Raw genomic sequence first — 71038 nt, 5'->3', positions numbered from 1 at the left:
GCTAGAAGGACATGGTTACATGTCCTGGTTAATGGTCACTTGTTCACATAACAGTATTGGAATGGAGTGCATCTTCAGTGATCCTTGTCCTGAAAGGGATCTTGCTGAACAGCGAGTTGCTAAGAAGGCATGTTTTTTTATATCTTCTGTGCCCAATTTAGATATTGTTGATGTCAATTATGGTGCTGCTGCCAAGCTGAGCGCAGAATGTTCCTTGATTAGGGAAAGGTATCTGGTTTTGAAAAGCCATGTTCAGTGTTTGCAAGGGAGTTCTACCCAACCTGAGGCTGTTACCTGTTTGGTTAGTGATGGATGTGAGACACCGACTGATGAAGCAAACCAGATTCCGGTCCTTGCTATTCCGCCAAGTCTTCCAGCTAAGCGCACCATTGATAGAAAAGAGTTGCCTACGAGTGCTGTGGGGGTCCATGTTTCTGATCAGCTTGTTTCTGGCTTGATTGAATTTGCTAATGGTCACAAATGTGCTAGGGTTGAATAGGCAAGTGTAGCAAACTTAGCTGCCTTTAGGGTCTAGAGGCTTTATGGTATGTAAGTAGATGTTAGGGCTGTCTCAGTGATGTAGTTGCTTTGTAGCTTGATTTGTCCTACTATTGATGTCTGTTTTAGGATGCAAGACATAGCCAGTATTATGTACCTTTTGGTTTTTGCTGATGTACTGAATCGAACTACTTTGGTGTACTGCCTGATATGGCTTTTTCATAATAAAAGTTGGTGTTTGTAGTATGCCTTGTGTCTTTGCACGTTGCGTTGTTTACTTCTTTTCTTGTAATCGTTCAGGGAGATGCCTTTCTTTATCATTTTTTCCCTGTCTGGTTTCTGATATGAAAACTATTACAGGCCTTGTCTACGGAAGGTGTTGCGGAACCCTCCAGCTTTGATATCCTCTTCTAGAACTGTGACAATGGGTATTGTCTTTGCTAGAGAAGTTTGTGCTAGAATTTGTTTCATACAACTGGATTCTGAACTGTCTGTTCTTTTTGCTGCTTTACTTTCTTGTTTGCTAGATTACCGTTATGGCATACCTCAGCTATCTAAAAAAAGATGCACTAGACTAAATAAGGCTGCACAGAGGACATCACAGTCAGCATTTGCTAGGTATATATATCTATTAGAGTTTGGTTAGTTAAGATGAGTGGCTCTTGCATTTGGAAATAGCTTGTTAAAGAGTTTACCTTTAAATGTAGCACGTGCTCATCGGCAGATCAGTTTGCTCCTGCACAGCCTCCACGGCGCCGTACATCAAAGAGGGAGAAGTGTATACAGGAAATGGCTATGCCAGATTTCAATAGGTACACTGTTTTCGTTGTCCAGCCGCTATTGTGTTTATCTTTGTTGTATTGATGAACGATTTTTCCTTTTTCCCTCTTACTGGCTATACCTTCAGATTGTTGCATTCCTAAGGGTGCTTATTCGGTCCTTGTGGTAAAGATACCATAATAGAATATGTATTTCGTGCAGTATTCAAGAAGCAGGAATAGGTGTCCTTTCTAAGAAACACAAACCCACATCTACTGTACAAGGTAACTGATTCTGTCAGTTTTAAGAATGTCCTATTATGGTTTAGCATCTTATAGGGTTTTGGTTTTTGTTGTTGTTGTTTTTTTTTTTGTGTTTTTTTTTTTTTTGTGTTTTTTGTGTAGTATTAGATATTCTTGGTAATGCTACGGATCGGCGGTTGCCGGCGGAGCCTTTCAAACTGTCTATGCCCTTTTCGTGTGGCAAATGCGGTGCAAAAAAATTTATGTTTGAATCCTTGCATTATTGCTGTGGGAATGGAGATATCACGATTGCTGCTACTGAATATCCCCCTGAACTTGTTTATTTATTTACTTCGAAGGATGAAGGTGTTGTGCATTTTAGAAAGTATGCTAGGCTGTACAACAACTTGTTCGCATTTAGTTCACTTGGGGGTCATTATTATGCAAACACATACAAAGGGATTTATCTTTTCAAGTTGCAAGGGCAAATGTATCATTTTGTCCCAGATTTATTGCCTGACGATGACAATCCAAAGTATCTCCAGTTATATTTCTATGATGGTCAACATGAATCAGAAAGTAGGGTTGGCTGTTTCCCTGAAATTAGAGAAGACATAATTAGCATTCTGATGCAGGTATCCGAACAAAATCCCTATGATGTGTTCTTCCGAAATTTAAGGGACAAGGTCATTCATGCAGATACAAGAATTATTTTAAATCAAGCCTCGGTTCTTGATCAGCGTGTTTATAATGCTCCTGCTGTTGATGAAGTTGCTGCTATCTGGCCGGAAAGTGCTTCATCTAGCCAAAGTCTAGGTCCTCATATATTAGTCAGTGGACGCTCTGATGAATCTCACCGAATCTATCATAATTATGGCTGCTATGATCCGCTTCAGTATCCTTTGTTGTTTCCTCGCGGTGAATGTGGGTGGACTCAAGGGCTTAAAAAAAATTCTCACCCGTCTCGGAGCACGACAGATTTTGTTCCAGATCCTATAATGTCTTGTGCTGTTCATACTGCAACAGATTTATTGGAACAAGAAGAAACCCGTACAGATTCTAAAACTTATTCTTCGTGCTTAATATTAGGTGCTCTTTTACTGTTATCCCCTTTAAATATTGTCTTTCGTATCTTAATTGCAGGTGCAAAAAGAAAGAACACTAAAGCTGACAAATTCATTTATGCAAGAGAGTATTATGCCTACAGATTACAAATCAGGCCTAATAATATGTTGTTGCGAGCGGGTAGGTGTTTTCAGCAATACATAGTGGATATGTATGTGAAGATTGAAAATACAAGGCTTGATTATTTCCGAAATAATCAAGACACCATAAGAGTTGATCTATATAAAGGTATTCTTGATTCACTGGATTTAGGGGAGACTCTTGGCCAAAATGTTGGCCGTAGAGTTATACTTCCTCCTACTTATATTGGTGGTCCTCGGGATATGAAGAAGCGGTATTTAAATGCTATGGCTTTGGTACAAAGATTTGGGAAGCCAGATCTTTTCGTAACAATCACTTGTAATGCTAATTGGCCTGAAATAAAAGCCGAGCTAGCTGCTGGTGAGACGGCACAAGACAGACCTGATTTGGTTGCTAGGATTTTTAGAGCAAAATTGTTAGCATTGAAAAAAGAAATCATGGAGAATAAGATTTTCGGGGAAGTTGCTGCAATGGTGTATGTGGTCGAGTTCCAGAAGAGAGGGTTGCCCCATGCTCATTTTCTTATTATTCTGAAACCTGCATATAAACTCAAGTGCCCTTCTGACTATGATCGATTTGTTTGTTCTGAAATACCTGCTCAAAGTAATGGCACCCTAAGAAGAATTGTGTTGGCGCATATGATGCATGGTCCTTGTGGTGTGCTGAATCCAGATTGTCCATGTATGAAGAAAGCTGGTGTAAAACGCAGTTGTAAGAACAAATACCCTAAGAAATTTTGTAATGAAACAACAAATAATAAGGATGGATATCCTATCTACCGCAGGAGAGACACTAGGGAGCAGGTCACCATAAGAAATGCACAATTAGACAATCAGTGGGTCATTCCCTATAACCCTTATCTGTCGATGCTATTTGATTGCCACTTGAATGTTGAGGTGTGTTCGACCATTAAGGCAGTAAAGTAACTGTATAAGTATGTCTATAAGGGCCATGATAAGATTTCCTATAATGTTGTTGCTTCTGATAGCGAAACTGTAGATGAAATTCACCGATATCAATCGGGTAGATGGGTATCTCCTTGTGAAGCTGCATGGAGAATATTCAGCTTTGACCTATTCGAAATGTACTCTTCTGTTTTGCCTTTACAGGTCCATTTGCCATACATGCAGACTGTTCATCTGCATCCACATGAAAGGCTACTGTCTGTTGTTTTGGATGGCAAACATTCAAGAACTCAACTAACTGAATTTTTTGCAATGAACGCTGCTACTGAACATGGCTTAGGATATTTATATGATGAATTCTGCGAGCATTATACATGGCATCAGGGTGATAAGAAATGGAAAAAAAGAGTGCAAAATAGGATTTCAGTTGGCCGCTTGGCATTTGTGTTCCCTGCAGAAGGGGAACGGTTCTTTCTTAGATTACTATTGTTGAATGTAAGAAGTCCTACGTCTTTTGAAGATTTGCGTACTGTTGATGGCTGTCTGTATTCAACCTTTCAGGAAGCTGCTCTAAAACGAGGCCTTATAGAAGATGATGACACAGCTAATTCGACTATGGCTGAAGCATGTGAAACTCATATGCCTGCTGCTTTGCGTCGCCTGTTTGCAACAGTGTTAATGTTCTGCCAACCAAGAGATCCTGCTACTTTATGGAATACTTATTATCCTTTTCTTGCTGAGGATTACTCTCACAGGTTTCCAAATCAGCTTGTGAGAATACAGCAACTTACTGTTCGAGCAGTTGAACAACATCTGGAAGCCATGGGAAAATCCCTTGCCTGTTTTGGTCTAGAGGAATTAGTATCACAGGTTAGTGATGAGTTTAGGCGTACAAAGGATATTATAGATGCTCTAGATGCGCCAATCCCGCAAGAGTGCTTAGGTTGTCGTTCACAGTTAAACTCTGCACAGAATGCTGCTTTTGAATGTATTATGGAACATGTCCTGCAGCAAAAAGCCGGTGCTTTCTTTATTTATGTTCCAGGAGGTACGGGAAAAACGTTTCTCTACAATGCTCTCTATGCAGAAATTCGACAAATGAACAAGATTGTTTTGCCTACAGCTACATCGGGAATAGCTGCAGCTAACATTCCTTCAGGGAGAACTGCTCATTCGCGGTTTAAAATCCCGATTGATGATGAGGGTTCACTGGCATGCGATGTTCCAAAACAGGGGAGTTTGGCTGCATTGTTAAAGGAAACCGCTCTAATAATATGGGATGAGGCTTCTATGGCTAAAAAACAAAATGTTGAATCCTTAGATCTTTTATTGCAAGATATTTGTGGAAATAAGGTAGTGTTTGGAGGGAAAGTAGTTGTTTTGGGAGGAGATTTCCGACAAGTGTTGCCAGTGGTCCCACGTAAAACAATGAATGAAGCAGTAGAGGCAAGTATTGTCACTTCTTATCTGTGGCCTAGATTTATGAAATTTAGGTTGACAGAAAATATCAGGGCACGGGAAGACCCAGGATACGCTTCTTTTCTGCTTGGTTTGGGAAATGGCGAACTGCAGCAAATAGAAAACGCTTTTGTCGAGCTACCGGAACATATTGTACAATGCACAGATGACTTTACAGACTTAGTTGCCACTGTTACAGAAACAACATTTCCAGAAATTGGCCGTGGCTGCTTTGACAGTGAGGTTTTCACAAGAAAGGCGATTCTGACACCCATGAATGATGATGTGGATAGTATAAACGCATTCATGATCGAGAAATTTCCTGGTTTTGCTGTGACTTATAAGAGTTTTGATGTTGTTGTTAATGATACATGCAGTATATATCCTACGGAATTTATTAACAAGTTGTGCCTGGGTGGAATGAGTCCTCATGAGCTTGTGCTGAAGGAAAACTGCCCAGTGATACTGCTAAGGAATTTGCTTCCATCTTCAGGTCTTTGCAACGGTACAAGGTTAATTTGTAGGAAGTTTTTTCCGAATGTCATTCAGTGCACTATAGCAGTTGGCCATTACAAAGGAGAGGAAGTTTTTATCCATAGGATTAATTTAAGGCCTTCTAAGTCTGTCAAGTATCCGTTCATGTTTGAACGAAAACAATTTCCTATAAAACTTAGCTTTGCAATGACAATTAACAAATCTCGAGGACAGACTCTTAGCCAAGTATCCATTTATTTACCACGCCCATGTTTTTCCCATGGGCAGCTTTATGTTGCCCTTTCACGAGCAAAAAAATCAAACGATGTTTGCGTTTTCACTGTAACTGCTGCTAACCAATGTTCTGTTAATGCAGTTAAGAATGTAGTGTCTCATAAACTTCTACAGCTTGCAGGCATTGTTCAGAATGATGTAATGTAGACTGACCGTTACATTGAACTCCTGTTACCAAACACAGGTATACCAGAGTTGCTGATGGTGATTGTTTTTTAATACAGTGAGAATATATATATATATATATATATATATATATATATATATATATATATATATATATATATATATATATATTACATGTCAGAGCAGGATTTAATGTTACTAATATATGTTTTGGTGTGAATGTAGGCTGGCTTTACACTGGACATTGTAAGCATGTGAATGCGCTTTAATTGATGTACTAATTTAGTACAGCAGTGCATCTCTTTTTTCCTGATTATGTTTCTGTCCTAAGAAATATGTGATGCGGGGTTTGTAGATGGCCTTCCTGCATTGTAGCTTATAAAAATATCCTTCTGTCTTATAATCAGGCATTTCGTGCTTTCAATTATATTTATACTTGTACATACTAGGCCTTAGTTTTGATACACTGGATTAAGTGTTCATGATTCTTCTGATCAAGGAATTGATTCCTCCTTTATTTTCTTTTCTTATTTATTCCTTTTTATCACTTTACCTTCTCTTGAATTGGCTGAACTTGTGTATGCTTGCTTTTGTTTGGGCTATAAATATTTTCTATTATTTTGCATTATCTGTTGTACTGCATTTTTATTATTGAGAAATGCCTTTATCCAGTATAATCTTGTTATGCTTTTTGGCAGCCGGAACAATTCTCCAACTGATGTCATTCCCTTAGGAGAAAAGATTTCTTTGGAACCTATGCCTGCTTATAGAGAACACTTTTCAATGATCAAACTGACCTCTTTTCATAAGTTCACTGTCAGGACATGCAGTTTGATAAAAGATGTGAGGTTTTGCTGGAGTGGCACTTGATGCAATGTAAGCTTTCTACATTTTCTTTTTTTCATTGTGAGAAAACAAATTGCTAAAGATGTTAAGCTCTTCCTTCTGCTAGAGAAGATAGCTCTTTTGGAATTAAAGCTTCCCCGCTCTTTCTGAATTCTCGGATGATGGTGCACGTTCAATTGAACAAAAGTTGATCTTATGAAATTAATGCATTAGCTGCTCTGTCAATCGCATGCATGTCTGATTCCCAGACTTAATTTATACCTTTTGTGCAGAAAGATACAACTCAAATACCCAAACTGGGATTCCAGTTTAAAGAAAGATAGACAAAATGAATCTACTTCAAAGGAGGCTTCAGGAACAAACATAAATGATGTCTCAGAAAATGACACCGTGTCTAATGGTATTTGTGATAAAAATATGCTCTCTCGAGTAGTTGAGTGCGATTAAAAGAGTGTCTTCCAAAGGTTCGTAATGTTTTTGTTTGCTTCTAGACCAATTCGATTTTTGAAATAAGATTGACAAATAAATATTATTAGTTGACTGTCAAATCCACATATGTATTTTTGATGTTTGACATGCACATGCTCGCTAAATTATTCATGAACTCTGAACATTATTGGCTGCATACCCTTATTAATCTGGATAGCATGATATGGCCTTAGATAAAAGCAATACTGCTTTGATACAGATTTAAAAAGTATGACCTTTGCACCTAACTTTTTTTACCTTCCTCTTTGCTTAGGTATCTTGAGATGTCATCTATGGACGAAAACAATTGCTGGTGTGGTAGAACTTTGCTTGATCATGTTAATGAAAATACCGACATATATAAACACTATGCCCAGCTCTGTGAGGTACAATATAACTATGATTTACAAATTTTTCTGATGCTGAAATACCATCAGCCTTTGACTTCTACTTTGTTACGTCAGACTTAGTAATATCTTCTGGATAAGCTGTCATGAGAAGATATTATTTGGTCCTCATAACTAAACTTCACAAAATTCCATGATAGTACAATGATGTATCAGAATGACTTAGGCTCTTTTCTCATGGTTTAGCATTACCTGATTTATTAATCTGGATTAGGTGCGCTTGTTAGTCACGAATTGTGGTTAGCCTTTCGTCGGATGCTCACTACCTTTCAATGACAAGAGTCAGTGATATTAGGTTGTTTAGTGTGCTTGTTCTTGCAAATGGACAGTAAATGATGTCTAATTGGAGCATTTTGTCATTAACAGATAGGTTGTTCTCCCTTTACCTATGCAGAGGCTGTACCCCAAGCTTTGAGTATTTGTATTTACCATACAGGAAGCAAAAGACTCAACAAGCAATAGCATTTATCTTCTGCTGAAAGTGTATCCTATACAATATATTATGCTTTGCTATGCATGCTTGATATAGAAGTCACTCGCATTTTATTTTACTATGGCGTTTACTTGTTTAGTTGGTATATTTACTGTACATCGAGTCTATGTTAAAAATGTTTTTGCTGATCAATACTCACTAACGAGTATTTCGACAAATATGTACTATAAACCATGTGGCATTTCATGTGTTACTAATAGTGACTTTTGATATTTTGTTGAGGTTATTATTTGGGTTATGTATTGCATAGTTTATAGGTGGGCTTTGTTAATGTAGCCCATTGAATATAATTACCGTTATACTTTTGGTATGACAGATTTGTTAATAGTAGAGAAGAATGTAGAAGCATTTCACCTTGGAGATCACAACTAGCAATTACAAGTCAAAGTAACTATTCATGGTAAGAAAAATACTTTTATAATAAGAGATGTACTTGCTTTTTGCTTTAGCCACATAAAAGAAAGTCTTTTTTTTATTTAAATATGCTGCATAATATAATAGCCATAATAATTAGGATATTTTTGCTTATGCTTTAAGGAAAACATATTAAACTACCCTTAGGTGCTTGCAAGCTGTAATCAAGTAAAAAAAAAGAAGGCTAATTACTGTTTGCATACGGTTACTGTTGCAACAAAATACCTAGATCAATTCTCTTTCAGCTTTGACTATAAATACTAGAAAGGTTGGGGACTTTTGGAGCATCAACTTTATTCTCTTACTTTGCATCCTTAATTGTGGTATATTCTTCTTCTTTCATGCAAGTTTTAAAGTAGCTTTTACATTACTTGATGTAACTATCACTCACATTCTTAGCTACTTTTTGAAAAAAAAATTGGTCAGAATTCCATTTTGAGAAATCTATACCTCGTAATTATTTTGCTCCTTTTAGTATAGTCTAGGACTGCCACTGAGTTTGTTTGCATTTGTATATGCTGCTATATGTTTATTAAGTTATCTCTATTACAGTAACTATTGCCCATGCAATATCTCAATTTGCTTTATTCTTGAAACTATTCTGTTTGTTCAATTTTTTTTTTCCATTCTTCATGCTTAGAATTTGTTTATAGATATTCTGTTTAAAAAACTAACTATTGGAAGAATGGCAACAGATTGTATATCATATTCATGTAACCTACACTTATCATCATACATGCACTTTTATGCTGCCTCATTCTTACAACCTGTAAAGTATAACAACTATACCTGTTAGATTTACATGCAAATCGAAAATATTCCTTACTATAGTTCTTTTGCTGACTATTTTGCATTCCATGAATTACAGATCATGAATACACCACCAAGAATGAAGCTTGAACCTGTTTACCTAGATTAACTAACTGCTCAAAGCAAGGACTACAAAGTTAAAGTCACTGTCGCTGAAAAGGGAAGAGCTCAACCTTCTCCTAAGAAACCTGGTATGGTCTTCCAAACAATCATTTTAGAGGATGAAAAGGTATATGCTTGTTGTAAACTTAAATTATAGAAATATATATAAGATTTGTTTTCTGATTGCAGTGTTCGATATTACTTGTTGCAAATATAGTCTCCTAGACCTAATTTATGAGCTATAAAAGAATCATTATACAACAGAAAGAGTATACAAATTATGAATAAGAAAATAGCTCTAGAATATTTATGTGTAGGTCTGTTCAGAGTTAGAATTAGGTTACTTACTTAAACATGCCTCAATTCCCTACATAGAGTAGTCTTTTCTGTTAAGTGTTCTTCTCCTTAATGAGTATGATATGTATGTTTTTCAGAAAAACAAGATGCGCTGTGCTCTTTTTGGTGATCAGATTAAAGCATATGAAGATGTTCTGAAGCCATCTGGTCAGTACGAAATATCCAAGGCTCCTATAACAGCTGTTGATGAGCAGTACAAATTTAATGGACAAGAACTTCCATACCAAATGACTGTTGGACAGCAAACCATCATTCAACGGTTAAATCCAGAAAGTGGACCGATTGAACTAAAGTATCAGCCACTGTCAAGTATTCCACGATCACCTGATCCAAATGGAAGATTTGGTAGTGCTTATTAACTATCGTTTTAGAAATATCTACAGTTGTACTTGCATCTTTGAAAATGTCATTACATGCATGCACTTTATTATGCTCACTTGTAACTTTTTTCCTAAACCAGATATAGTTGCTGTTATCCTATTTGTTGAAGCAACACCGAGACTAATCCCCAATACACGTGGTAGGGATAGTCCAGTTCGGGAGATTTCTATTACAGATACAAGGTATATATAGTTCTTCAAAAGTTGCGCATTGTATCATTTAGCTAACAACTGAGCCAGACTACTTACACTTATTATTTATTTATGTACCAGCCAAGATCATGCTATGACTATTTCAGCATGGAATGATCTCACTGGGAAACCTTGTGATGCTCTAAATAATTGGGCTGAGAAATTTAATGTTGTTGGTTTTACTGCCCTCAAGACCCGACACACACGAGGTCAGATTGCTTGGTATAATTTACATCTTCTAACTTTCGCTGAACATTAAAGAATAACCTTTCTTCTATTTGGCTACAGGATTCACTCTGAATACAACCATGTCCACCAAAATCATTCTAAATCCCAAAGGAGCACGAACAGATCTGCTTCGAGAATGGTAAATGTTATATAAAATCATTCTATCAGCAAATAAAAACAGGTTAACTAAGGCTTCCTATTTTGTTTCAGGGTTAACTTATATCAGCATGTATTGCAAGATAGGCAAGAAAGGATTCTGAATGTCAGATACCCAAGCACTGAAAAGAAAGTTGTGACAATAGCTGAGCTGAGAAGTAAAAAAGGTCCTCAATTCACTGAACTTATTATACATGGGAAAAAAAAACTTATAATACATAGCATTTAGGACAGCTATATATTTGCCTATTTAGTAATACCTTGTTAACAACATTGATGCAGGCAGCTAATGCAACACCAGATGAAGTTGCTTGGATCAAAGTCACAATTCCAGAGGCTGACTTACAGAGAGTGAATGCATACATAGGGTGTCTTGGCTGTGGAAAGCGGTCACACCTTGCACTTGGGACTCGCTTCCCTTGCATTTCTTGCAGGAAGGCAGACACTACTGCTGCCCATAAGTATACTTTTAGCCCACAGTTTAGTTTTTTAAAAACCTCTATAATTATTATACATAAACTAACACTTTGTTCACCTGGCATGTGTACTGTTATAGAGTTACTTTCAATTTCGAAGCTGTTGATGACACTGGTACAATGTCATTTACAACTTTTAGCGATGATACAGAGAAACTTTTCCAAAAGACAGCAGCTGAAATTTGGGATATGAAAATCAATGTAAGGAATCCCATCACTGTTATGATCTTTAACGTTGTGCAGTTTTTAAAATTTTTCCAGCTTTGTATATGCTTTTGTGAGTATAATTGTTCATCATGATATGCATGTACCGATTATTATAAATTCCAAAAAAAAAAAAAAAAGGGAAGGAAGGACTGTTTGATTACAATACTTTCTGTTACTTAGTCTTTTATTCTCCAAAAAAAAAAAGGGTAAATAATTTTGCCTTCTTCACATGCTATATACTGATTATTTATGCATGGTCATGAACATTATGGGGAAATTGGGAGGCTTTTAAAGCTGTACAAGACAGGCTATCAGTGGAGCCTTTTTTCATTCAAGTAACTCCGACTCTAGAGTTAGCAAGGAATAATGTTCTATTATGGACACTGAAATCTGTCGATGTCGAAGGTGCACCAACGAGCAACAATGTGCCAGGTTCATCATCTTCTAATCTGAACAGACATCAGTTCCCTTCTACAGCTGGTAAGGGACTGCCAGCACCACAAATGATCGGAACTGATGTTGCACCAGCTGCCACATCTAAGGACCATGGTAAAGTACCCGCTGTTCCTAACTTAGAAGGTGATACTGATTACAGTGAAGAGAACACGGAAAAAACCTGATGAGGTTCTTGCTGAAATAGCCCAGTTTCATGAGTTCAAACTAGCTTCCCAAGCATTTGAGAGAGATTGCTTTGATGTCTCATTCCAGCCAGCAACTACGGGCATCACAATTTCTGAAGCACCAACACCAGTGACAGACCTTCCTACATGGGCCACTCTTGGTCGCACTCGTAGCAAAGCTAAGAACAAAGAGCCAATGGAAGCTAATGATGCGCAGGAGTCGGATGATGAAGACCAGGGTCCAAGGAAGAAACTCCAAACAGCCCTTTTCAAAGAGAATGCAGAAAAAGACAAGTAACAACCAGGAATCACCTTGAAGTCTCCCTACCAGCTTGCATGTGAAGCCAGTTTAAGAAGTATAAGTATTTGCCTCCTTTTGCTTTTAAAGTATTAGAATGAATCAAGTACTATAGTATGGTACATTGCTAGGGTTAAGGTCAGGTATCTTTTGGATGTTTAGAAAGAACATTTTGCACATCGTGTGTTCTCTATAAACATCAGCTGTATATACAGCACTAAGCTTTGTAGTAGCACCTAATCTGCAGTTATGTCTTAGAAAGCCTTCTATTATGTACATAGTACTAGCAAAATAAGTATGATGTATTAACTTGTATCCTTAAATCAGGATGCTTATCTATAATATAACTTGGTTATTGGAAACTATTTCTATTAAGCTTTACGTACCATTTCATCTGTAGCCTTTTAACTTAGCAGGCTCAAATGAGTGCTGCACCGGCTAACTTAGATGCATTCTTTGACACTTTTACGATTTTTCCACTTATCCTAATTTCATATTCATTCATGCATGTTCAGTTTCCAGTAATCGCAGACTACATTTTACTTCATATATGTTTAACAATCATGCCTTTTTTGAGAGTTGTTTGAAATCCTTTTCTTTCAACACTTTTGGTTTCCTTTTGTAGCATGCTGGCCCTCATTTTACAGCACAAATCAAAGCAGGAAAACAGCCATGGCTTGCTACGCTCACCTACATTCTCATGCTTTTCATCAAGGCATGAACACTGGTAATTCTCTAGCTATTCTTGTTGCACTAATTCATTTTACCTATCAATCTCACTGCCTAGAAACTAATTATGGACAGAGTGATTAATAACCTAGGTCACATGTCACATTAGAGTTTTAATATGCTTCTGCAAATGTTAGAAGTTCCTAATTTTGAGTCCTGAACGATTTCATTTTTTCACAGCCGTGCAGTTCACATTTCCATTTTAGGTGCTTTCGAGCTGCACTATACTCAGGCCTCTACAGAAATGTTAATAAAATATCTATGCATTGACAGGCGCCACCATGGCTTTCACAACCCAGGTATGTAAAATATCCATGATAGTTAAATTTTTTAAACTGTCTTGTTTGCTTTTCGTGTACTTTTCCCGCTGATAATTTTCCGAATATACAATAGAAAAGTTACTGGACTGTTAAAAGACTAACTGGGTAAACATATCTAGACTAAGATACAAAATAGCTGCAGGCAAGTTAGATATTCATGGTTAATTTCAAATTAAAATATCAAAGGATAGCAAAAACAAAGTGAAGGAAGTGCTTTCTAAAAAGAGAAGCTAACCTTTGTCTAATACCATTACATTACATAAGGAAATAATTCATTCTAAAACAAATCTACTACCCTTATTAATCTCTTAACACAATAAAAGCAAAGAAAAAACACACAGTCTTGATAACATAGCATTCTAAGAAGGCAGATTAGTCAGCCTATTACACCAACACTAAGTCGAAATCAAAGACTATGGAATTTCCTTGTCTAAATTTTATCAACGCCCCTTCATCTACTTGGACATTGTAGTGATCAGTAAATTTCTTTACACAATTCTTTATTAAGCACTGAATAATCGTACTCCCAGCCTTTGTAATCTTCAACTGAGCAGTAAACTCTCTATCAAAGTTCTGCAAAGTGATATCTGTAGTATCAGGGAAATCCTGAAAATGTTGCCTAGCAAAATGCAGCGGAACATTCTACCAAAAACCACACCACACAAAATAATATTAGCAAGAATACAAACAAGAAATGCGTGTTCTGCAAACTACCATAGATTAAAAGAAAAACATACTATAACTCCTTGCTGAATATACGCAGCTGAAAATATGAAAAAGAAATACTCTTCATGGCAGCTAGCAGCAAGTTCAGTGAGCCAAGCATAGGTCTCAATCATTTTAGCTGAAGATCCTTGAACAGTTGGTCGCCGTCCACGTTTTTTATAAGAACTGCTTGAGCCCTCAGAATGTTTTTCCTTTTGTATCTTCTTTCCTTTCTTAGCAGTTTGAATTCGGATTGTGAATGAACTATCCCCTAAATAAGTGAAAATTAGGATATCACCTACTTCTATCCCATTATCTTCCACAAAATCAGCCCATCCTGCATCAAGATATGTACTCCAACCTCTACCACATTCTTCATGAACTAAAGTAACATACCAAGATTCTTGACAGCCATCTATGAATAACTGAATATTTAAAAAGCCATCATCTAACACATCTCCAAAACCATCAGGGATATGCTGCACATATGACAATATTCACTTATTATGAACACAATACAAAGTACTAACCACACATAACAGCTAACCAAAATATATGCGACATGCACAACAGAAAAAGGCAGAAATGTAGGCAAAACCTAAAACTAAGCAAATCCTACAATAGATGGACATCAAACACTAACAAAGACAGTTTAAATAATTTCATACCAGCTTATCATGTTGCTCTTTGTCATACTCATACCGAACTGTAAACACAACTGGAAAATCTGCCATGGATTTTTTCAGCAAGACACTTATTCTCTACAGCACCTACACAATAATTTCTGTAACAGTCACAAAATTCCCATGTACTTGCCAACTGATAGAAAATGCTTCTATATATAGACAGAAAATCTGAACCTAAACTGCTGTACTGTTACATATATTACTGAGAAAATAAAAGGTCATTAATATCATAATTTACCCTGAGAAAGTAATTGAGAAATAAGATTCTATATCTATGTGTTTCTAAAGACTTCTTGTCTTCTGTAAAAATAATGAATATACTGATGGTTGAATATCAAGCAGCTGTTAGGTACAGAATATTAATATCACTTATTTGTATTTTCATACACTTATAATTTTAAAAGGCAGCAATACTGATTACATCCATATCCAATCTTTTATCACTCTTCCAAAAGTGGATTCCCTCACTATATAGTCTACTAAATAGGCTTTACAGTGACATGACAAAAGATGGTTAGATATTCTTTTAACTGACAACGCGAATAACAAGCAAATATAAACTAATAACTTTCGCCTCATATTTAATTAATTCGAATAGATAACAACAAAATGTATTATCAGAATCTAGAAAAACCATTAAAATTACAATATAACATTACATGATATCCTATATCAATTCACAAATTGAAAAATATATGGTATAAGAAAGATTACGATAAAACAACAATAGACACTAAGTTTGAAACACATGAACCTTACTTTTGCACAATAATTAAATTAGTCTTACAATACAAGCATGGCTATGCTAGGCCTTTTTAACAATATATCATCGAATTTAAGCTGGCTCAATGCATTTTGCGCTTCTAACGTACGTCCACTAAAAGCACCATATAGGTTAACCTTCTCCATAAAAAGCTAGAAATGTTTCGTAAATAAATAACCAAATGATCTAAGACCATTAATGTGGTGCTAGCTGAAACTCGAATAGGAGAGGAAATCCTTGACGATAAATTACTAATCCACCTACACCACTAATAATATGCTCAGCCTCATAGAAGAGATTTACGCCGTTCCTCAGGGAACAACCAATTATTACATTTCCTTGTCGAGCAATATGCAACTCGGCACACCATTGTTTAAGTTTGTGGCGGATTAGAACAACAGTACTTGGCTGCATACGTTGAAAATATCGACCAGGAATTTCCTGAAGACAAATACACAAGCAGTAAACCAATTAGTAATCAATTAAACATAGGTGACTGAAAAGCATTTTACCGTAAACAACATTCCATACTACAGATTTCTGATGTTCTTGATCAATGCTTATAACCCATTTCATTATTGCATTATTGGCTGCCTGCGTAAAAACAACATACCAAATACATATATAAGAAAAACTTTAAGATTGGAATAGTAGAATAGATATCTTTCTCTACTAAGCTTAGTAAGCATACCATTATCATTCAGTAATACTATCTCTTACAACAAATCTCAGCGCCTTTTATATTCAGACACACCAGCAAAGCTTAGTAAAAATAGCCACAGGATTCACAGCAACTGTAGCCATGTGAGTCTCTATAAGCATCAGATACACTAAGGCTCTGCCAAATTTCAGATTCTATATCACTGTGAACACCCTAGCCTTAATAATTACCATGCTGCAGGATATCTTTTCCTGTGATAGATTCTCTTTATATGTAACCTGGTGTACTAGCCTAGCAAAAGCAAATAAACACACGTGCAATTTACACGTTCTTGTAAGCTATAGATATGAAAAAAGAACAACAATAGATTTTGAATATCTATCTATAACCATTATAACCTCAGTGTTCTAAAATAAACTCAAAAGTCAAACAGATTATACTTTATAATAGAGCAATATTACCTGTATCTACACTAGCAGATAGATTACCATTCAAGGAGAAAAACCCTACCCTATGGTCCCAGAAGCATGGAGGTGATTCCAATTACTGAGAAGTATACCATACATCTCTTAAAGTGCACTTTCTTATCAATTCCATTTGTACCAGGATCAAAACATGTCTTTTTATGTCGATATTTTTACAAACACTGATGTTGTCCATTGCTTTAGATGTCTACAAAAAAGTCCCTCGCCATATTTTTTTTCCAACTACCTTTTATGTGAAATATAAACTATTACAGTGCTACTGTATTTGTACTCTGAGCTTTTTTGGCCATGTATACATTAACAATTTCCATCTAATATGTTCAAGAGCACAAAATATATAATAAGAACCATCCATTTTTCATAAAATAAAATTCGATTTCATAGTACTTACACCCTAACTTCCTTTACTAATTACAATAGATATTCCAATAAAAACCAATTACTAAGCCCTAACCTTAATTCCAATACTTCTACAGATCTACTTAAGCTGAATTTTTAATGGTCAAGCAGACCAGTGACTCGCACTAGCATTCCTACACCTAAACCCCAAAAAACCTCTTTAATTACAAACATAATACACTTATTATAGCCATGACGAATCTTCACTTGTTTCTTGATCAGCTTCATGATAATTGCCTGTGCTAGAGTCTGATCCACTGTCATCATCATCAGCAGCAGCAGCAGCAGCAGCATCATCATTATTGTCCTCACTCATCGAATCAAATGACCCATTTGCCTTAACAGTACGTTCTTCTTCAGTTTCAGTTTCAGAATCAGAATTCGTACCACTTTCCCTATCTTCATCGTCTCTTCATCTTCCTCAGACTCTTCCTTTTTTTCATTATTCCCTATTTCCTTCTCTGCCTCACTTCCTTTTTTATTAGTGTGATTTTCCCCTCTACCGCTGTCTGATTCAATTACAATAACTGGCCATTCTCCACAACCATCAACCTCAGCTTCTCTTTTCCTTTTATTACCCTTTTCTTTGGTCGTCTCATCCTTAAACGACTCTTTTTGTAATAATTCCAGATGTTTGTTCATCTGGTCTGTCACATTTTTAGCGTAGAGCCGAAAGCTTGCGATATTTTCTGCCAGTGTTTTCGTTTTATTTGACCGCCAGATTGATGGTGTGAATGATTTCCCAGAGGTAGCTGTGCTGTCGGTACTCACCATTGTTTCAAGCGGAAAATAAAAAACTCAACCTCACACAAAATTCAGCTTTGAATAAATAAAAAATAGAGAACAGAGAATGCAAGCCACAATAGAGGTAAGAGAATAATAACAGAACAATACAATGCTCAAGAACACAATGACCACTCAGAAATGCATATAGCAATTATGACAAACTCTTGGAAAAATAAACACCCAATGACTTTCCAAATACAGATGTTTAGAACTTTACCTATTGTACCACTTAAACTTTAAAGTAGTCCAAATATAGAACATAGTCACACCATTTCATAAATTTTCTTATATATACGATATGTATCAACTACCATTGTCTGGTGTTATCGTAAATCATTTGCCTAATTGGACTTCGACAAGAAATCAAGGGTGCACAATTCTGTAGCCCAATTTTTGGCTTTTATATTTTAAGTCGTTGCTTTGTCAAAAAAAGACCACATTTCATTGACACAATATTTACCTCGGAAAAAAATAAATAAATAAATAAAAAGACTAAATACATAGTTCATAATTAAACTGTATATTACAAGATGCTCTTAGTTTTACAACCTACACATAAACTCGTAAATAGCCCCAACAACAATTCAACGAGCCTTGCTTAGCTTACCGTCGGGGGGCACGCGCAACGCGCGTGCTCCAACGACTAGTAGAATAAAAACTAAATTAAAATATTTAAATCCCTCAACAAGTTAGCTTCAAAGGCAATCAAGAATCCAAGGATGCTCTTTGAAATCATAAGATAAAAATTTACTCACTTGGAAGTTAGCACAATTTTCTCTGAAGATAAAAGAATGTTAGCAATATTACTAAACTATGATTGTATTAAACTCAAGTAAAATTCATAAGCCCAAATTCTGGGTAAACATTACTTCCATGTCGATTGTCTAACAGTAGTACATAATCGCCTCATTGTGGTCAAAGCAAAAGACTAACACTTCTAACAGACTGACAACAGAGCCGCTAATATATCTCTCTTCCATGTTAGGGTTTGATTTCAAGTAACTCTTTGCCTATAGTAAGAGAAGAAGACTAAGAGCACCTTTTAGTTCCTACAATCAATTTATTTCCGTTATTATGAGTCCATTGCTACAGCTTCTTGGCGTGGAAGAAGTTGAAGGGATGGTATATGATCCTTGACAGTGACGTGTGGTGCTGCAATGAGTTTTGTATCTTTGGTTGCTCCTTTTACAATGTCAAGTACCTTCCTCACCTCGTTGGCTAGCTCAATTACATAGTCATCCTCATGATCTGTCCAGGAAATCAAAAGTTAATATTAGACATTGGAGTAAAAGAGCATATTACATATTTACATGGATAAGAAAGCTACGGTTCATGACAAAACAATTGGCAACATCCAAACATACGAAATGGACAGGACATCTCAGACAAAAAGAATAAGAATTGCATGTGAGGAAGGAATAAAATGGTGTCCAACTCCTTCAAAAACAAACAATATGAAGAGAACGAAAGTAAGTTTAGTCACACATGTTATTCACCCACCCATCTGTCTGTAAACTAATAAGCAGACGTCGGAGAAGGAGTCCGAAGTATGCTGTATGCAGTTTGACATGCAAACATGTGTCTACTATAAAATCGCATGTGTAAGAAAAGTATTCATATATGCACATATTATCACTCTAAATGCAAGATCTTACTACTGTTTTCCCAGGTGACTTTAAGTAGACTTAACTAACAGTATTGGTAGTCAAATTCTTCAAGGATTAGGGTTGGTATTTCATACAAGTACTCTTCATCTATCACCAAAGTGTGGAATGAATCAAAAATCTCCTAAAAGGTAATTCCATTGCAGCAAAAACTTCACTTCAGCAGAAGCTGCATTACTTGCAAAAAAAAACCATTTTCCTTGGACAAGAAATTACCCCACTCCATTATTTTGCTCTTACAAATGTTGGTTGACATATATCAATTCCAAAGTTTGTCCGGTCATCCCTTTCTTTTATAGACATCAGTTATTCAATCAAATGAAAAATATTTCCAAACCAACTAAAGTAATCAGTATCCTATTGTAAATAGCAGTTAGACAAAAAAGACTCAAGGAGCTTACCAATCTCACGCATGGCCTTTTCAAGCAAGAAAAGATACTCTCTGTTGTTACCACATGGCCCAATAGCAGTTGCAATTTGCCTATATTATAAAAACAAGCTGATCAGCACACGCTAAATTGGTGAACCACATTAACCTCTTCATCATCATTCCAAGTCCAAAGTACCCAAAAATAGATACTGTATTGTAAATGGGAAATAAAGAAAAACTAAAAGTTCCTTACCAAGCCATCTTATCCAGTGGAGCTGGCCCCAGATAGTATTTATTAAATATTGGATCAGGAGTGGACATGAAACTGCATTGCATAAGAAAAGAATGAGGATTCAAAAATACAAAATAATTACTCTGCAGTATGGATTCAAGAAGACATGCTCAATTCACTTGAATAAATAAGCAACTTACACAATCACCCCAGTAACTAGAGGCTCGAGATCCTCTCCTTCCTGAACTCCGAAAAATTCCACATCAGAATAAATCCACAAATGTATGTAGATTATAGAAGAAATCCACCAAAACATTCTCTTACCTTGTAAAAATCCACAGTTATCTTGTGATCATATTCACACTCCCTACGCTCCAAATACTGCATATAGCAACAGCACATTGATCAGGACAAAAATATATCATAATCAAAATTGATAAAAGAAATCATTAAGCTACAGAGATATTGTAGCCATAAGGAGGAAACAGTACCTGCATTGCAGCAGCTTCTATTTCAGGACCACCTCTTACACAATAAGCAGCCCCCCACTGGAACACAGAATAAAATTTAAAATCAATGATGCTGCACATCAAAATACAAATAAAATAGCACTACATTTCACACTACAGTTTAATACAGCTATGGACCCAAAACTTGACTACATCAAAAGGAACATAGTGGTTCAATGATTCAGACGAAAGCAAGTATTTTGACTCATTACAGCAGTTGAGACGGGCAGCAAAATTTTAGACAATGTCCTAGATACATACTAATAGCGCCCTAGAGAATATAGAAACATTAAAATTGATTAAGATGATAATTTCGGCTATCACTTACACATAAAGTTCCTTCACTGTATTCCAATGTACAAGTTCTGGCTGGGTGTTCAGGTGTACCCCGGTGATCAATGCATGCTGCAAGATATTAGCAACCATGTAAGCAAAATCAGAATCATAGTCTATACCTCAAAAATACTAGAGTGCAACAGATAACTTACCAAGATCAAATACCCGCTTGTAGTCCTTTACATAACCAATCACTTTCTCATCGTATTGAAAACCTGGGTTCCACACCAATGAACCATAGCCAAAAATCCAGAACACCATGGCTGATAATCTGACAAAAGGTAAATGTAACTTAATAACAAACAGAAGTCAATCAAAATGATTGTGGGATATTAAATTTCAATTCCTTTTGAGGTTAACAGGGAAGGGTGGCAAAGAGAAGGTGCAATGAAGGATAGAGGAATTGCAAACAATTTCAAATCCAACTTTTAAAAAAAGAAAAATTGAAAACATTTTATAAGCAAACAGTTGTATAAAGGTGTCAAAATGGCCAGCCTTGCGTGTCAACAAGAATAGTTCAATATGACCAACACAGTTTTCAAGAGTCAAGTGGACCACTAATGTGGCCCATTGGACATCTCATTTTCCACATGCTTGGTGACCATTTTTAATAGTATTTGCAAGAACTGTATCAATATTCTATAACATGTCAAATTCTATGGCTTGTTAAGTTGTTAACTTGATACATTCCTTATGCCTATAATTCTGTCATACACTCAAATGAAGATACATTCCTTATGTCTATAAATCTGTCATACACTCAAATGAAAATTTCTACATTAAAGACTAAAGAGTGGTTACCCCATTTTTGATTTATAACAGTCCTTAAAAAGGACAAAAAGAGAGGAATCTTTCCATGTATCATCCTCAAAATAATAGAATATGCTCAAAACAAAAATAAAATCCCCATGTTTTTCTTATACTAAAAAGAAATTTTTACTCTATCCTTTCAACTTCTTAATAATTTTTCATAGGTGCAAACACACACGTTGAATTAATTGTTCACAATTAGAGTTGTACAAAATTTGCCTCCATAATTGGGAAGACAAGTAGACTTTTCAGTATCACAAAGTTTTACAATGACTACAACTCTAATCTATTCATTGAAACAAAACAATCTATATCTAATCTAAAGATTGTAAACCCTTTATCTCAATATGTAGAATGTCATCATATTACCTTACAACAATCTAATTACACTATCTAAACAAATATCTAGCACTTATAAATAGCCATGAACCAATACTTTTAAGACCATATTCTGTCATTATATTTTGGTGAACAATTCTCCACACATCTCCTACCAATTGGCCCTAGGATACTCATACTATTTGAGTAAACCATATGAATTTTTCTCATACAATAATCGATCACAACTTCATAATAGTCCACACTTTACCATCACATTTGCTACATTTGAACCCACAAACATTTACACTCATCAATTTCACCAAACCAAAGAGTGAAACTCTTATAATATACAACCCCTGTTTCTTTTTAGTTGACATGAATTCCAAAAAGACACGAATTCCCCTTTTTGGAAGTTTTTTTTAGTTGACACGTTTCCTTTTGGTGTAAATTTTTTACCTTTACAAGGTACCCCACTTACTTTTTCATCCTCTCTCACTTTCTCTCCTTTCCTTAATATATATGCCTAAATCAAACGCGTCGAGGAAGTACTACTTCACTATCACATTCCTTAAATTTGAAACCACTAGCGTTTACACTAGTAAATTTCACCAAACAAAAATGTGAAAATTTACTTTTTGATAGAAACGTCTAATTATGAAGTTGGTGCACATGAACTTCGCACAAAAGGTGGAGTAAATCTGAGTCAAACACAACCTAAGCAATCTTATCCCTAAAACTATCAACCCCACAACAACTCACATAAATTTGGTTTTGCAAGAATTGCAACTAGCATATCCACACAAAATTCTTTAATTAATGTAAAATTAAAAACCAGCAACAGCTTGTCACGTGACTCCAAATAGAAAAACAATTTACCTAATTACAAATTTCACCTCCCAACACCGTTTGTCTAGCATTAAATTATACGGAGCAATATTAATAATAAGACAATAGTACAAAGAAAAGGGGAAAATTCCAGAAAATCCAAAACTAATAACATATAGTATACACATGAAATCCAAGGTTCAAAACTTACAAGCACACACAATACAATACCTTTAACCACCACCAAATCACCGGTATTATAAGTTTATAACGGTTGTTTGAGTGAGATTTCGTCGCTAATAGCGAAAACATTAATAACACTGATCGACGTGATTTGGTATCTATTGAACACGATGATGATCATAACACTAAACAATAGTTGGTGCAATTACAAAACTACAAATATTCGATCATAATCACACTAACAAAACCAATTTCTGAAGAAACCTAGCTAAATGCCTAAATCAAAGCAATCGAAAAAGGAAATAAGATGTAAATCAAAAACAAAAAGGATCGAAATTTCAAATTAATTCAAAAAAATTACCTGAAAATGAGCAGAGAAACACAATGCGATCAAATTCGAACAAAGTTGAAATCTGATCAGCGGTAAATTAGGGCAACAGATTAAGAGATGAAGAGAGAGAAAGAAAGAGAGTGGATTTGTGAGTGAGAGAAACGGAAAACCCTAATTTGTTCGTATTTCAGCGAATAAATAGGTTTCCCTTGAAGTTTCTCTCTCTAAAAATGGTGATTTTCACCCTCTTTCTCTCTCTACGCTGCAATGGTGTTTTTTTGTGAGGGAGGAAATATTGCAGAGGTGGTCAAGTATTTATATTACTAGAAAACATACAAAAAAAAATAAATAAAGGAGGTTTTAATTGTTTGTGCCACGTGCACACGTATTTGGTAAGGCAGGTCTAATATGTCAAATTACGTTACTTAATTAGTTAATTAATATTGAATAAATCGAATATACCAGTATTTATTTATGTATAATATAAGGTTTGATTATATAATTTTAATGTAGTTTGTCTATAGGAAATTAGGAATAAATAAAGAAATAGTCATGGCATGGGTGTAGTTATGGGGGTAAATGGGAAAATTATCGATTTTGATTTGGATGATATGAGATTTTTTTATTGTAGATGTCTAGGTTCATTTTCTTTGTATTTTCTTAATGTTGTTCTTGCATTGAATCTTGGGTTGTTATGATAAAATAGGAAAAAGATCTTGATTGATCTAGGGTTAATAGGTGTGAACTATGATGTACTTAGATGTTAAATCAATCCAGATACATTGTAATGCGCGTATTGTTAGAGGAAAAAATTGTAAAATAAAGTTTTTTTTCTTCAATTAGTTGAATGGAAAAATATATATAGCTTGGCATTTATATGAAAATCAATTCTCTACATGTCAAATTTATTTTATTCAACTGCATTATTGTAATTAATTAGTTTGTATTACGGAGTACAAATTTGTGAATTGGGAAATTTTTTAAAAAAATATTAATGTAATGTTAATCGTTTTTGTTAGTGTTTGATGTGTATTAGAATTTTATACACTCTCATGTATAATATACAATCAATAAAAAATATATATATACACTCAATAAAATATATATCGAACACATATTCATGTAAAAGTTAGAATTTTTTGGCCATGCCATTGTGATCGTGTGAATTAATCAACTAAGGGCCTGTTCTGATTCACTGAATTGAAATGAACTGAGCTTAAATGAATTGTTGGACTGAAATTAAGCTGAAGAGAGAACAGACCCTAAGTTTATGTACCAAAAAAAAAAAAAACAATCTTTCATACCAAATCAAATTAGTAATAATAATAATAATAGAAAAAAAATAGTCACCATACTACCAAATTACATTATAATATAGAACGATTATGTAATTTTAACTAGCATTTTGGCCCGTTCAATGCACGGGTTATAACTTATGTTATTTTATATAAATGTATGTTTTTCAATAGTTGAAACTACGAAGTTATTGTTACATGACTTTTGAGGTGAATGCTTTGAAAATTATTTTAAAAAAAAAAAAAGTGATGGTGGAATTGTGGAAGAATATGAAAGAATTTAGTTAAGTATATATACATGAATATTGTAGAATATGAAATGACATACTTCGTATTAGTTTAAGTTATATTTTAAGTTTAAGAGATAAAAAGACTATTTTTATTATACTTCAATTCATATGTTTATGTAATAGTTAATTCAACTTTATTCTATCATGGTAGAAATGAAACACTTCATTTTCTTACTTAAATGTGCAAGTTACGCAAAGAGACTTTAACGTTATATAATATTTTTAAGTTAATTTTTTTAATATTAAAAAGGTAAGGGGAGTAACATGTGGCATATGAGTGAAGTTGTGAGAACATGAGGCATATGAATAAGATGTGATGACATGTGGCATATGAATGATTGTGGTTTGAATTTTTAAATACTAAGTATAGATTAAAGCATGCAAATAATATTGAGCACTTATATTTAGTCTAGATGATTGATGGTCTGAAAAAAAAATAAAAAAAAAAAAAAAAAGGTCCAATAAACCATCTTAAACTATCTAGAAGACTACAAGAGAGTAACAAGACAATACACTTTGCTATAATCAAATATAAAGTAAGGGGTAGAATATTACTACGTAGAAACGTAGAATAGTGTGTCGGCTAATGTAATAATGTGGTTATAAATATTATAAACAAAGTACAATGTTATAACATTATCGTTTATTACATTGTTACATGTTCATTAACGTATCATCAAAATGTTGACAACCTTTTTTCAATAAATATTAATTAACACTTTTAATACTTTTTTTATATCAAAGTTTGATTTTCATATGAAAATATATAGGAGTATTAATCACCAACCTAGCTATAAGGTAGACAAATAAGCATTTACCAATTTTTTTTTTTTTTTTTTTTTTTTTTTTTTTTTTTTTGAAAGATTTTTACCAATTCAAATACCACCTTAACTTTTTCTTTTTCTTTTTAGTTTCTGAACTACTTACATTTTAATGAAATGGCCAAATTATAGGGGTCGTTTGGTTCGCACGAGAAATGGAGTGGAATGAACAAAGGGAAAGACAATGAATGGAATGAAAATCCCCCAATTTTGGAGTGTTGTTTCTTTTGAATAACAAAGGAATGGAATGAATGGAAGGCCACCAATCCAACCACCACCACTACTCGCCTTCACTTCACTAGTAGAATAAACGTAAAAGGAAGCCCCAAATGGCAAGCGGTTTTAAAAATCCGCTTGCCATTAATTGGCAAGCAGTTTTTGGAGCGAACCGCTTGCCAATATATATAATGACAAGCGGTTTGGGGTTGAACCGCTTGCCATTAGTTATATTGGCAGGCGGTTCAACCCCAAACCGTTTGTCATTACTTAAAAAACCCTAAAACTCCTCTCTCTTTCATCCTTTTATTTCACATTTTCACGCTCTCTCTCCTCTAGCTCTCTCGCGCCTCTTTCCTCTGTCATCCCTCCTCTCTCCTCTCTCCCCTCTCCCCTCCATTAATTCTCCTACCCACCCACCGTATTCTTCTCTTTCATCTCAAGCCCCCCTTCTTTCCTCTCTCCTCTTATCACAGACCACTAGTCGCGCGACATTAGACCACCACCGAGCAAAAAAAAGGAACCAAAAATCCCAAAATCAAGCATGTGTTTGGGTTTTCAGGTTTTTTAGGTCAAAATCGACCATGAAAACTCTAGATCTACAATTTTCATGGTCGATTTTGACCTTTTAAACCATAATTTCTAGCCAAATTGAGGTTTTGGTGGATTATTTCAAGGTATTTTCCTTTTTTTAAAAGGTGGGTTCGGGTTAGGGAGGCTGGAGGTGTGGGGTGGTGGGTGGGTTCGGGTACAGTGGGTAGGGGTACGGTTCTGGTGGATGGGCCTGTTTCCGGTGTGGAAAATTAGGGAAGAGGAAAGTGAAGGGTGGGGTGGGTTGGCTGGGTGCTCGTTGTGTGTGGTGGTGGTGGCTGGTGGTGGAGGGTTGGGTTAATTTTCTTTATTTTTTTTAAATAAATTATGTGGTGGTGTGTGGTGTGTGTGGTGGTGGTGGCGGGTTGGTTAATTTTCTTTAATTTTTTTTGAAAATAAATTATGTGGTGGTGCAGTGTGTGGTAGTGGTGGTTGCTCGTGTGGTGGTGGTGGTTGCTCGTGGTGTGTAGTTGTGGTGGCTGCTCGTAGGGGTAGTGGTGGGCCAGTGGTCGTGGCTGGTGGACTATGGAACATGTTTTTTTTAATAGAGCTGATTTTATTTTTTTGTATTAGGTGTATTAATTTTATTACTTGTATTAGTTTTTTTTGATATAAATGTTATATTACAACAAATAATTAATAAAAATATTAATGTTTTTACATATGTTTGGTTTGTGTATCAATTTATGTGAAAAAAACCAAAAAAAATTTTAATTTTTTTTATTTTTTATACCCGTAATGGGCAGCGGTTTGGCGCCAAAACCGCTGCCCTTTCTCTAGTAATGGCAAGCGGTTCTGAACTGCTTGCCATTTAAATGGCTAATGGAAAGCTCCCTAAGCCCATGCGGTTCAAAACCGCTTGCCAATAGGGGGTTTGAATCGCTTGCCATTATATTTATTCTACTAGTGCTTTCAACCATTTTTAGCCACCACCCAGCCATTCCACCCACTCACCGCCGCACCTCCTCCACAACTCCCCCCCCTTCGCCGCACCACCACCACCCCTCGCCGCACTACCTTGACCTCTCCTTCCCCGAAAAAACCTCCCCAAGCCCCGAAAAACCCTAACCCCGATCTCCCTTGACCCCGAAATCCGTCGTCCAGCCCTCCCACCACCCTCAAAACCCCTAGCGGCTAGGGTTTCAAGGGTGGTGGGAGGGCTGGGCGGCGGATTTCGGGGTCAAGGGAGATCGGGGTTAGGGTTTTTCGGGGCTTGGGAGGTTTTTTCGGGGGAGGGGAGGGCGGCGAGGCTCCAGGGAGGGTCGGCGGTGGTCGGAGGAGGGGCGGCGGTGGTAAGGGTGGCGGTGGTTTGGGCTAGTTTTCCGGTGGTGATGTGGTGGTGTGAAGGTGGTGATGTGAAGGTGGGTAGGGAATGGAATGGAAATACCCAGAGGGGGTGGGGAATGAAGTTAGAGGGATTTGGGGGAATGAAGGGAGTAAAGAGAATGGGAAAAATGGGCTAACAAACAATAACAAAGGGAATGGAGGCAGTTGATTCTCATTCCCTTTGATGATTAACCCCAACCAAACAGCCTCTAAATATTAATAAAACGTCTAAAAGTACTCGTACTTGATTATTTCTTGAAAGCAACATTATGTCCTTGCATTCTTTTTTATTCAATTCTTATAATATACTTGTATGTAACGCAATAGACTTTGTTGCAAGTTAACAACAAAAACAACAATTAGTGCATCGTTAAGCCAAATACAAATTATACTAATAATTTTATTGTATGAAACGAAAAACACTACGTGGATTAGAATACATTGAAAGGCTTAATCTTATCTTCATTGACAATTTTTTTTATCTTCATTGACACTTCCCCCCCCCCCCTAATAAAGGAGGGTCTTCAAATAGTGCCAAAATGGATCAATGTCTTTGAAGCTAACCTTCTCTTAGGCAGCTTGTCACGTGAAATATTCCAAGACAATCCAACGAAAGAGGAACTCAAAGGCACATGAATATATCTTAGAATCCAACGAATGAGGAACTCAAAGACACAAGAATCTTGGATATAACGAGAGGTTACGGATGACATGAGTGACATTAAAATAAATAAATAAATAAAATTACAGTACATACATCTGCATACAAGATGTATCTATTTTTTTAGCTCATTTAATATAAAAAAATACATTCAAATAAATAAAAAGCCACCTTTAGATGCACTTATTTTTATATACACCCGGGTAACCGTGTATATAAAAGATGTGTGACAAGGGAACAACCCAAGCAACACTAAGGGCATGTTCTCATACGTTGAAATTCAGTTCAGTTCAGTTCAGCTCATGTGTAATGATATTGCTAATGATATAAAGCCAAATTTCATTCTTTTAAGCTCTATGAATGGTAAGATTTACCGTAGTGTTCTTTGCTACCGGTTGGGTGTTCCATTGTTCTCCGTTTCAAGACCGTGCTCTGCTTACTCAAGGGTTTTTGATAGGGATATTTATGGGGATCATGCAATGTCTTGTGCTGGGATTGTGGGTATTAAGCATCAGCACAACATTGTTCGTGACACCCCGGTTGATATATGTTTTCGGTCTGGGATTTCTGCTCGAAAGGAGATTACGTTGGGTTGATTGGAGAGAACAACGGGGCTCTTCGACCAGCAGATGTGTTGTTTTATTCTCGGGATAGAGGCCTTGATGTATGTGTTGACTTGACGGGGTCTTCACCTTTAACGCAATCGGGGTTGTCTGACTTCGTTCCTGGTCGTGTTGTGTCGGCAACGGCTCAGCGGAAGCGGGACAAGTATGGGGCGCGTTGCGGGGCTATTGGCTATGGTTTTAATTTCTTCCTTTCTCATTTTCTTCGTTGGGGGAATTAGAGAAGGATGCTATTACGTTGCTGAAGCGGGTTTATGCGTTCGCTAAGGCTCAAGATATTGGTGCTCGTGCAGTTGCTCACATCTTCAGCAGGATCGGGTTCGCTATAGCTAGAGGGGTGGGGGCCCAGATTGTATCTCGGCTCCCCACCAGTTTCTTGTAAATTAATTGACTTTGTAGGTTTTTTGCAATTTTTATAATAATAATAATCAATAAATAATAATAATAATAATGATCAATAAATAATAATGATAATAATAATAACAATAAATACTAATAATAATAATAATAATAACAATAATAATCAATAAATAATAATAACAACAACAACAACAATAATAATAATAATAATAATAATAATAATAATAATAATAATAATAATAATAATAATAATAATAATAATAATAATCATTAAATAATAATAATAATAACAATAATAATCAATAAATAATAATGATAATAATAATAATAGTATATTTTTCTTAAATATTTTTAGTATGTATATTTGTATATACACATATGTATAATAATAAATAATCAATAAATAACCAAAGATCACTAATCCGTAGTTAAAAATCACTAATTAATAAGTTCAATTCAGTTCAGCTGAGTTCAGTCAATGAGAACAAACCCTAGGACTGGCTTTTTGTGCCATATCATAAGCTTGTTAAATTGGCCTCACTTCATCTTGAAAATCATCATGCAACTTGTGAATTTTTGTTGTTGAATATCACGCCAAGATCATTTTTGTAATTTATGCGTTAAAATTGTTACGGTGTTTCGTGTATCATTTCTTGCTTATCAAGGTAATCCATTTTGTAAAATTCTTCCCACCACATACCAACAAAATAAATAATGTAATGTTAATGGAAACTTGTGAATAAATTTTGATAAAAATGAGCCATTATTGTAATACAGTATATTGTGATAGTGTGAGTTTATTAAACATCCCCAAATGAAATGGGGAATGTAAATATACAATCCACAAAGTACTTTAGTTTACAAATGATTTAAAGTAGGGAGATATTTTTTATTCACCAAATGTAAGAAATTTTCATTAGAAAATCACTTAGAATTAGTTCTCTTTATCTTAAATACGGAGTAAAATTTTAATTAAAAATCAATCTTAAGTAGGAATTAAATCCTCAAACCTCAAGGTTAAAACTTAGAAGTAAAACGTGCAATCTATACCACTAAATCAAATTTAACTTGGTAATTTCCTATATTAGTGTGTTACAGTCTAGGTACACAAACGACACAATAAAATAAGAGACGAAAGAAGTGAAGGAGCAGATTGAGGACAATGCTAGGGAGTATTTCTACTACCTTGACTTGTTCATTATCATTAGAAAAAGTACTCCCTCCATCCCCGAAAGAACGACCTATTTGGCCTAATTGTAGTCTCAAAAAGAATGACCTATTTGTTTTTCCCAACATCTATTAAAGGAGGGAAATCTAATTTCATTTACCTTCCATTTAGAAGTGCCACCTTGACAATCTTGTGTATTTTAATTTTATTGGTTGTTGTAAAACAATACTTTAATCTTATTAGCTAATAAAGTATCACATGGATTAGTGCATAGGATAAAGAAAAAAAACCCAAGGGTTTTGTCTTACATCTAAGACTTTCTCTCTCTAGATATTAATTGCAAATGATTGCTAATTTATATTTTCCATACATTTGTACTACTCCCTCCGTCCCTAAATTAAATTCCTCTTTGGAAATTTACACGGGAATTAAGGAGGAAAGAATAAGACAAATAATAATAATTAGATAATGCAATTTAGGGACGGAAAGAGTAACTAATTAAGTTTCTTAATACCCGTAAAATCAACCCAAATGGATCTTTCTTTCGGGGAACGAGGGAGTACATAATTAGTGAATGAATGAACCAAGACATGGGTTGTGTCTATATTAGTTCGGGTAACATGGAGCATCTATCGTTATCTGCGTAATTAATCGCTTTTGTACCACAATATCTTTGACATAATTACCTGTTGCAACTCTTGCATGAGACCACTGGGTCAACTACCATATCTAGCTCAGGTTCATTGAATCTGGACGATTTACATAATTTCTACGTACGTATATTTTTATGTTTATTTTTGAAGTGATTTTTAAGCAAAGTCAGTAAGTCTTCATAAGTAGTCAAGCTAGTTGTGCAATTGGTATTTTGAATGGGTATGTGGAAAAGTATCTTAGCTTACACCGTCAATTTACGAAGAAAGTTCCCATTTATCATTAAAATTGTAAATAAATCAATAATTTTTTCTTACCTTTAGGAAAAAAAAAAAATCAAACTTGTGTTCATATACCGAATTATTTGTATTTGTAGTATAATACCTCTTTATTTCTTTCGATAATCAGGTAATGGTTAACCTCTAAGGGTCTGTTCTCATTAACTAAACTCAGTTGAACTGAAATGAAATGAATATTTTATAAGAGAAAGAAATTAGGAGCTGAACTGAACTGAGCCGAACTGAATTGAGCTGAATTTCAACGTAAGAGAACAGACCCTAATTTGGTCAAACAACTTGTAAACTTATCTATTCTTATGATGAAAATTACTCCGTAAATCAAGAATCTAAGCGACGTCTTGAAGCTTTACTATTGCATTCAAATTTGCATCTAGGCGTCCTTTGTTTTAGTATATATACTTGTAGAAGATTACTCGTAAATCAAGAATCTAAGCAACGTCTTGAAGCTTGACTACTGCAAATTTGCATATACGAAGTACGAAATGCTTTAATAAAGCATTAACAGTAGGATTGCTATCAAATCAACTCAATAAAATCTATAAAATTAAACCCACCAAAATGCAGCAATTCAGCAACAAAATCATAAAAATGAACAAGGGGACAAAGAGTGCGCGACCCTAAAAGAAGCCAATTGTGCCAACTGCATGCCAAGCAGGCTCCTACCTTTAGGCAATTGATACTTAGTTTCATTATGTTAGAGATTTGAGATATCGGAAAATATATGTGTGATATATTTTTCGTATAGATATTGTTATGAGAATAATATATTTAGTATTATCTTATGTTAAGATATTATTTAGAGAATATATATCATTAGGATATATGGTATATCTTTTAGGAATATTGTTTCCTATCTTATGAGCGTAGGTTTTGTATAAATACTCTGCCTATCGATGAATAATAATCAAGCTATTCATTCTCTTTTCACCCCTAATTTGTCATGGTATCAGAGCACGTTAAATCTTTCCCCCCTACCAGTGGGTTTAAAATTTTGCTTCCACTATGCAATATTAATACTCTATAAATGTGTATGTGAATTTTTTTGGGAGAATTTTTTTGGGGAGTATGTGAGTGGACTTCCTCCCCTATAACACATCTTTGGAGAGGAAGAAATTAAATAGCGTTATGCTTGACGCAATATTAAAAAAAAAAAAAATCGGCTCTTTTGTGTCGTGAGACAAGATATATTTGGTTCTCCTTGTGCCGTGAGGCAAGGTTTGTGAGTTGATTCGAGCATGATTTTGCTGATTTGGATATGAGTGTGGTTTACTCTGAAAGACCAATAAAAGATTTGAGTGTGGTTTACTCTGGAAAAACCAATATTTGATTGGAGCTCAGTTTTGCTCTGGAAAAACCAAATTGTTATTTGCAGGTTCGAAAAGAATGACGTTCCTGTTTGATTGATGACTGATGAGTTCGAAAAGATGAGCATTCTCATCGTTGAAAAAGAAGAAACAAAAAAATTGAAGGAGACATCACAAGAGTGTGCATCTCGACTTTAACAAATTGAAGAATTTCCAATCGCAACGTTTGTGTTACTGCCGTTACGATTGCGGGAAGGTGTTAGAGATTTGAGATATCGGAAAATATATGTGTGATATATTTTCCGTATAGATATTGTTATGAGAATAATATATTTAGTATTATCTTATGTTAAGATATTATTTAGAGAATATATATCATTAGGATATATGGTATATCTTTTATGAATATTGTTTCATATCTTATAAGCGTAGGTTTTGTATAAATACTCTGCCTATCGATGAATAATAATCAAGCTATTCATTCTCTTTTCACCCCTAATTTGTCACATTACCCACAGTCCCACATTTTCAATTCGACAACAAGTCTACAATAATATTTTTTTCAACTTAGTCCTAAATTTTATGTCTTATTTGGTATCATTTTGAATTTTCAGTTTTTGATTTTAAAATATATGATTAGAAAAGTATTCAAACTCACTAATCATGTTAATTTCGAAAACTATAGTATTTTTAGGATTGAGCAAATTATTTATTAGTGAGGTAATTGTATCTGATTTTTAGGGGTGGTCAAATTGTTTATGGGAGAGCAAACTATAAAGGGGCGGTGAACAATTTTTTTTGAAGTGAGGTAATTGTATATGTTTTATAAAGGCGGGCAAATTATTTAGGGGTGAGTAATTTGTTCACGGTAGGGTAATTATATGTGGTTTTTATGATTTTTCAAGGTTTAGCAAATTATTAGAGGTGGAAAAAAAATTTAGAGGTAATTGTATATGACTTTTAGAGGTTTTGAAGGAAGTCCACTTAATTCTTTTAAAAAAAGAAAAAAAAAAGGAAGTCCACTTACTAATTACTATATCCAAATATGAATATAAGTAGTTTAATCAATTTTAAGATTAAAATTTTTATTTAGTAGTTCTTGAAAAAGACGCAAACAACAACATAGTCAAATCAATTTAAAAAAATAAATTTGGAGTTCACTACGTGAAAAAATGAATTTGGCACCGGTTCAAACCCGGCCTAAGGCACCGGTTTGAACCGGTGCCAGTGTGGGGGGTGCCAAAAAGGGGTTTAAAAAGGCACCAGTTCAAACCGGTGCCAAAACTTGAAATTGGCACCGGTTAACCGGTGCCAAAAATGGATTTAAAAAAATGTGGAATTGTTTTTGGCACCGGTTAACCGGTGCCAAAAAGTGCCAAATATTTTAATTTTTTTTTTTGTTTTTTTTAAGAACATCAAACAATTAAAAATCGACTTAAATTATTTAGAACATCAAAATATAGATCGAATTTCAATCAACATAATCAAAAATTTACAATATATAATCAAAACAATTTTACAATATAGATCAATACAGCAGTAGTTCAATTACAACATATAAAAAAAAATATTACAATATAAATAACAAAAATAAACTCAATATTCTTGCATCTTGATTCTTCCATTTAAGATCTAACTCAAGATACATGCACCAATTAAAGAAAAAAAAAACGATTAATATAATTAAGCTTCCATAAAAATTAAACACAGAAAAAATTTTAAATCGCAAAAAATTTTGAAATCGCCAAAAAATTAAACCGAAAAATACCCAAAAATAAAAAAAAACCCAGATAAAAAATACCCAGAAATGAAAATAAATTGAAATCGAAAAAAAAATCAAAACTGAAATGGAAATAAATTGAAATCAAAATAAATTGAAATCGAAAAAAACCCAGATAAAAAATATAAATTAAAAAACCCAGAAATCGAAAAAAAATTGAAATCGAAAAAACCCAGATAAAAAATATAAATTAAAAAAACCCAGAAATCGAAAAACAAAAAATCAAAATCGAAAACAAAATATATTAAAACCGAATAATTAAAAAAAAAAATCGAAAAAAAATTCAAAGTCAAAAATAAGAAAAAATATAATCCATAAATCGAAAAATAAAAAAATCAAAAACGAAAACAAAATATATTAAAATCGAATAAACAAAAATCGAAAAAAAAAATCAAAATTGAAATCGGAAAAAAAATAACCAAAAAATCGAAAAACAAAAAATCAAAATCGAAAACAAAATGTATTAAATTCGAATAAACAAGAAACAAAAATCTGAAAAAAAAAAATCAAAATTGAATTCGGAAAGAAAATAACCCAGAAATCGAAAACAAAAAAATCGAATTAAAATCAAGAAATTATACCCTAACCTTGCTCATGCATGTGTTTGTGGTGGATTAAACCAAATTTTTTTTGATGAAACCCATAAAAAATTAAAGAGAAGAGATGGTGGCGGCGGCTTTGTGGTGCTGTTGTTGTTGTTGTTGTTGCGGTGGTGTTGTTGTTGTTGTTGCGGAGATGTTGTTGTTGTTGTTGCGGAGATGTTGTTGTTGCTGGTGTTGGTGTTGTTGTTGCGGAGATGTTGTTGTTGTTGGTGGGAATGAAGGAGAGCTACAGGAGAGAGAAGGGAGAGCAGAGGAGAAGGGAGAGGCGGAGTGAGAGGAGAGAGAAGAGGTTGACTGATTTTAGCCTTTTAGGGTTAGGCGTTATATAAGTGGCCGTTTTTTTTTTTTTAAATAATTAAAGGCCCGGTTCACAAAGGCACCGGTTCAAACCGATGGCCTTTATGATTTTGGCACCGGTTTGAAGTGAACCGGTGCCTTTTACTCCGGTTCAGCTTCCCACCAATTTTGTAGGCCATTTTTGGCACCGGTTTGGACTGAACCGGTGCCAATTAGGGGGTGCCTTTTTGATATTTTCTACTAGTGGTTGCACCTATTTCATGTAATTATTGATTGATATTTCTAGGATAAAACCTTTTAAAACAATTTTCATTATATAAAAATACTCTTTAACAAACTTATAAACTATTTATTGAAAGTTTAATTTTAATTTAATTTGTAAATACGAAATACTATTGTTGCATGATCCCTCGTTACATATAAATTTGCTTAATGATTTTTAAGTACGTAGTGTAGCTTGTACAGACTTTAGCATAATCTTTTTAAAATAAAGAAGACATTCTTAACCTCAGTTTTGCTAATGGTGACATGGTGTTACTTATTTCTTGCATGAGTTTCGTAAAAATTGGTTTGGTAAGAAAACTATTAGCACAAAAAAAAAAAAAATAAAATTGGTTTGGTAAGAAAACTAATTACCACAAAAAATAAAGTCAACTATACACTAATTTCTCAATTTCACTTGGAGAAATATTGAACTTCCATACATCAACAGTTGTTTTGAAGTCTTTAACAGCTTCATCATGGTCGTTGTAGTATAGTAGTAAGTATTCGGGCCTGTCATTCGGATGATCCAGGTTTGAACTCACCCGACCACGAAGTAGTAATATATATTTTTAAGGGAAAGGTAGCCGAGCATGATAAATTATAGAAGACGAGAATAGAATGGCTTGTTTTGCTTGATTATTATTCATCAATAGGTTGAGTATTTATACAAAATCTAAGCTCATAAGATAGAAATAAAAAATTCGACAAAAAATCAAACAAAAAACGAAATAAAACCCTCATAAATCGAACCAAAATTTGACAATTAAACCCACAAATTCGAACCTTAATTCGACAAGTTCGAGCTCAAAATCAAACCAAAAATCTATGAAATTCGAACAAATAAAGAACAAATTCGAACATAATTAACAAAAACTCAAAATAAAACCAAAATCAAAGGAATTGGAACAGAAACGCAAACAAAAATTGATAACAAAATCAAACAAACATGGAAATTCGAACGGATATCGAAATTCAACCACAAAATTTGAAAATGAACAAATTTTCAGAAAATAAACATACCTTTCATAATCTATCTTCCTCTTTAGGTTAATATGGTCAAATTCGACCAAAAACTCTAGATCTGGAATTTTTAAGGTCGAATTTGACCATAAACACCAAACTTCGCATGTTGCTTTTAACGGTGGGCTTTTCTTGTGACGGTGGCCGCTCTATTTCGGGTTGGTGAAGAGAAGAGATGTGAGAGAAGGAGAAAAAGATGAGGAGAAGAGGATGCATGAGATGAGTGTCGTTCACAAGGAGGTGGAAAGAGGAAAGAGAAGAGAGAAAAAGAAGAAGGGTGAGAGAAAAGAGAGAGGAGAAGAGGATGCGTGAGGAGAGAGAGAGAGAGAGGATAGAGGATGCGTGAGACAATTGTTCTAATACTAGGGTTTGGGTGATCTCTTTATATACCTTTTTTTAAAAAATTTTAAAAAACACTTTTGCGACCGTTTCTCAAACAGTCGTAATTTACGCATTTTGCGACCGGTATGCCGGTCGTAATTTTGCGACCGTTTCTCAAAACGGTCGTAATTAACACATATTGCGACTGCTACTAACGGTCGTATAGAATTAATTTAATTTTGAATAAATTTTCACATGAATTTTATTTTAAAAATATATTTAAGTACCTTTGCGACCGTTTTATAGCCCAAAAAACGGTCGTAAATTTGCGACCGCTTAGAAAACGGTCACAAATATCAATTTTTGCGACCGTTTTCATGACGATCGTAGAAAAACGGTCGCAATTCGACCGAATTTTAGTAGTGATAATTAATGACAATTTTAATGCCTCTGATCGAGCATTAATTATGTCAATTCCATTGTCTTGTCGAACAACAAACGACATTATGTATTGGTGGCCGAATAAGAATGGGATGTACTCTGTGCGATCCGGGTACTGGTTCGGGAAGCAGAGCCTTGCTTTGAGGCGATTTCAGCCAAATACAAATGTCTGGAGGCTTGTGTGGGGGCTCAAGGGGCAACCAAAACTCTCTCATTTTTTATGGAAAGCTTGTAAGGGCTTCCTTGCTGTGAAGGAAAGATTGCACTATCGCCATTTGATTGATGATATGTCTTATTTGATCTGTGGGAATGGAGATGAATCAGTGATCCATGCTACCTTTGATTGTAAGGCTGCAAGGGAAATTTGGGCTGCTAGTAGTTTTTCCCATCTTATAGCACAAGCGCCATCCTCTAGCTTTGCTGACAGATTGGTCTGGGTGGCTTCCCAAATTAATACTAATGAGCTGAAATCATTTGCAACGCTATCATGGGCTGCTTGGTGGTGTAGGAACATGTCTATCTTTGAAAATGCAAGCTTCTGCCCTGTTAGTATTGCTGCAAATTTGTCAAAATTTGTTGTTGACCATGGAGAGTATTCTAAGAGAGTGTTCATGGGGAAGGGGGGCTAAGGTTGCAATATGGTACTTATTGGATGCGGCCTGCCGAGGGAATGGTGAAAGTAAACTGTGATGCTCATGTGGGAGGGGTGAATGGGCTTGGGGTCGTGTTTAGGGATGCTGCAGGGAGGGTATTAGATGCTGCTGTGAGAGTGAGAAACTTGTTTCGAACTGTCCCTTTTTTCCAGTTTTTTTAGCAGCAGGAGAAGGCTGGATTAGCTGTAGATACGGCTGAAGCTACTGCTTGTCGCTACGGGATTCAGGTAGCCAACAGGCTTGGCTTCTCCTCGCTTGTGCTTGAGAGTGATGCGTCTAACGTGGTGCAAGGAGTGAAAAATTATGCTGCCAGCTTTACGCCCTTTTCCTTATTGATTGATGATATTTGTAACCTATCTCGATCTTTTAGTAGCTTCTCTATTTCTCATGTTAAACGTGCGGGAAATACTCTAGCACACCATATTGCTAGATGGGACTCGAAAGGTTGTAATGAACTTGTTTGCTTAGGTCCTTTCCCCCAAAGCCTTCTAACTTTGGCGGAAATTGACCTCGTTTAATAGTATTATCCGCAGGTGATAAGTGTCATTTATGTCGCTATTTTTAAGAGTTTTCTAGTTAGTTTTTCATAGTTTTTATATCTTTTTACTTGGTTTTAATAACGTTTTACTACATTGGTCACGATTGCATGTGAAATGTCGTTATTGCTCAATTTTGGCTTTTCTTGCATATTTTGGTTGCTTATGGCATTATATTAAACTTTATTGGTTTATTATTATGTTTAGGAACACTTGGATAAGTTCATTGCTCAAGATTGAAGAAATATAAAACATAAAAGAACAAGTAATGAAGAAATGTGCACTTGATTTGCAATGATCAAACTTCAAACGCCTATATCTTTTGATCTACAAAACATTTTGGGGCGATTCTAATTGGAGATGAAAGCCTATCTCGAGAGCTTTCCAATGACAGGTCATATGCCTAATTCTGTTGTAAAACGTGGGAGATATACTCATTTGAAGCTGAGCGGTTTGCCCAGTCCGATAGGAGCGGGCGCGCACCCTATGAGGAGCGCCCGCTCCAAACTTTCTGGAACGATTCTGCCATATTTTTCTACAGCTAGGAGCGCCCGTGCACGAAATTGGAGCGCCAGCTCCTCTGTGCGTTGCTCGACTTTTTGCGGAGCTTCCTAGGCAATTTAGTAAGGGGTATAAATAGATTTTTTGCTCATTTTAGAGGGAGGAATTCATTTCTTCAGTAGTTTTTAGATTAGTTTTAGGTTTTTAGAGAGAGAAACTCTCAAATTTAAGAGAGAGAAAGTGAGAAATACAATGGTTTTCATGGATTTTGGATAATCAAAGGAGGAATTTGATGATTTGAAGATCTCCAGGCCATCTTATATCAATGAGCATTCTTACTCTCTTTTCTCTTTATGCTTTCTTTAATTGCTTTGTTAATCATGTTTGAGTAGGTTTCCTTCTACTAGGTGTTGAGTGAAGCTTTGTAATGGTTAATTGAGTTATTTGAGATAAATTTGATGATAATTGTGTGATTAAATTGATTGAATTGATGATGGCATGTTGTTTGTTTTAGATTGGATTGATCTCCCATGATAGCAAACTTAATTGCATATTCACTACAAGAAAACAGCGAAATGGCGATGGAAAAAGTTCGTCGTAAAATATGTCAATTCCGTCGTAAAGTAGGGTTACGACGGAATTCCTTCGTAACTGGTCGTCGAAAAACCCTTTGTAGGAAAATGGCCATATTCCGACGGGATTTCCGTCATAAACCTACTCTACGACGGAATTTACGACGGAAATAATATCGTCGGACTTGAATTTGGCCTTTATTGAAGATCCGTCGCAAACTTCCGACGGAAATAGATCCGTCGCAACCTATAATTTACGACGGAATTTTCTGTCGTAATTTATAATTTACGACGAAATTTTCTGTCGTAAGTTATAATTTACGACGGAAAAAAGCCTCGCAAACTATAATTTATGACGGAAAAAAGCATCGCAAACTATATATTACGATAGAAAATAGCGCCGCAACCTATAATTTGCGACGGAAAATTCTGTCGAAAATTTATAAGTTGCGACGGAATTTTCCGTCGTAAATTAGAGTTTGCGACAGAAAATTACGTCGCAACCTATATATATCCGACAGAATTTTCCGTCGCAAATTATAAATTACGACATAAAATTCCGTCGTAAATTATAGGTTGCGACGCTTTTTCCGTCGTAAATTATAGTTCCAGCCCAAAACAAATTTCTGTAATTTTCTGCAATTTCAAACCTGAATTTTTTTTATGATAAATCGACAAAAAAAAATACTAAATATTGAGTCCTGAAATTGTTGTTTTAAAAAAATTAATTACCGACCTACGAAATTATATTTATGTACATATATATATAATAATTATGTCCTAGTACAAAAGATAGTCCACATTTTGGTATCTATACCAAACAAAAGCTAGGTTAGAGTGATTCTATGCTAGACTAAAGCTAAGCTACGCAATCGCCTGGAAACCCTGGCCTGCTCCACCACTACCCGGGTCGTTCCTTGGGTCTCGATGCTGAGGATGAATGGTGGAACATGAGTCGTTGTTGGTCAAACGACTCATCATCTCATCCATACTCTCCTTGTATCTCCTCTCCATTTCAGCCATTCGGGAGTCAATTCGCCTTTCCATCTCGGCTTCCATTTGAGTTTGGAGAGCTTGCACCCTGTGTTCCATCTGGTCTTGCATTTGAGAAATGACAGACGGCGTGTATTGCTGTGAAGAACGAGAACCTCGACCCATCTGTTTGCCATAGTAGAGCTCTGCACCTTGGCCAAGTCCCTTCACACGCCCCTTCTTATTGCGCCCACCCACCGTCTCCCAGTACAACTCATTGGGACTCTTCTGAATCCCCTGACTCCTTGTTTCTTCGAGTTTCTTCTGGTAGGTCTCCTACAAAATATTGAAGATAATAAAAAATATTGTTAAAAAAACAACCAACAATATAAGGTAAGGTTTCTTTCTTCTAACATTCCAATATCACATAATTTTAGGTGCATAAGGATAGAAATAAAGAAAAATAAGCACATATGTCAAATATCGACCCTAACTCATCCAAAATCATCCAAATTTGGGCTATATGGCTAAAACCATGCCTATTTTCTAAGTTTTCAAGCAAATGGACTCGTTATTTCTTCTAACATTCCAATATCAATTTCTTTTAAGTGCCTAAGGATAGAAATTAAGAGAAATAAGCACATATATCAAATATCGACCCTAACTCATCCAAAATCATCCAAATTTGGGCTATATGGCTAAAACCATGCCTATTTTCTATGTTTTCAATCAAATAGACTCGTTCTTTCTTCTAACATTCCAATATCACATACTTGTAGGTGCCTAAGGATATAAATTAAGAGAAATAAGCACATATGTCAAATATCGACCCTAACTCATCCAAAATCATCCAAATTTGGGCTATATGGCTAAAACCATGCCTATTTTCTAAGTTTTCAAGCAAATGGTCTCGTTCTTTCTTCTAACATTCCAATATCAATTGCTTTTAAGTGCCTAAGGATAGAAATTAAGAGAAATAAGCACATATGTCAATTTTCGACCCTAACTCATCCAAAATCATCCAAATTAGGCCTATATGGCTAAAACCATGCCTATTTTCTATTTTTTCAATCAAATGGAAGGTTTATTTCTTCTAACATTCTAATATCACATACTTGTAGGTGCCTAAGGATAGAAATTAAGAGAAATAAGCACATATGTCAAATATCAACCCTAACTCATCCAAAATCATCCAAATTTGGGCTATATGGCTAAAACCATGCCTATTTTCTAAGTTTTCAAGCAAATGGTCTCGTTTTTTCTTCTAACATTCCAATATCACATACTTGTAGGTGCATAAGGATATAAATTAAGAGAAATAAGCACATATGTCAATTTTCGACCCTAAATCATCCAAAATCATCCAAATAAGCATATAATGAGTTCTACTTTGCTAATTTGCCATATATCAACTCATATAATAAGTGTTTACCGCAATCCTTTTTGCTTTGTTGTTGGCAGACACTTGGCCTTTTCCAGGCACTTCCTTGAAGTGTGTCTTCAAGAAAAGATCATGGGCATTTGGTAATTGGCCTTAGTTTTTTGCAGCCTTTATATATACATGCAGAAAATCAATGAAAACATGTTAGCCCACCAAAATTCATTAATAGACAAATGACTTAATTGTTACTAGACATATTGTAGGAACCTTACCATCCTTTTAGCATGTTGTACAGATGACATTGAACCTTGAAAGTAGGTCGGTTCAACGACATTTTCCATGGATCCGCCTCTTCGGTTCTTCTTGTTTTGTTCCGAACGCTTCTTATAATCTGGATCGGTGGAAACAATTCACATCATGCGTTCGTGGACATCGTTATTAAGCCATCTTGGTCTGCGACCATTCAGCCTGTGTGTGATGTTGTAGAACGTGTCACGTAGGCGATTTGCAAACTTTTCTTCGAAAGTGTCCTTCACTTGGTTGTTTAACTCAGGTGCCCACTTGAATTTTTTCTGCAAATCAAGAAAATGTCTTTATTACAAAATTCAACTCCATCAATATACTTTATAAAACATGTATTATGTTAGGTTAAAGTTATCATACGCTGAACAAGTTCCATAAGTGCTCTCTCGAATCTTCATCAACCTCTCCATAATTCCTCCAAGGCTCAACATAGTAGCCGGTTAGCGAGTCGGAGAGCACATTCTTCACCGGGATATCATCAAACCTATAATAAAAGATAGACATTCATGTAAGTAGATAATCAACAAAAAGTGAACAAAACATGGTTAAAGTAATACAAATTCACTTTATCAAAGTAAATACAAATTTAAGGATATTTCATTATACAAATACATACGCACCAAAGTGTGGAAGGGTCCAACTCTAGCAAGTCATTAGGATGCGGGTCCTGTAGCTCCTGTTCCTGTTGCTCCTGTTGCCCTTGTACATGCCTAGGAATCTGTCTCCGATTGACGATTTCTTGAGAGGCCCCCAAATCATGTGCCTCCTCTTCCTCCATTGACTCATCCTCGTCAACACGTACAACCTGAGATTTCCCCTTAGTCTTTCTCCTCTTGGACGTTTCTCCTTTATTTCCTCCTCCCATGATGACCACCTGAAAAAGTTGTTAGTACCATGATCGCACATTGTAAATTCATAAATTAGATCCATAAGACATTAAAATAATAAAATGAGACCAAAAATGTAATGCAATATTACAAGTCCGAGTAGTCATTAAAAACTAAACATTCAAAGACAATAGTTAAAGGAGTAACTACATAATCTCCTCTTCATTACTCTTATCACTACTACCACTATCATTATCACTATCATTATTACTATCACTAGTGTCATCTAAAAATACATCAATGTCCTCTTCTTCGTCACTATCACTGGAGCCAATGCTTTCTTCTTCTTCTTCATCACTTGAGATAATAAAGCCATCGTCATCATCATCATCACTATCAAGTTCATAGTCTGGAATGTCATTTGGTGGACAAAGCGTTGCATGTACTTGTGGTGAAGGACCCTGCAAAAACTCTAAATCCACCGGAGCATCAATCATCGACCGTGCTTGATATCTAAATACAGCCCACCATTGAACCCGATCACGTTTAAGGCTAGGGTAAGATGCATAATACACTTGAGACACTTGGTAAGATAAGACAAATGGATCTTACTTGGGATACTTCTTAGTATGATTTACTTCGACAAGCTTGTATTGTTCATGAATGTTCATTCCTTTACCACAATCCATCCAACTACAACTAAACAAAATAGTCTTGTACTCTTTTTCGGGACCGGTGTAGACAAGTTCAATTATGTCGTTTAAAATGCCAAAGTACTCTCCACCGTCCTCACTTGAGACACACACCCCGTAATTCATTGTAGATTTGTGTTTGCCATAGGACTGTGTGTGGAAATTAAAGCCACCGACAAATATCTGGTTCCAAGTTCGAACACGCTTGAAAGGCCTCATAGACAATGCTCGCAACACATCGGAAATTGGTTTTTGTTCTCTCACCTATAACCGTTACGAATACAAATGTCACACTAATTGAAATGAAATATATTATATTATATTATCATAAATTAATCGATATGCAATGTTCGAAAAGTATTATCACCTTGTGATGAAACCAATCAGGGAATTCAGTTTCGCATTTTTCCATGACATCTTCTCGACGTAAATAAGTTCGAGTACTAAGAATGTAGTCCTCAAACTGCCTAATAGATTAATGACACATGGTTAATCATTGCAGCAATTATATTAAATTAAAGGGATTTTCAAAATTTTATCCTAAACATATATACCTTTCGTATTCACCAAGAATGCTGGTATTTCTTAAAACGAACAAATGAGCACGTTCGAGTTCCTTGTCATCTAAATACCGAGTTTTACCCAAATTTGACACACGACCCTTATCCACCGTGAACAGCTCTGGGATTTCATCGTTGTCAGCCGGGGATTCCACATCAGCATTCACATTTCGACCTAGATCTCGTGTTTTTGTGTCAACTGAGGGCTGAAAGTAATTGGAGCAGAAGTTTGATATCTCTTCAGTGAGATAAGCGTTGCATATGGAACCTTCAACACGATCCTTATTACCAATTTTTCGTTTCAGGTGATTGAGGAACCTGTAACTATGTTTATGTAGCCGTAGAAGTATAAGTAACGAAAAGCAATGAAAGAGATGAAAGTAAGAGTTGAGAAAGGACCTTTGATTTACCTTTCGAAAGGATACATCCACCGATATTGAACAAGTCCACATAACTTGCCCTCATATGGCAAATGAATTGGTAAATGCTCCATGGAGTTGAAGAAAGATGGGGGGAAAACCTTCTCAAGCTTGCACAGGATCTCAGCTATGTTTTTTTCCGATCACTCCATGTCGCTAACTGTAATTGTGTAGCAACATAAATCGCGAAAGAATTGGCTTATCTCTGTAATTGCATTCCATATATGGGTAGGGAGCAATTCTCTCAAAGTAGTGGGCAACAACCTCTCCATGAACACGTGACAATCATGACTTTTCATTCCATGTAACTTACCTGATTGCAAATCAACGCATCGGCTCAAATTGGAAGCGTAACCATCAGGAAACCGCAGCTGTTTGACCCACTCACACAAAACCTTTCTCTGAGCCTTGTCAAGAGCAAATGGAGCCTTTGGCATGAATTCTTTTCCTCTATCATCCTCTTGAAGATGTAGCTGGGGCCGTTTACAGTATTTAGCAATGTCATTCCGAGCTGATGGCGTGTCACAAGATAGCTTTTTCACGTCCATTATAGTGTGAATCAACTGATCAAAAAAGTTTTTTTCAACGTGCATGACATCTAAGTTGTGACGAACAAGCAGATGTTTCCAATATGGAAGGTCCCATAGAGTGCTTTGCTTGAACCACCCTTTTTTTGCATTCTTGAGACCAGTTGCGGAGCCAGGAATATACAACCGGGGGGACGACAACTAAATGTCGCATCATTTGACAAAAAATATATTAAAAAAAAATTAAACACAACGATAGGTTTATAGTTAAAATTTTACAAATAAAAAACGACAACTTATAATTAGTCCTACAATTCAAAAAAAAAAAAAAGATGAATAAAGTACATAAAGTTTATTATTAAATTATAATTGCATCCTTCGAGTCTTCATATTTTGAAAACGATCAATGATTTTTTCATCAGGAACTTGTAAGAACACTTGCTTCTCAATAAAAGTGACCAAACAATCATTCATAAATTGGTCACCCATGCTATTTCGCAACTTACTTTTTACATATGTCATTACGGAGAATACTCTTTCAACACTTGCCGTAGCAACGGGGAGAATCAACATCAACTTGATAAGCAAATATACAAGAGGATATGTCTTATCCTTCTTGGTATTAACAAGCATCATGGAAAGAGAGTTAAGATCACGCAAATTTTGAAATCTCTCATCATTGTGCATATTTTCCATGAATATATCAAGTTGACCTTCAAGTGTCATCAAATCAAAACTTGAAAATTCTTCGGGATAATAAGAGGCAAGTTTGAGTACCTTTTCTTTGTCAAATGATGAGAAGTTATCTTTAGGACTTAAGCAAGCCATACAAGTAAGTAACTCCATGCTTCTCTCACTGAATCGATTATCAAGCTCTTGAAGATGCAAATCAATTTCCCCCAAAAATATTTCAACACGAAAATGATGTAGATTTGTTGCTTTTTTGACAAAGCGTCGTGATCTTCTTTGAGGAACATAAAGAGCATCCATAGTGGGAACATCAATGCCATGTTTAGTGCAAAATAAAGTAACCTTGTTAAGAGAGTCTCCCACCCTTGTTCCCTCATTTTTTGCAACACACTTTTTGTGAAAGTAACTAGTTCCATGGTGTAGACACCCATTTGTGTCTCCCCAAAACCAAACCCAGTGATGAGTACCTTTCACGTCGAATCATAATCGAATGAAACGAAAGTGTGGAAAGGTCTAGTGTTGCGGATAGTTTTTATTTCTTTTCTCTTCTCTCTGTTTTTGAAAACTTATTTTAAGAAAACAGCCAATCCAGTTTGGTTGGTCCATGATATGGGTCCAATAGTAGTGTAGTTGTATGGGACTTGCAAAGACCTTTCCAATGATATATTATAGGCCCAATTCCGATGAATATTGAGGAAGTTATGGCCAATTTACCAAATTGAGCCCGGTTTGAGCTTTATGTACGGCCCAATGATCTAAGAGAGGGCCTAATATGATTTATCATTCCTAATGCAATTAGGAGTGGTTTTAGTCTTCTAGATTCTTCTAGAAGGTTCCTTTCATTCCTAATTCAATTAGCATTGATAAATTGACTTTTGTTGACTTCTCAGAGTTTTAATCAAAATCAAATAGCATTTTTGAGGAAATTATATTATTTTATCCTCCAGTACGGTAAACTTATCGGATTTTCGAAAACGCGTTGGAATCAGGCTTGGCGCCTAACCCCAGGCCTTGGCGCATGGAACCAGGCCTGGCGCCTGGCGCTAGCCATTGGCGCCTGGCACAAGCTAGCCTGGGTTGGCGCCAGCCCTGTTTTCTGAGCATCAGACTCTGTTTTGTTTAATTTATCTTTTTGGCTGATTTTCTCTATAAATATCGTATTAAAAACTCCGTTTTCTTCACCAACATTCACCAATTATCATCATCTACATTCATTCACCAATTGATTTCATTCATCTCTCTTAAACATTCAATTCTTTCTTACTTTGCTTTTTACATACAAAATTCCGCATTCACAAGATCTAGAAACACCTAGCCATATTCGAAGTTGCCTTCTCCCTAGACGTGAAAGGTTTAATTTATGAGGGTTTGGTCCCAAATCTCTCTTTCAATTATTTAATTTAATTATTTGTTTATTATTTTCCTTGAAGTTACTAACGCGTGTATTTTGTTATTAGAAAGAGGTACGAGACATCAAAGTAAGTACTTTATGGTTTTAATTGATGTGATGATGTAGAAATCATGTTTATATTGTTGTTATGATATTCCTAGTATCATGTCTAGGTGATTTTAATATTAAATATGATTGTTGTGATGCTTCCTATTCTCTTCCTAATATTTATGATTGTTAGTATCATGTTAGGGTTAAAGATTTGATTTTTATTGCTTAGTGACATGCTAGGGTTTGTTATTAATCTTGTTAGTATCATGCCTAGGATCTTGCTATGTTAATTATGCTTTAATATTAACATGAACATGATTATTATTATAATTTATGATTATGATGATTATGAATATTATTATTATTATTTTGATGATGATTATTTTATTTATAATTATTATTATGATGATTATTTATTATTGTTGCTTGATATTTATTATTTATTGCTTGATCACATTCTTTATGCATGTTTAAAGGGAATCTATACTTGTAATCACGCTTAATAAGATAATTAATAATCTTGTTAGGGTTAATATGATTATAATTCAAGTGATCGCCAATAATATATTTATTTGTGCATTATATTAAACCAAAATATATAAACAGGTTTAGGGTTAATCCTAATGATTTCATGTTAATTAAGAAGCGCACATGAATACGAGCAGAATAAAGTAGAGGCCTATTATTAGGGCAGGTTCAATCTCTTTTAGGTTGGATTTGTACCATCATCCCCGAACCCTTATTTGGTTCTAGACCTTGTGGAGTTGACGATCTCTTGGATCGTTAAGGGGTGTAACCTTCACCTCGTGAACGGTTTACAAGTTCCTAAAAAACTTGTTGGCGACTCTTTTGCTCTATCTTCTTCCCTTTTGGACGCCACCGTACTTTAGTGTATGATCACAGTGGGGTTCAAGCTAGTGAGATTAACACTTGGAATTATTCCCTACAGTTTTTGGCGACTCCGCTGGGGAGGATTTCTATTTTAATTCCTGAATTTGTTTCGGCAATGATTTAGAATGACTGGATGAGACTCGAAAAGTTCTAAGTATTTCATGTGGTAATTTTGATTAACACTATTGTCATATGCATAAAAAAGATCTCATTAGAAAGACCATCCTTAATGAGTTAAAAACATAGGATTTTACACTTAGGAAATTTGAGAAATATCTTTCACAACTAGGACTAAAATAACACCGCGCGAAACTGGAAAATTTTATCGAGCACAGAAAGCTGCTGAGGCATGTGGGAAGTAGCGTCAGGGGCCAGAGCTTGGCGCCAGACTTTTAGCCGTAGCGCCAGACGCCAGCATTGGCGCCAGGCGCTACAGTTAAAAACTGGCGCCAGTCTCTGATTGCTGGCGCCAATTTCCCTCAATACCGAGCCAGAAATATGCGTACTAATTTCGACCGATTTTTCGTATTGTTTGCTCGATCCTACTTTCAAATTGAATTTTTTCTCACTTTTCTGAAACCCATATGTGTTCTACATATGGACATAACCCTCTGGGAATTCATGCTCCATCTACCCGATTGAACGCTCCGTGCAACAAAGGGTACATCCGAGATGTTGAATTCACCAAACCATGGAAGCGAGTTTTTCCTAAAACTCGCGGTGTCCCATCCACTCGCGCCAACCCTTCACGGTTAGGCTTCCGCGCGATGCATCCAAACAATTAACCATGGACCCTATTGACTAAACCATATCCCAAACTTTAGAGAACTAGAGCCATGGTTAGGTTGCGAACGCATTGCATCATATTGTGCCCACTTGACTAATTGTGCATCATTTGTTGTGCATATATATGTTTCTCTTAATCGTTTGTTGACTTGTGTTGAGACTAAATAAATTAATGACTTAAAGAACTTTGCCTAACTAATTAATTAATTAATTTGAGTCTAATTTTTTTTAATTGGAATTGACCTAGTACGACTTTAGGCATACCCCAATTGACTAATAACACCGAAAACAATCCCAGACCGAAGCTCCAATACTGGCGCCAAGGTCTGAGCTGTAGCGCCACATTATGGAGTGTAGTGCCTGACGACAGCTATGTTGTTTGGCGCCAAGCTCCACAGTGTGATGCCAGTCCTGTCGCTTGGCCGACAGTTCGAATTATTGGTCGAGTCATCACCTAGGGTCTAATTAACCAGTTTGCTAATTAATTTGGTTAATTTTCGATGTAAATAACACCTTGTCAAGTCATTAATTGAGTCTTGGTCACATAGTCTAGCCACATGGTCATGACACGAGTCTTAACATGTCACATACACTCACTAGTCTTGGCACACACTTTGAGTACATCACCATGACCATGTCTTAGGTCCATGCATGAGTCGGTCTTTCCGTCATTTGAGTTGGGGCTATATTCTATTCCTAATCCTTCATATCCCTCCATCTAAATCTTCTTCACATTCTATTCCAATATTTCTTCACTTCATCCATCCATTGCATGTTAAATAAAGTTTGAGTCAAATAATTAACAATAAGTATCCCCAAATTCCTTTTCCACAGTACTTGGTCATGGAGAGAAGGGCGATTAATCAAGGACAACCTCTTTATTCAAGTCTCGCTTTTTGATAAACCGATTCGTCAAAAGAGGAAGGCTAAGAAGATAATGGCAACTCAAGAAGAAGTCAATGATCTTAAGAACCAACTGGCTACCGTGACTGAAACACTGAAGCTTCTCGCACTCAAGGTTGATGATCCCGTGAAGCAACAACAAATGAACCTCAAGCAAGAAAGTTTGAGGAAGCTATCTAATGACTATAAATTTCAGGGCATGAGTTCACAAGGGGTCTCGCTGGAAAAGGAACTTCTTCCGCATAAGTTCAACGCCACTGACATCCCTAAATTCAAGGCAACAGATAACCCTTACTTTCATGTAAGAGCATTTGAAACAATAATGAACATTAAGGGTATCGATAAGAAGGTTTTTTCCCTCTCTGTTCTCACTATCTCTTGAAACCGTTTGCCAACAATGGTTCTTCTCCCTTGACAAGGAGAAAACCTCTACCTCGGAATCGATAGTAAACGCTTTCGTTGACAGGTACAAGTGCAATATCCAAGTTGAAACCGATCATAGACAACTTGAGATGCTAAGACAAAAAGAGAATGAAGGCTTTACTTCTTTCTTTAATAAATGGAGGGAAACTGCCGCCAAGATGATTGAGGTCCCCACCAAAAAGGAGTCTGTGAGGATGTTTGTCAAGAATCTCCAAGAAAAGTATTCAAAGCACTTAAAATATCAACACAACTTGAATACTTTCAAGGCTGTTTATGACATCGGAATTGAAATCGAAGACGACCTCGCAAAGCAAAAAGCTACTAACAATAGTAACCACGGTGGCTGGAAAGGAAAGAAGAGCGACAATCCTTCTTCTTCCGAAAATGCCCACTCTAGTAATAATGTTATTACCTTTGACCATAATGATGTCTTAGCCATGGACAATCAAGGATCTAAAAGGAAACCCAGGCGAGAGTTTACACCCATTGGAATGACCTACGATGCTGCTTTCGATCGTCTCTATGATCGAGGATTAATCAAACCTATTGTCCCTACCGAGGATCCAACACCAGAAAATCGATCTTTGAGATGGAATCCAAATTCCTATTGCAAGTACCATCGAGGAAACGGTCATACCACTGATGAATGCTACAGGTTTCAAAATCTCATTCAAGACCTTATAGAAGCAAACAAGGTCCCATTGCCTCTAGCTAGCGAGAAGACTGGGTGATGATGAAGCGAATGCCACAAGACAAGAGGCGAGCTGCAACGATTAGATTTCATGGCCTCTTTTTCTATTTCTTTTTCATTTTTTTTCCTTTCTCCAATAAGTCTAGCATAGGCACCTTTTCCTTTCCTTAGACTAATTTTGTAGATTCTTTATTTTCTTTTAATAAAATGAGCATTTATTTCCTTGCATATGATCATCACATTGCATTGCATTAAAAAAAAAATCCATGTCGAATTGAGCACAAGGTATACCAATGATTTAAGGCACCCCTTGTAGCCACATTATATTACCTTTCACCCTTCAATTATACATCCTTTCTTCATAAACCACTTTGAGCCTCGTCTAACGATAGACCCTTCATTTTTTTTCAACCTACATTTACCTAACCTTGGGATGGGATGGTGTGCAACTTATGCAATTCTAAAAAGAGCTTGAGTGATTTCAAAAAATAAAATAGCAAAAAAATAAATAAAAGTGTACATAAGGGCAAGTGTTCCAATGTCTTTGATATGAAAATATCTTCGATAAGAACACGTCTCAGATTGCGTCTCTTATCGAGTGCTCGGTACCGTGCCTGAGAAACATGAATGCCAAGTGAGTGATAGACCGCATGATTGAGATTTCCCACACTTGCAAAAATAAAATAGATGCTAAAGCAAAAGATAAAAGTGAGCTAAAAAAGAGTAGAAACTCAAGCATAAAAATATAAAGATTCAAAAAGCGAGGTTGCACACTTTGGGGGCTTATCTAGGGTCTTGAGCCTTTGTCCCCTTCTTCTTCAAACCTTTAGCCTAACCACGTTACAACCCTTAAAAAGACCTTTTTGAGGTATACACACTTGTGCGAGGTTCGGCTAGAGCTACGTTCGGCCTGATTCCTAACGGATACGTAGGCAACCTCACATCGAGGTGCGGCCGTAATAAACATGCATTCATATTCACATTCACAAACTTACACCATGATCATATCAAGGGATCTCCAATGTTCATCCCTATTCACTTAGAGCTAGACTTGGGGGCTTGATCCTTACATCATTAGCTTACCTAGTCTAAGAGTCACCACCATTTGACTCTTTTAACAAATAATAATATTTTCTCCACACACTTAGCTCTTGCGGCCTAGCTTTAGTGTCACTTTCACACACTGCACAGATACATGACCAAATATACTTCCCTTTAGGAACCCTTTGTCATGGAATCTTAACACAACTCTGAAGCATGCCTTGTCATATCAACATCACTCATCAATCATAATCATCATTGCATCACGAAGTATGAAGTGCTTAGCCTCCGTGCCTAAGTTACCCAAATACTTTCATCATTGAGTCAACCATTGAGATAGCCTAGGATGAATTAATCCTTGCACCTTGAGAGATAGCATCAAACGACATTTGACAAAGCTCATTCAACATGCATCTCCAAACTTCGATTCTTTTTCGCGTCTTTCTTTTTCGGGAGAAAGTCGGTACCCTCCACAAAAATGATGGAAAATTTTTTGTCGCATAATCAACACTATGCACACACGGGTCACGAGTCACACGTGTCATTTCAGTTTGAGTCGAGTCAACCTCGAGTCAGTCAATCACAGAGAGTCAATTTTATACCTTGAGTCGTGTCAAGTCAATGAGTCAAGCAATGCTAAACCTGAGGTCAACCCTAAGATAATTAAAGAGATTGGCAAAGTTCTATAGTCAAAATAAATACAGGTGCAGCAGAACAGGGAAGACCCTACTCCAGCGCCTGGCGCCAGAGATATCTCAGCAGCGACAGAGCTCGAAGCCTCTCAGAAAGGTGATTTTGACCTCATACAACAATTTCGGGTTCCTTGGTACTCTAGTTAGCCCCTATAAGCAATTTGACATGATTGAGTAGTCGATTTGATTACAGTCTAAGTGATTGACCTGACGAAAGATCGTCTCACTTAGCTTAAGCGCCTAAGTATTGGCTCATTACAAGCACCAAAGCATCGGTTCAAAAGCAAGCACTTAAACGACAATATTTCCAAATATGGATTGTCGCACATTCTTATTAAATGACAAAGTTTTCAAAAAATTGGATTGTCACCCCCAACTGACAATATTTCCAAAAATGGATTGTCGTGCATCTTCTTCAACGACAATTTTTCCAAGATTGGAGTGTCATCTCTGGCAAAGTTTCCAAGCGTGGATTGTCGTGCTCCTTCTTTATTGGCAAGTTTTTCCAAGTTCGGATTGTCATACATTCATAGATCGCTGGCAAGTTTTCCGAGATTGGATTGTCATACACCCAGTTCCCTATGGCAAAATTTCCCAAAGGATTATTGTAGGTCTCTATTCATCATAAATTTCGGCAAAGGTTCCTCAACGTGGATTGTCATTCATTTCAGCAAATGGCAAATTTTCCCGAAGTGGATTGTCAGTCGACTCTTTCTTGCAAATGTTCCAAGACGCGGATTGTCAATTGTGGAAATATTTTCCTAAAAGGATTGTCGCATAGCGTTGGTAAATTTCCAATGTGGATTGCTTTCAAGAGTTATATTCCAAGATGTGGATTGTCGATCGTAGCAAAGTTCTTATGAAAGATTGTTACGAAGCATTGGCAACTTTTCCAAAGATTGGATTTTTGACAAATTTTCCGAGATACGGATTGTCTCTTCATCGTGGCAACATTTCCAAGGATGGAGTGTTACGAAGAATTGATAACTTTCCCTAAATTGGATTGTCATACATCATACAAGAGTTGTGTTGGCAACTATTCCCAAAGAAAAGAGGATTGTCATCACAACAAAAGAGCACCGACATACAGGTTCAAAGCAACGGAAGCGCCGACGTACAGGCATAGCGGAAGCAAAGTTCAGGCGAACTTTTAAAGATCGACAGGCGTGGATCTTCGATAATTTCCTTCGGAAAATTATCGCATCAAATGAGGATGACTTCAAGAGAAGATATCTTCGACAACGTTCCCTAGCTTGCGGAGAGTTGTCACAAACAGCTGGAGGTTGTTTCAAGAGAAATAATCTTCGATGGTATTCCCTAGGATGTGGAATATTATCAATGCGGGGAGGATCGTTTCAGGCGAAGCAATCTTCTAATTTGGAAGCAGTTACAGGCGTAGCGGTTTTCAAGCGGGATGGCACTCTCTAGCTTTCAGAAGGTCATCAAAACAGCAAAAACAACAAGGATGCAGCAACAATCGGTTACTTTCAGAGACGTGTGCTCGACGGTGCAAGATACGCGTTTCTTGACTCTTTTATCTGTTTAACTAACGCTAGTTTTGTAGGTATCGACGTTACAAGATTGATTTAGGATCGCAGAATGTTCTGAATCATTCTCCGTCCCTATCGCTACTTTGACTTTTGTTTTCGAAACTTGCGTTTCTCCAAACTCAGTCAAAGTAGGGGCTTCTGCAGACACCCATTTGTGTCTCCCCAAAACCAAACCCAGTGATGAGTACCTTTCACGTCGAATCATAATCGAATGAAACGAAAGTGTGGAAAGGTCTAGTGTTGCGGATAGTTTTTATTTCTTTTCTCTTCTCTCTGTTTTTGAAAACTTATTTTAAGAAAACAGCCAATCCAGTTTGGTTGGTCCATGATATGGGTCCAATAGTAGTGTAGTTGTATGGGACTTGCAAAGACCTTTTCAATGATATATTATAGGCCCAATTCCGATGAATATTGAGGAAGTTATGGCCAATTTACCAAATTGAGCCCGGTTTGAGCTTTATGTATGGCCCAATGATCTAAGGGAGGGCCTAATATGATTTATCATTCCTAATGCAATTAGGAATGGTTTTAGTCTTCTAGATTCTTCTAGAAGGTTCCTTTCATTCCTAATTCAATTAGCATTGATAAATTGACTTTTGTTGACTTCTCAGAGTTTTAATCAAAATCAAATAGCATTTTTGAGGAAATTATATTATTTTATCCTCCAGTACGGTAAACTTATCGGATTTTCGAAAACGCGTTGGAATCAGGCTTGGCGCCTAACCCCAGGCCTTGGCGCATGGAACCAGGCCTGGCGCCTGGCGCTAGCCATTGGCGCCTGGCACAAGCTAGCCTGGGTTGGCGCCAGCCCTGTTTTCTGAGCGTCAGACTCTGTTTTGTTTAATTTATCTTTTTGGCTGATTTTCTCTATAAATATCGTATTAAAAACTCCGTTTTCTTCACCAACATTCACCAATTATCATCATCTACATTCATTCACCAATTGATTTCATTCATCTCTCTTAAACATTCAATTCTTTCTTACTTTGCTTTTTACATACAAAATTCCGCATTCACAAGATCTAGAAACACCTAGCCATATTCGAAGTTGCCTTCTCCCTAGACGTGAAAGGTTTAATTTATGAGGGTTTGGTCCCAAATCTCTCTTTCAATTATTTAATTTAATTGTTTGTTTATTATTTTCCTTGAAGTTACTAACGCGTGTATTTTGTTATTAGAAAGAGGTACGAGGCATCAAAGTAAGTACTTTATGGTTTTAATTGATGTGATGATGTAGAAATCATGTTTATATTGTTGTTATGATATTCCTAGTATCATGTCTAGGGTGATTTTAATATTAAATATGATTGTTGTGGTGCTTCCTATTCTCTTCCTAATATTTATGATTGTTAGTATCATGTTAGGGTTAAAGATTTGATTTTTATTGCTTAGTGACATGCTAGAGTTTGTTATTAATCTTGTTAGTATCATGCCTAGGATCTTGCTATGTTTATTATGCTTTAATATTAACATGAACATGATTATTATTATAATTTATGATTATGATGATTATGAATATTATTATTATTATTTTGATGATGATTATTTTATTTATAATTATTATTATGATGATTATTTATTATTGTTGCTTGATAACATCCTTTATGAATGTTTAAAGGGAATCTATACTTGTAATCACGCTTAATAAGATAATTAATAATCTTGTTAGGGTTAATATGATTATAATTCAAGTGATCGCCAATAATAGATTTATTTGTGCATTATATTCAACCAAAATAGATAAACAGGTTTAGGGTTAATCCTAATGATTGCATGTTAATTAAGAAGCGCACATGAATACGAGCAGAATAAAGTAGAGGCCTATTATTAGGGCAGGTTCAATCTCTTTTAGGTTGGATTTGTACCATCATCCCCGAACCCTTATTTGGTTCTAGACCTTGTGGAGTTGACGATCTCTTGGATCGTTAAGGGGTGTAAACCTTCACCTCGTGAACGGTTTACAAGTTCCTAAAAAACTTGTTGGCGACTCTTTTGCTCTATCTTATTCCCTTTTGGACGCCACCGTACTTTAGTGTATGATCACAATGGGGTTCAAGCTAGTGGGATTAACGCTTGAAATTATTCCCTACACATGGCATTTACAATATCTTGCTCCTTTATTTGCAAAGCAATACACAAATCATTAGTGTAACTAAAAATAGTCAACATCAAGTAAGCAACAAAAATAAAATCAAATGACTCTAATTGTCCTAAAACAATTTGAGCTTTAAACTTATCTTCCGATGCACCATGTTTCCCAATGTGAACAAGTAACTTAACAATTATAGAAAACAAGCGGATGACATTTACAAGACACTTGTAATGGGATCCCCAACAAGTATCTTCGGGCCTCTTCAAACCCAGCTCTTGATTCAAACCCGATCCACTCAAAATTTCCCCCACTTCCAATGCTTGAGCAACTTCTTGAGCTTGACTATTACGAATCATTTCTCTTCTTTTGCAAGAAACTCCAACAACATTCAACAAGTTTGCAAGTATTTCAAAAAGCCAACCACAACTATCATTTCTTTTAGTAACGACAACTAGTGATAGTTGAAGTTGATGAGCAAAACAATGTATATAGTAGGCTCTTGGAGTATCATTCATAATCAAAGTCTTAAGGCCATTTATTTCACCCTTCATATTAATAGCCCCATCATACCCTTTCCCTCTAATCATAGATAGGCTCAATGAATATTCCACAAGTAGTGACATAATTGCATCTTTAAGAGATAAAGCGGTAGTATCACCAACATGAACAATGCCTAAAAATCTCTCCATTACCTTTCCACTATTTCTATCAACAAAGCGCAAAACAAGAGCTAGTTGCTCTTTTTGGGACACGTCACTTGACTCATCGGCCAATATAGAAAAGTAATCATCACCAAGCTCTTCAATTATGCACTTAGTCGTTTCTTTTGCACAACAATTAATAATGTCTTTTTGGATCGGGGGAGAAGTCATTTGACAATTTCCGGGTGCATTTTCAAGAGTATGATCATCTACTTCCTTAACCTCTTCTCCTAACCATTTCAATAGCTCAATGAAATTACCCCTATTATGAGACTCATCACTTTCATCATGGCCACGAAATGTCAAACCTTGTCCCAAAAGAAACCTTAAACAAGTTAAAGATGCATTCAAACGAATATAATATTCATTTTTAATTACCTCACTTGCCTTTTCAAAAATATTCACAATTGATTTATTTTTCCCATCTTTTAAATTCACATACTTCTCATACGCAAGATTATGAGCACTCTTAATTCCACCAACATGCTTCTCAAATCGTTCCGGTTTATTCCATTTCCTAAACCCTCCATCAACAAATGCATCACCTCCTATATTATTTTCAACTTCACCTTTGAACAAATAACATACAAAACAAAATGCGGCATCTTTTTCAATGCTATACTCAAGCCAATCCCATTTGTTGAACCAATTCACACTAAAACGACGCAAACCTCCTACTTGTCTTTGAGGGAAGTTGTGAGTTTTTGGTTGACAAGGTTTTTTTAGAATATAAGCTCTCCTTACCGCATTTCTTCGATTTGGGGGATAATTCATTATATTCATTTTTTTTCCCGGATCATGGGGAAGTAGTTCAACATCATATATCAATTCTTCCTCCTCCAGTGGTACATTACTAGTACTTGTACCACCACCATTTTCTACAACATTTTCTTGAGTTTCAGGGGAGGTAAATGAAGTGGGTTCATTTCCTTGAGATTTCATTCTTGTAAACATAAATTGTCGAAGATCGGGTTGTTTTGACATGGCCTAATTTAATCAATAAGAATGTAAACAATGAATCAATAATAATTCAATTACCATCGTATATTCATAATTTCATATCATACAATCCAAATAACCAAACAATTAAACACAAATAACAAGTTATAAAGTGAACTATTTGACAACCCTAACTAAACATTGGAATTCAAACAATTAACCATTAGAAAATTAGGATTTAAACAATTAACACTTTAAAAAAATTGGCACTTAAACAATTAAAAAAATAATAAGATTTAGGGTTTAGAGGGTTAATTTATAATTAGAAGTTACTTACTTTGAATTTGGGGAAAAATCAAAGACAAATTAATTGTTGGTGTACCGTCGCAATCAGCGTCGCCGGCGTCAGACACTCAGACGTGGTCTCCTCACTTCGTCAGTCAGTGACGTCACTCGTGTCTCGTGCCTCGAGCCTCGTGGTCCACTGGTCCGTGGAGTACAATTTTGGTCTAGAGGAATTGTAAAAGTCTTAATATTTTTTTTAAACTTTTTATGTTTGTCTTTTAGTATTTTTTATTCTTTATATTTTTTGTCTTATATGTGATGTGACTTAACTTCCTTACTTTTGCTGTCTTTTTGTTTGTGGATCAGTACAACTTGTACCTTGTGCGTGATTTGCAAGGCTTTTTTTTTTTAATAATAAAAAACTGATTTTTTTTCCAAAGTGGGGGGATAGTTGTCCCCCTCTCCCTCCGCCACTGCTTGAGACGTTTCAGTGCCTCAGGGCCATCTGTTGCTTTTGGGAGGTTTTTCAGACATTCCCAAAGTTCCTCTCCTGACATGATGTGAGGTGGTGAACCTTTTTCGACTTTGTTTTTACAAAATGCATTTTTACTATTTCAAAAAGGATGATTTTTCGGAAGGAATTGACGATGGCAATCAAACTAAGAAACCTTACCACCATTTTCGAGCCAAAATGCTTTGCTTTTCTCCATGCAATATGGACAAGCCTTCTTACCGGCTGTGGTCCAACCAGATAACATACCATAAGCCGGGAAGTCACTAACGGTCCATAGGATGGCTGCTCGAAGATTGAAATTTTGTTTTCTCGAAATATCGTAAGTATTTGCCCCAACTTCCCACAACTGTTTCAACTCGTGTATGAGCGGTTGCATGTAAACATCCAAGTTTCCCTTAGGGTTTTTAGGACCAGGAACGAGTAACGAAAGAAACATGAACTGTCTTTTCATACACATTGACGGAGGCAAGTTATAAGGGGTCAAAATGACAGGCCAACATGAATACTGTCCCCCAAACTGACCATGTGGAGCAAATCCATCCGTACATAGGCCAAGTCGAACATTACGAGGTTCAGAGGCAAACTCAGGAAAGCAACTATCTAGGTGTTTCCACGCTTCACTATCTCTAGGGTGTGCCATTGTGCCTTGAACTCGAGGATTTTTAGCAAGCCATTTCATTTCCTCAGAAATGTTTTTAGTTGCAAAAAGCCTTTGAAACCTAGGTGTGATAGGGAAATAAAATATAACATTCAAAGGCACTAAGCTACCTTTAGAAGTCTTCTTGTATCGGTCGCTGCCACACACCCTACATGTAGATAATTGAGCATCATCTTTCCAAAACAACATACATCCTTTCGGGTATGCATGAATCTTTTCATGGGGCAGCTCTAACCCCTTAACAATTTTCTTGACCTCATAGAATGTCTCGGCCATGTGGTTGTTGTTAGGAATCGCTTCATTAACCAAAGAAGCAAATCCATCAACACATCTGTGCGGAAAATTATACTCACACTTTAGGCTAGTGATTCTAGAAGCCATCTCTAACACAGACAATGAACTCCCTTCGTATAACGGTTGTTCAGAAGCCCTTAACAAATCAAAAAATGGCTTGGCTTGTGCATTAGGCTCCTCCTCTAATGAAACAGGTGGCTCTTCGGAATGGCCTTGATCTTGAGACTGACCAAAGGCATCCAAAACCATTTCACGATATTCATTTGACTGCCTTCTACGAATTCCTGGAAACCCTTCCCCATGACACATCCACTCATAGTAATTAGGTAAAAAACCGCTGCGATACAAATGAAGTTTGACCGTATCTGGATCCCAAAGACGTTTGTTTTTGCATCTAAAACATGGACACCTAACTTCATTCGGGTTGCTACTATCGGGATGATCTTCCACATATTTAAGGAATTCATCTACCCCCTTCAAGAACTCAGGATTAATAGAATTGTACATCCAGCTACGTTCTTTTCGTTTCATGATTACAAGTTCTACACAACTAACACATATGCCATTAATCACATTAGTCATAAAGCACAATATATATTCATTATAGATCAAACTGTTATGGAAATGCAAATGAGAAGAGAAATGATTTCCAACGGTCCTTATTACTCCAACCTAACCCATCCTTGTACGTTCAATCTCACTATTGAATGTATGCCAGAATTTCATTTCTATGGAAAATCCGGCAGCATCTCCCTACAGTTCCCCAAGTACACAATATAGGCGATTAGAAACACCTATATATGTACCTAGAGAACATTGTAGAGAAATTACAAGCAAGGATCTTCCTTAGAATTAAAACAAAGGAATACATTCACCACCTAAGTGAGAATAAACATACAAGGACAGTCCCAACCGGGGACTATTCAAGACATACTCCTAATGTGTATGCCTTGAACGGGTATCTAGCTATATTATTATGCAAATAATTTTTTTAAAAATATATATACTTAACTAACATACATAATATTAAACAAATATATCAAGATTAAACTAAACAAGAGAAACAAATCAAACCAAACCAAAGTAAACTAATATATCATATTAAACTAAACCAAACCAAACTACCGTTTTATATATTAAATTAAACTAACATATTTCTAAAAAACTAAACTAAATTAAGATACTTTATATTAAAATAAATTAAACTAAAACACATTATATTAACATAAAATTAACTAAAATACATTATGTTAAACTAAACTAAACCAAACTAACATTGTTTTTTTTTTAAAGAGAAGGGAGCAATTAATTAATTATAAGATTTATTTAAAAATATATATACTTAACTAACATACATAATATTAAACAAATATATCAAGATTAAACTAAACAAGAGAAAAATATCATGACACCATACTATTAATATAAACCAAATCAAACCAAACCAAAGTAAACTAATATATCATATTAAACTAAACCAAACCAAACTACCGTTTTCTCTAGTAGAAAAAAAGCATTAGGCACCCCCCATATGGCACCGGTTCAGCCTAAACCGGTGCCCAAAATCAGTCTAGAATTGGGCGGGTTTTTACCAAAAGAGAAAAGGCACCGGTTCAGCCTGAACCGGTGCCAAAAATAAAAAAGGCACCGGTTTGAACCGGTGCCATTCAAACCGTTGCCAAATTAAAAAAAAAACCGCGTCTTTTCCTCTTTTCTTCCTTTCTTTCTCTTTCCTTCCCTTCATTCGTTCATCCCTTCTTTCGTTCTCACTCAAAGTATTTGAAGTCGTGCCTCCACCTTTTCCCTCCACCACAGCCGCCACCTTCACCGGCGCTTTCAGGTGTCGAAAACCACCGCCATGAATTCTCCCTGCCCTGCCCTTCTTTGTCTTTCACGGCCGGCCTCCACCGCCTTTCTCTGTGCGAAACAAATAACAACAACAACAGCGTGCACCGCCTCCACCTCCACCAGCGCGCACCGCCTCCACCTCCACCTCCACCAGCGCGCACCGCCTCCACCTCCTGTCAACCTCCACCAGCGAGGGTCTTTTCATTCTCTCATCCCCTTAGCTTCTTCCACCTCCAACTAATTTAGGGTAAGTTCATCTTTTCAAGTTAATGAGTTCATCTTATTTTAGATTAAAATTGTGCTTAGATTGTATATGAAATGCGAAGAAAATTAATGGGTTCATCTTATTTTAGATTAAAATTGTGCTACATTGTTGGGATTAAAATTGTATGTTTGTGCTACATTGCTAGCTGTGAAATTTGTTTATGATGCCTTGTTTTGGGGAGTTTGGTTTTTGATAATTGAATTAGTTTAAGGATTTATTACTGAATTTTGTTGCTTGGATTCGATTTCAGCTGAATTCTGGCAAAGTTCTTGCTGTTGGACCTGGCCATCGTGACAAGACGGGGAATCATATTCCTGTTGCTGTCAAAGAAGGGGATACCGTGAATACGGAGGAACTACAGTGAAGCTTGGTGAAAAAGAGTGAGTTTATTTTTCTCCATGCACTTTTCTTTTTGTTCCAGATGGTGTTTTCTTAGTCAAATTATTGTGATTGAATGCTTTGACTCTTGATCCTCGATTGAATATATTAGTAATTTTGCATTACCTTGTTCCTTAGTTGACTTTTTGTATGTTTTAATGTGTATATTAGTGACCTTGCTTCTAATTAGTTGTGAATAAATTAGAAAATTGTGAATAAATTAGAGAATTGTGATTACACTATAGATTTGTGAATAATTTAGAGAATTATGATTAATTTAGAGAATTGCGCATAAATTAGAGAAATAGTGATATTGCCACTTAATTAGTTGTGAATAAATTAGAGAATTGTGAATACATTAGAGATTTGTGAATATATTAGAGAATTAGTGGCGTTGCTAATTTTTGTTTTTTTAATATATAGATTCATATGTGAATTGAAGCAAGAGTTTAATTAGCTTGAGGACTACATATTGAGCTCAAGTGGGTAGTTGCTATATTGGTATGACTACTAAACTTTACTTAGCTATATTTCTTTCTATTCATCCATTTAATAAAATTTTATTCATGAAATTGCAACTTGCGTATTGTTTAATTGCAAATAAATACAACAATATATAGAATACTTGAATTGCATCATCATATGCCTAGATACCCGTTCAAGGCTTTCTCATTAGGAGAAAGTCTTGAATATTCCCCGGTTGGGACTGTTCTTAAATGTGTACTCTCACTTAGGTGGTGAATGTATGTTTTCTTTTCGATTTTAAGGAACATCTTGGCTTACCATTTCCTCACTATGTTCTCTGGGTACATATGTGGGTAATTAATTATCTACATCGTGTACTTGGAGAATAGGGGAAATGCTGCCGGATTTTCCTTAAAATTGGAAAGTTTACATACATTCACTAGTGAGAGTACACATTCAAGGATGGGTTAGGTTGGAGTGATAAGGACCCTTTGGAAACATGCATTTTTTCACTATATGAATGGTATATTCACGTTTTGTACTTGAATTTGATTTACATAAAATATGTAGCACTTACACATTATAATTATATGGTGCTATATATATGTTTAGAGACAATTTACTAAATGGAGAAGGATCGTGGTTGGATGTATGGTAGACGCGATACATTGGAATTTTGGAATGGGGTTCAAGAGTTTTGCGAGAGGGCTTTAGCTTATCAATGCAAACTGGGAGGCAAAGGCCTTTATTGTCCTTGTGTTGATTGTAATTGTGTGAATGTGGTCGATAGTGTTGAAATCATTAGAGATCATGTATTATGTCGTGGGTTTAGGCAATTATACCATGTGTGGATTTGGCACGGAGAAAGTGGAGAGTGCAGTGGGGATCTTGATTGGAATGATGTGCGTGTTAGAAGCACTGAGATTTATGTGGACGAGGAATACGAGAATGATGAGTATATTGTTGACAATGGTGAGGATAGAGCTGATGAAGATCAGGCAGATGAGGTTGAGGATGAACAAGTGGATGAGATGTTGCAAGGTGTTGAAGGTGAAGTGTTTGAATTATTATCGGAGGCTTCCAAAAAGCCTTTATATCCCGGGTGCAAAAAATACTCCAAACTATCGGCCGTGCTAACACTTTTCAACATTAAGTCGAAGCATAGGTGGACGGACATTAGTTTTACTTCTTTGTTGACCGCATTAAGTGATATGTTGCCTGATGGGAATGAAATTCCTAAGTCTTATTATTACGCAAAGAAGCTCATGTGTCCCTTTGGTTTGGAGTATAAGAAGATACATGCATGTCCTAATAACTGTATTTTGTATCGAAATGAATATGAAAAACTGCAGGAGTGTCCACGATGCAAGCGGTCGCGGTACAAGCGCATGAGTTGCAATCCTGGCACGGAGGGACCTCCTGCTAAGGTGTTGTGGTATCTTCCCATTATTCCAAGGTTTAAGCGTCTGTTCTCAATACCAAAAGACGCTAAAAACTTGAGGTGGCATGCAGAGGGAAGAAAGAAAAACAGAATGCTGAAGCATCCAGCTGACTCTCCACAGTGGAAGAACATTGATTTGAAGTTTGAGGAATTTGGTAATGAAGTCAGAAATTTAAGGCTTGGGTTGTGCACGGACGGGATGAATCCATTTGGCACTCTTAGTACCCAACACAGCACATGGCCGGTACTTTTAGTGATTTATAATTTGCCTCCTTGGCTGTGCATGAAACGTAAGTATGTAATGCTTTCATTGTTAATAACTGGTCCTAAGCAACCGGAAACGACATAGATGTTTACCTTGCGCCGCTTATTGACGACTTGAGAAAGATGTGGGACGAAGGGGTTTCCGTTTTCGATGCTCATCAGAACGAGATGTTCACATTGCGTGCAGCCCTTATGTGGACCATGAATGACTTCCCTGCATATGGCAACTTGTGTGGGTACAAGGTCAAAGGGAAAAAAGCATGCCCCATATGTATTGATGACACATCAAGCGTATACCTGACTCATTCTCACAAAGATGTCTACCTACGGACTCGAAGGTTCCTTAGGCGTGATCACCCGTACCGTAGGCAGAAAAAGGCATTCGATGGAACCGTGGAAGAGGATACTGCGCCTAGACCATTGACTGGTGCTGAGATTAGTGCTCGGGTGAAAGGGATACGAACGATGTTTGGAAAATCAGAAAAAACTGTGGTCTCAGCTGCTCTGTTTAAGAAAGAATCAATCTTTTGGAAGCTGCCGTACTGGAGAGAACATGACGTTAGGCATTGTCTTGATGTGATTCATATAGAGAAGAATGTGTGTGATGCTCTTTTGGGGACGCTTATGAATATCCCAGGCAAAACAAAGGATGGAAAGGGTGCACGGTTAGATTTGAAAGAGATGGGGATTCGTCCAGAATTGTGGCCTCAAGAAAAGGTTAGAAAGGGGAAGGAGCCGAGAATAGAAGATGAAAGTGTTTCGAAAAAAGGGAAGGAGAAGAGCAAGGGAAAGGGAAAGGCCAAAGATGCGTCAAAGAAGAAAGTTAAGGGTAAAGGGAAGGATGAAAATACTTATTTACCCTCGGCTTGCTATACATTGTCAAGGGTAGAGAAACGTATGTTTTGTGCATGTTTGTACGGCATTAAGGTTCCATCAGGGTACAACATGAAAAGATTTGTAACCTTAAATGGAGAATTGAAGCTGACAAGTATGAAATCCCATGATTGTCACATTATGATGTAAGTATTCCTACCGATTGTAATCCGTGGTATTTTACTGAAACACGTGCGGGAAGCGATTACAAGCCTTTGTTCGTTTTTCAATACAATTTGTAGCAAAGTTCTTGATCCTTGTACACTAGATGCTTTGCAAGCAGATGTGGTGGTGACTTTGTGCAAATTTGAGATGTATTTCCCACCCTCATTTTTTGACATAATGGTTCATCTGGTTCTTCATTTGGTGCGTGAGATTAAGTTGTGCGGTCCAGTGTTCATTAGGTGGTGCTACCCTTTTGAAAGACACATGGGTACATTACAAGATAAAGTACGGAACCGAGCTCACCCTGAAGGAAGTATAATGCAAGGGACAGTGGGTGAGGAGATAGGTAACTTTGTGGCGGACTACATAGCCCTTGCTCAACCTATTGGTCTTCCTACTTCTCGACATGAAGGTAGACTTGATGGTCATGGCACAATTGGGTCGAAACGAATGTCACCAGACCGAGATCAGTTCTTACAAGCACACCTTTATGTGTTGCACCATGTTTCAGATGTGCACCCATTTTAGACGAGCACATGGCTTGTTTGCGTGCCGAATTTCCATCCAAAGGTGAAAGGGCACTTATGCAGTTACATAATAAGAAATTTGTTGATTGGTTTCGTGAACGAGTAATGAGTGGATTGAATGATACTAATGTGACCGATACAGTACGGTGGCTTGCGTACGGTCCTCAGGATGATGTCCGTTCATTTGAGGGATATGACATCAATGGGTACACTTTTTGGACCGAGGCTCGTGATTTGAAATCTTCCTCCACCCAAAACAGTGGTGTAACTCTTGTGGCATCTTCAAGGGAGTTTGCAAGTTCTAAGGATAAATCACCTGTCGATGCAGAGTTGTCATACTATGGTCGAATTCAAGAAATATGGGAGCTTGATTATATTACTAAATGACATAGACAACGAAGCAGGTTATATGCGATCAGACCACAACGAAGGAATTTCAGAATGAGGTAGTTTGATTAAAAGTTAGTAATATATGGTTTCATTGCACATATAGTTTAGTTATCATGTATACAGGAGCATAAGTAGGCGAAAATAATATATATTTGTAGTTTGAAAATTGCCTAAGTGTACTCATTATCATGCATATACAAGGTTATAGGACCATAAGTAGGTGAAACTGGCATAAATAGCTTCTACTTAACCCAACTCCTTTGTTTTGTGTATGAACTAACATTTATTCATTCTAACAACCTATTTTCCATATGTAGATTGAAATTGGCATTTTGTACTCATTATCATGTATATACAAGGTTATAGTACCATAATAAGTAGGTGAAAATGGCTAAATAGCTTCTACATAACCATAATAACTATCATGCATATACTTTACTATACACTAATATTGTTTTATGATTGCTTTGACAGGTGCTTATATCTCATGGAGGACGATCATGATCCTCCTTTGGTAGAGGACATTGACGATGATGAGTATGAGGACGAGTACGAGGATGACGACTCCGATGATAGTGATGTGCCTTATGATGTGAATAAGGAGGATGACTTGGGTGAGCCAGAGGATCAGGCTCAAGATGAGTTCGAGCGTAGGCTTGACGATTTTGAAATGCTAGTTGAACGTGCACCGACCATTGTAAATACAGCACGTGAGATTGTTGGTGAGAACCCGACTCCTGAAATTCAAGGCCAAGGACAAGATGAAAACAACACAGGTGGTGGAGGGGGGGGGGGGGGAAAGGCACCGGCTGAAAGAAAAAGAAGGGGTCCGACGAGAAGCTTTAAGAAACCGGACGGTCCCATGGTCTTTGAGGTGCAATGATTGATGTACTGTTGTAGGTTCCTACTCCTACACATGCGGACTCGAGGGAGCTTGAAAATCCAACACCACATGAATTTCCATAGTTACAGGTGATTTGTAACCCTCTACCTTAATGAACCGGTTTGTTATATCTATGCTGTTGTAAAAGTCCTATTTAACTATCTTCTTTTTATATATATACTTGTGTAGGAAGACACCCGGTGTGCACTTCTAGCCCCGGGGCATGCAAATAGTACCGCGTTGAGTTTGGTGGCGTATGGTAGTGCCCAACCGACGACGGGTGCTACGGCGGGGCCACATCATTACTCGGTTGAGATCGATTCAGTGGTTGCGGGGTTCGAAGACATCCCACTACCCGTACCGATAGAGGAGGTTGAGATAACAATGCTTTGGCAAGCTGTAGGTAGCTTCGTTGATTGGCCACGTGCATGGGTGAAGTTGATTAATAAGGAGGTAAATTATTTACTTACTTGCCTATTTTCTTCATTTCTCAACTTATAAACTCCTTGCATCTCAAAACAACTCATAAGCACATATTTATAAGCATTTGTCATTTGAAATTACATTAAAATCGCTAAGTTCTAAGGTTTTGGGTCCAATTCATCAAACTAAAGCCACTTTGAGCCGAAATGGCTACTCACTTGCCTATTTTCTTCATTTCTCAACTAATAAACTTATACATTCTTAAACCATATCATAATTACATATGTATAAGTGATTGTGACATGAAATTGCATAAAAGAAGCAAACTTCTAATGTTTTTGGCGCATTTCATCAAAATAAAGCCAATTCGAGCCGAAATGGCTACTTACTTGCCTATTTTCTTCATTTCTCAACTTATAAACTCCTTGCATCTCAAAACAACTCATAATCACATATTTATAAGTGTTTGTCATTTGAAATTACATAAAAATCGCCAAGTTCTAAATTTTTTTTTTTAAATAAGCAACTTCCGCCGCACCGGGACACCCGAGGGAGCCGCCCCCGCTGCCGGAACAGCGAAGGCAGCCCGTGCCGAGGCCACAGCAGCCCCGACAGGTGGCTGCCAAGGCTGTAGCAGCCACGACAGGTGGCTGCCAGACTGCTGCAGCCTCGGCAGCAGCCTGCCTTGGCTGCTGCAGCCTCGACAGGTGGCTGCCATGGCTGCTGCAGCCTCGGCAGGTGCTGCCTGTGCTGCTACAGCCATGGCAGCCGCCTGTCGAGGCAGCAAGCAGCCTAGGCAGGCTGCTGCCAAGGCTGCAGCAGACTAGGCAGGCTGCTGCCAAGGCTGCAGCAGACTGGCAGCTACCTGCCGTGGCTGCTACAGCCTTGGCAGCCACCTGTCGGGGCTGCTGTGGCCTCGGCACGGGCTGCCTTCGCTGTTCTGGCAGCGGGGGCGGCTCCCTCGGGTGTCCCGGTGCGGCTGTCGTTGCATATTTAAAAAAAAAATTTAAGCAATTTTCATCATTTCATCAAAATAAAGCTATTTTGAGCCGAAATGGCTACTCACTTGCCTATTTTATTCATTTCTCAACTAATTAACTTATACATTCTCAAACCATATCATAATTACATATGTATTAGTGGTTGTGAGTTGAAATTTCGTAAAAGAAGCAAAGTTCTAATTTTTTTGGCGCATTTCATCAAAATAAAGCCAATTCGAGCCGAAATGGCTACTTGCTTTCCTATTTTCTTCATTTCTCAACTTATAAACTCCTTGAATCTCAAAACAACTCATAGTCACATATTTATAAGTGTTTGTCATTTGAAATTACATAAAAATCGCCAAGTTCTAAGTTTTTGGGTCCAATTCATCCAAATAAAGCCATTTTGAGCCGAAATGGTTACTTAGTTGACTATTTTCTTCATTTCTCAACTTATAAACTCCTTCCATCTCAAAACAACTCATAATCACATATTTATAAGTGTTTGTCATTTGAAATTACATAAAAATCGCCAAGTTCTAAGTTTTTGGGTCCAATTCATCAAAATAAAGCCAATTCGAGCCGAAATGGCTACTTACTTGCCTATTTTCTTCATTTCTCAGCTTATAAACTCCTTGCATCTCAAAACAACTCATAATCACATATTTATAAGTGTTTGTCATTTGAAATTACATAAAAATCGCCAAGTTATAAGTTTTTGGGTCCAATTCATCAAAATAAAGCCATTTTGAGTCGAAATGGCTACTCACTTGCCTATTTTATTCATTTCTCAACTATTTCAGATTTCCAATGGAATAAAAACTTCAAAGAGAAAGAGGGTGGAGAAGCCTAAAAGAATTGATCAACCTAAGAAGAAGCTAAGTGAACAACGGTCCAAGAGTGAACAAGCGTCGAAGTTGCACTCTTCGAAAGGTTCAGCCATGCCACCTACTCCACTTGTTGAAGACATTGTTCTTCAATTGCTCTCTACTGACATGACCTTTATTCACAACCGCGCTTGTCATTTGGTCGATCCCATGGAAGTTGCACTTCCTAAGGCAATGTTCCACTATGATGAGGATGCAATTGCATGGATCAGCAAAGAAGATGTGATGGAATATCTACGTGGTGCAAAGCTTAACATTTCCCTCATTCAAACATTCATGAGGTACTTCAATGCCCACATAATCTATACTTTTTTCAAGTTATTCAAATTGATGGTGATTATCCTACATCTGATAAATTATTCAATGTTCATGCACGCAGAGCACTACAGGAGCACTTAACTGACACTGATTCTCCTTGTAAAGTTGGGTGGTTATGCCCCGAGCAGTTATCCACTACTAAAATCATAGGCAACCCCCATGACGTGTTGTACTATGTTGAATAGAGTATAAGGGAATCAGCGCGTGCAGGAGACAAATTCATATTCGCCCCATGTTATAGAGAGTAAGTCTAACCATGTCAAATTCAATCGATTTGGCCTCATTATATGTTGAGTCCTAAATATTAATTACCTTGTCTATTGTGAAATTATGTAGGGAGCATTGGAGCCTCATGGTGATTTGTAATTCCACTAACACAATTTATCACCTTGATTCAGCTCGATCATCAGAGAAGTGGCTCGTGAAGTCTATATTGCAAAAAAAAATATATATAGAAACCTAGTGATGATTATTGCTAATAATAACTAATTTAGTAATCATACGACTAATCAAATTTGAATGTACTTTTTTATACT

At 36.3% G+C, this 71038-nt stretch overlaps 10 protein-coding genes across 10 annotated transcripts in view; 5 read left to right on the top strand and 5 right to left on the bottom strand.

Annotated features, from left to right (window-relative positions):
• The window catches only part of LOC110696277, a 3058-nt gene extending 2322 nt beyond the window's left edge, over positions 1-736 (top strand). The window contains exon 3 of the mRNA XM_021873559.1: positions 1-736. This exon is cut by the window's left edge and continues 494 nt beyond it. Within this exon, the coding sequence (XP_021729251.1) occupies positions 1-499 (499 nt within the window). The 3' untranslated portion in view covers positions 500-736.
• A 138-nt stretch (positions 737-874) lies between these two features.
• Positions 875-2540, top strand: LOC110696323. The gene is made up of 2 exons (XM_021873617.1): positions 875-1116; positions 1206-2540. Exons 1-2 carry the CDS (start codon positions 923-925, stop codon positions 1360-1362), a joined length of 351 nt encoding a protein of 116 aa, XP_021729309.1. The 5' UTR covers positions 875-922; the 3' UTR covers positions 1363-2540.
• Positions 2541-2728: 188 nt separating this feature from the next.
• LOC110696338 lies at positions 2729-9509 on the top strand. Its single transcript, XM_021873630.1, has 6 exons — positions 2729-3601; positions 3653-5974; positions 6188-6208; positions 6635-6810; positions 7081-7237; positions 9459-9509. Exons 1-6 carry the CDS (start codon positions 2729-2731, stop codon positions 9507-9509), a joined length of 3600 nt encoding a protein of 1199 aa, XP_021729322.1.
• On the top strand, positions 9458-10432 carry LOC110696337. Its single transcript, XM_021873629.1, has 3 exons — positions 9458-9591; positions 9937-10204; positions 10320-10432. Exons 2-3 carry the CDS (start codon positions 9946-9948, stop codon positions 10430-10432), a joined length of 372 nt encoding a protein of 123 aa, XP_021729321.1. The 5' UTR covers positions 9458-9591; positions 9937-9945.
• Positions 10433-10519: 87 nt separating this feature from the next.
• On the top strand, positions 10520-12765 carry LOC110696322. Its single transcript, XM_021873616.1, has 3 exons — positions 10520-10640; positions 10720-10798; positions 10870-12765. Exons 1-3 carry the CDS (start codon positions 10526-10528, stop codon positions 11042-11044), a joined length of 369 nt encoding a protein of 122 aa, XP_021729308.1. The 5' UTR covers positions 10520-10525; the 3' UTR covers positions 11045-12765.
• A 6018-nt stretch (positions 12766-18783) lies between these two features.
• Positions 18784-23836, bottom strand: LOC110696276 (gamma-glutamylcyclotransferase 2-1-like). Its single transcript, XM_021873558.1, has 9 exons — positions 23562-23836; positions 21214-21332; positions 21054-21130; positions 20708-20764; positions 20541-20597; positions 20417-20457; positions 20238-20309; positions 20016-20095; positions 18784-19198 (listed from the first exon to the last, which is right to left on the bottom strand). The coding sequence occupies exons 2-9, from the start codon at positions 21320-21322 to the stop codon at positions 19023-19025; spliced, it is 669 nt and encodes a 222-aa protein (XP_021729250.1). The 5' UTR covers positions 21323-21332; positions 23562-23836; the 3' UTR covers positions 18784-19022.
• Positions 23837-42917: 19081 nt separating this feature from the next.
• Positions 42918-43898, bottom strand: LOC110696321. Its single transcript, XM_021873615.1, has 2 exons — positions 43400-43898; positions 42918-43263 (listed from the first exon to the last, which is right to left on the bottom strand). The coding sequence occupies exons 1-2, from the start codon at positions 43642-43644 to the stop codon at positions 43134-43136; spliced, it is 375 nt and encodes a 124-aa protein (XP_021729307.1). The 5' UTR covers positions 43645-43898; the 3' UTR covers positions 42918-43133.
• A 2269-nt stretch (positions 43899-46167) lies between these two features.
• On the bottom strand, positions 46168-46794 carry LOC110696336. Its single transcript, XM_021873628.1, has one exon. It carries the CDS (start codon positions 46792-46794, stop codon positions 46168-46170), a length of 627 nt encoding a protein of 208 aa, XP_021729320.1.
• Positions 46795-56991: 10197 nt separating this feature from the next.
• Positions 56992-58647, bottom strand: LOC110696335 (zinc finger MYM-type protein 1-like). The gene is made up of 2 exons (XM_021873627.1): positions 57919-58647; positions 56992-57741 (listed from the first exon to the last, which is right to left on the bottom strand). The coding sequence occupies exons 1-2, from the start codon at positions 58645-58647 to the stop codon at positions 56992-56994; spliced, it is 1479 nt and encodes a 492-aa protein (XP_021729319.1).
• Positions 58648-59588: 941 nt separating this feature from the next.
• Positions 59589-60926, bottom strand: LOC110696334. Its single transcript, XM_021873626.1, has one exon. It carries the CDS (start codon positions 60924-60926, stop codon positions 59589-59591), a length of 1338 nt encoding a protein of 445 aa, XP_021729318.1.
• Positions 60927-71038: the final 10112 nt, after the last annotated feature.

This window comes from Chenopodium quinoa, unplaced genomic scaffold (genome assembly GCF_001683475.1).
Source record: "Chenopodium quinoa cultivar QQ74 unplaced genomic scaffold, ASM168347v1, whole genome shotgun sequence".
Lineage (NCBI taxonomy): Eukaryota > Viridiplantae > Streptophyta > Magnoliopsida > Caryophyllales > Amaranthaceae > Chenopodium > Chenopodium quinoa.
This window is presented reverse-complemented; position numbering and strand designations above follow the sequence as displayed.

Excerpts from the sequence above, each read along its gene's own strand:
- LOC110696323 (XM_021873617.1), top strand. The coding sequence starts at position 923 with ATGGGTATTGTCTTTGCTAGAGAAGTTTGTGCTAGAATTTGTTTCATA. Across the intron at positions 1,117-1,205 it reads TCACAGTCAGCATTTGCTAG|CACGTGCTCATCGGCAGATC; the intron begins GTATATATATCT and ends CTTTAAATGTAG.
- LOC110696338 (XM_021873630.1), top strand. The coding sequence starts at position 2,729 with ATGTTGTTGCGAGCGGGTAGGTGTTTTCAGCAATACATAGTGGATATG. Across the intron at positions 3,602-3,652 it reads ATTGCCACTTGAATGTTGAG|GGCCATGATAAGATTTCCTA; the intron begins GTGTGTTCGACC and ends TATGTCTATAAG. Across the intron at positions 6,811-7,080 it reads AGTTTGATAAAAGATGTGAG|AAAGATACAACTCAAATACC; the intron begins GTTTTGCTGGAG and ends CCTTTTGTGCAG.
- LOC110696337 (XM_021873629.1), top strand. The coding sequence starts at position 9,946 with ATGCGCTGTGCTCTTTTTGGTGATCAGATTAAAGCATATGAAGATGTT. Across the intron at positions 10,205-10,319 it reads TGATCCAAATGGAAGATTTG|ATATAGTTGCTGTTATCCTA; the intron begins GTAGTGCTTATT and ends TTCCTAAACCAG.
- LOC110696322 (XM_021873616.1), top strand. The coding sequence starts at position 10,526 with ATGACTATTTCAGCATGGAATGATCTCACTGGGAAACCTTGTGATGCT. Across the intron at positions 10,641-10,719 it reads CAAGACCCGACACACACGAG|GATTCACTCTGAATACAACC; the intron begins GTCAGATTGCTT and ends ATTTGGCTACAG. Across the intron at positions 10,799-10,869 it reads ACAGATCTGCTTCGAGAATG|GGTTAACTTATATCAGCATG; the intron begins GTAAATGTTATA and ends ATTTTGTTTCAG.
- LOC110696276 (XM_021873558.1), bottom strand. The coding sequence starts at position 21,322 with ATGGTGTTCTGGATTTTTGGCTATGGTTCATTGGTGTGGAACCCAGGT. Across the intron at positions 21,131-21,213 it reads CAAGCGGGTATTTGATCTTG|CATGCATTGATCACCGGGGT; the intron begins GTAAGTTATCTG and ends AATATCTTGCAG. Across the intron at positions 19,199-20,015 it reads AAAGGCCATGCGTGAGATTG|ATCATGAGGATGACTATGTA; the intron begins GTAAGCTCCTTG and ends TTTCCTGGACAG.
- LOC110696321 (XM_021873615.1), bottom strand. The coding sequence starts at position 43,644 with ATGGGAGGAGGAAATAAAGGAGAAACGTCCAAGAGGAGAAAGACTAAG. Across the intron at positions 43,264-43,399 it reads TTGGACCCTTCCACACTTTG|GTTTGATGATATCCCGGTGA; the intron begins GTGCGTATGTAT and ends CTTTTATTATAG.
- LOC110696336 (XM_021873628.1), bottom strand. The coding sequence starts at position 46,794 with ATGGATGCTCTTTATGTTCCTCAAAGAAGATCACGACGCTTTGTCAAA.
- LOC110696335 (XM_021873627.1), bottom strand. The coding sequence starts at position 58,647 with ATGAAATCTCAAGGAAATGAACCCACTTCATTTACCTCCCCTGAAACT. Across the intron at positions 57,742-57,918 it reads TAGGAGAAGAGGTTAAGGAA|CAACTAGCTCTTGTTTTGCG; the intron begins GTAGATGATCAT and ends TCCCAAAAAGAG.
- LOC110696334 (XM_021873626.1), bottom strand. The coding sequence starts at position 60,926 with ATGAAACGAAAAGAACGTAGCTGGATGTACAATTCTATTAATCCTGAG.